The sequence below is a fragment of the Gossypium hirsutum genome, chromosome A06, assembly GCF_007990345.1.
Source record: "Gossypium hirsutum isolate 1008001.06 chromosome A06, Gossypium_hirsutum_v2.1, whole genome shotgun sequence".
Classification (NCBI taxonomy): domain Eukaryota; kingdom Viridiplantae; phylum Streptophyta; class Magnoliopsida; order Malvales; family Malvaceae; genus Gossypium; species Gossypium hirsutum.
In genome coordinates, this window is record NC_053429.1 from 18786261 (window position 1) to 18858349 (window position 72089).

At 32.8% G+C, this 72089-nt stretch overlaps 1 long non-coding RNA gene, 1 other non-coding gene and 2 pseudogenes across 2 annotated transcripts; all 4 read right to left on the reverse strand.

The window, feature by feature from the left end:
- Positions 1–7610: 7610 nt before the first annotated feature.
- On the reverse strand, positions 7611–9572 carry LOC107896162 (uncharacterized). Its single transcript, XR_001683624.2, has 3 exons — positions 9442–9572; positions 8831–8907; positions 7611–7795 (listed from the first exon to the last, which is right to left on the reverse strand). It is a non-coding gene; the product is annotated as an uncharacterized lncRNA (long non-coding RNA).
- Positions 9573–14450: 4878 nt separating this feature from the next.
- LOC121231662 (small nucleolar RNA R71) lies at positions 14451–14557 on the reverse strand. The gene has a single exon (XR_005929718.1). It is a non-coding gene; the product is annotated as a small nucleolar RNA R71 (small nucleolar RNA).
- A 5917-nt stretch (positions 14558–20474) lies between these two features.
- LOC107895810 (protein argonaute 4A-like) lies at positions 20475–22976 on the reverse strand (annotated as a pseudogene).
- A 274-nt stretch (positions 22977–23250) lies between these two features.
- LOC121230451 (protein argonaute 4A-like) lies at positions 23251–24103 on the reverse strand (annotated as a pseudogene).
- Positions 24104–72089: the final 47986 nt, after the last annotated feature.

Below are 72089 nucleotides of genomic sequence, written 5' to 3' on the forward strand. Positions count from 1 at the left end.
CTTGGCTACATAATTTCCGCAGGCTATTGAGTTTGTCTAGCTGCGGGTATGGCACTTATGTGCATGCAATCCGTGTATTCGAATTATATTCTGATGTGTTCAACAGGTGAATCTTAAGTGAATAAGGAGAATACCTAAAACAAATGTGGCATGTTGGTAAGTGTGGTGAATGAGAAAATTTGACAGATATGTGCTTAAACCCTTGAGTTGAGAACTTGGTACGATGAAATCATTGTAAGATAGTAAGTGCAAATGTAACATGAATGTCTTGGTGATATTTATGCAAATGATGTTTTATGTTGGATTGCATGATTATGTTACTTGCTATTTACATGTGAACTTACTAAGCATTTATGCTTACTCCCTCCTTTCCATTCTTCTTAGTTTTGACAAGCCATCTCGGAAATTGGGAACGGTCGGAGGCTCGCTCACACTATCCGTGGACCATTTTCGTATAGTGGCTTGTATATTTTGAGTATGGCATGTATAGCGTTATAATCATTTTGTGTATATGATCTTATGATATGGCTATTGAGTGGTAAGAAAATGTTTGGTAATGATTAGCCATTGGAGTGGCTAATCAAGATCATATTCGGTGTTATGTATGCTTAATGTGCTATCTAATCCATGGAAATTCATAAAAAGGTGAAATTTGCTATAAAATAGTATCATATAGCAACAGTGATGTGAGTTTGAAAAATCACTAAAAATAATAGAGATGGAATTAGATGGTGAATAAAATATTAAATTGAATCTTATTGAGTCTATTTTTATATGGAAGAAACAAAACATGTAAATGAGTTGTATTTTGTGAGAAATTTGAGTTTTGGTGGAACAGGGTCGGAGCGATTTCTGAATCCCCTATTCTAACTTTAGAAATTCAGTAAAAATTGTAAAACATTAATTAGGAGTCATAATTTAAATTTATAGATTCCTTATTGAGTTTAATTTTAATAGAAAAAAACGGCATAGTCATATGAATTCTGTACAGAGAGAAAAGTGATTCGTAGTGAACAGAGGTCAGAGCAGTCAAACACGGAAACAGGGGAAACTTTAACTAATAAACTGTACTAATTGGCCTGACCAAAAATTCTGGAAAACAAATTAGTAAATAGGTATATGAGTCTAGTTTCAGGAAAAATTTACAGATTTGAATTTTGAGTTTCGTAACTCGAGATATAAATTTTTTTAGCGACTATGACGCAGATGGGTAGTTTATTACGAAAGGTGAAATAAATTGTTTGAAATTGTTTAAGTGATAAATTGTCTGTTAACGCCTCGTGCTCGACTCCGGCGATGGTCTCGGGTAAGGGGGTGTTACAATCTATGTATTCGTTTTGAGTTCATGTTGGTTAATAGGGTTAGGGGTGAACAAAACTCAATTCGAATTGAAAAAATCGAAAAAGAATCAAATTTCGAGTTCTAGTCGAGTTGAATTTTACAATTCGATTAACTCAAATAATTCAAGTAATTCAAATAACATATTGGTGTAAATACCCTTTTGGTCCCTATCAATTTTGAAAATAACTAAATTGGTTTCTTTTTTAACAAAAATTACAAAAAGAAATTAAAATAATTTTTAAAAATTCAAAATATTTATAAAAATTCCAAATTTTATTTTTTAAAATTATAAAAATTTTCAAAATTTTCAAAAAAAATGTAAAGAAAGTTAAAATTTTAATTTTTTTTCTAAAATAATAATTTTAGGACCTAAATAAGTTAATTAATGATTCAAGTTTGTCACACTAAATTATCTCAGTTTTATTAATATTTTGTTTTGAAAAAGTTTTCAAATATATTTGGTTTCAAATTTATGTATAATTATTTATACAGTAACAATATTTTAATTTGACATGTTTAATTTTTTAATCTAACACGAACAATTTCACTCAATTCGACCCTAATTTTCAACCTAACATGAACAATTCACTTGATTCGACCCTACCTGACTCGAATTTCATTTTAGTCGACTCAATTCAAAAAAAAAATCAAATCAAGTTAGGGTGATATAAAAAGACTCGCCAACTCGATTAACTCACATTTTTTCACTTGATTCAACTCGACTCTATTCGATCAAATGCTCACCCCTAAATAGGGTTATAAACGAAAGAAATGCTTAATTGATACATGAAATGTTATATTCCATGAAATTTCAGTATGCTAAATGAATTAAAAACAAACCTTGGGGGTCGATTGTGGTTTAATGAGTCAATAGACTCGATAATGATATGCAATATATTATAAAGTGAGACTTATATGCATATACATGTTTGCTAAAGATGATCCACCTGATTAAATAACGAACAAATAAAAATAGCGGAAGAAATTGAGAAATTGAACACACAAATTTAATGTGGAAAAACCCGTCCAAAAAGGATAAAAAACTACGGGTAAAGATAATTATACTATAATGGCAAAAGAACGAAGAGTACAAAAGATAGAGATAAAAATTAAACCCAAAAACCAAGAACCTTCAAAATGTAAACACAAAATTCTCTAAAAGTGTTATGAGTTCTAATATCTAATGGGTGTATTTTCTAAGGTTGTAAAAGAGCCTATTTTAAGTTAATTTCATAGGTCAAATAATAATAAAATAATCTAGACTAATTAGAGTTTGATTGAAACAAATAAACATAATTTAATTGGAAGATTATTTCTCAATTTTGATTGAAATTGGAGTCATACTCAACAAATCTCCACCTTGACTTATATTTCCACAACACCATCTTTGCCAAAGCCCGCCACGGGCCAATCTTGAATTATATAGGGAATTATCTAAGTTGAATTTGTGCTTAGAAACTAGAAGACTTCTAGCCTTCAACTTGTACACTGCCAAATCAAAACTAACCCGAGTATGATTTTCATAAACACAATGTCCTAACTTTTTAAAACCTGTATCCAAAAAAGAGCCTCTCTTTAACAAAACGTTCATACATTTTTCCCTCTTATGACCAAGTTGTCTCCGCTCCAAATGAGTTGACTTTGACTCCGTAAGGGACGAGGGACGTTTGATTTCATCGGTCACTGTAGAACCTTCCAGAATATAAAGACTGTCGGTCCTTTTACCTTTTAACAAAATGAGAGCTCCATGAGATACCTTAATGCCGCTCAACTCGATGCTGATTATGCATCTTTTCGAGTCTAAAATACTCAAGGAAATGAGATTCTTTCATAAATCAAATACATACATGACATCTGAGAGTGTCCTAACCGTCCTATCGTGCATCCTAATTTTAACAGTACCAATACCAATTACCTTACTGGATGAATCATTTCCCATGCGCACAACTCCACCTTCAATTGAACTGTATGTGGAGAACCATTCTCTAATGGGACACATGTAGAAAGAACATCCCGAATCTAGAATCTACTCGGATATAAGTTTGTAGTTATCACTCGTTGACACTAACAAGAAATCATCCCTGCTTTCATCGGCCAAATTAGCACCAACTACATCTTCCTCGTTACTGTCAACAGCTCTTTTATTTCTTAGTTTATAATAATCTACTTTAATGTGACCTAACTTTTTACAATAGCGACACCTTTTGTCTTGCTTCTTTGATGCTACCAAAACGGAAGCTTGCCTATCTGCCTTGCTATCCGAACCAAACTCATTGTTGAGTTTTCCTCTACTCAACAAATTACCCTTCACATATTAGAACGAGAGTTTTTCTCTGCCATAAATCAGGTCTCCCTGAAAGACTTGTATGAAGGGGGTAAATAGTACAATAATAACACAGCCTGAACTTCATTGTCAATCTAAACTTCAATGTTCTTTAAATCATTTAAAAGAGTAATGAATTGACTTATATGATCTCTAAGAAGCTCACCTTCGTTCATGCGAAACATAAATAGACATTTCAACACTAAACGAGTGTCGCATAAAGAGTTTCTCACCTTTTCCACAAGGCAGATGAGATCTTCTCCATCAATACCTCCTGTAATATCGTATTCACGAGGCACAATTGGATTGTACACAATGCCTTTTCATCAAGCTTTTCCCATTCTGTTTGATTTAGATTCTCAGGCTTTTTCCAGGTAACAACCTTTTTTTTGGCCGGTTTCAAGTAGAATTGCCTTCATCCGAACTTACCACAGATTGAAATTTGTGACACCATCGAACTTCTCAATTTCAAATCTCGTTGCTGCCATCTCTGAATGGGTTGATCTACGAAAATTGAACTAGCTCTGATACAACTTGTTGGGGACCGACCTGATTAAACAACGAACAAGGAAAAATAGTGGAAGAAATTGAGAAATTGAACACATAAATTTAACGTGAAAAATCCCTTCCAAAGAGGATAAAAACCACAAGCAAAGATAATTATACTATAATGGTAAAAGAACAAATAGTACAAAAGATGGAGATAAAAACTAAACCCCAAAAAACTCAAAAACAAAGAACCCTCAAAACGTAAACACAAATTTCTCTAAAAGTGTTATGAGTTCTAATATCTAATAGGTGTATTTTCTAAAGTTGTAAAAGAGCCTATTTATAGGCTAAATTCATAGGTTAAATAATAATAAAATAATCTAGACTAATCAGAGTTTGATTGAAACAAACAAATAGATTTTAACTGGAAGATTATTTCTTAAATTTGATTGAAATAGGAGTCATACTCAACAAAAAGTAAATTATATTGATTGTAGCTATATATTTTGCATGAAATGAACCTAATAGCTTATGAAAAGGTTGATAATTTGGTGAACTTATATGCATAATCATTGGTTATATTTGTGCCATTATATAAATGAATGTGTTATATATAGAATGGTTGATATTTGATTTGGAGTTGAATTTGTGCTTGATGCGTACATATATTTATTTATCTTGAATCAAAGATTACCACTGAGTGATTTGCTCAGCATACAATTTGTTTTCCATGCACAGATTAGGTTCAATTCGAGAATCCTAAGCATGGACTTCTGCATCTAGTCAACGATCCCAGACTCAATAATGTTTGTTCATTTTTTTACTTTTGTTATTAGTTGGCATGTACCTAATAGGTTAAGTCATGTTGGTTTTGGTATTTTAAAAATGATATATGTTTGCTTATATGTATATATACAATTTAGATTTAATATAGTTTGGTTTAAGTATTTTGGTTTTTAATGTTTTTATTTGCATTTGGTAGGTTGAATATGGATTGTAATGGTATCAAAATCTAGTTGAATTAGTATAATAGTTTACAATGTTAATAGTTCTTGATGAAATAGCAAGAATATAAATTGGTATGACATGCAATAGGTAGTTAGCTTATAGTTGATATGATGTTAACTGATGTTGGTTGAGGATTTGGTATGTAAATTGATGATATAATGTTGAAATTGTGAACTTATTATGAATTGATGATGTTGTGAATTGGTGAGGAAAGTTGAAGGTTTTCACCAAAAAGATTTTGCAAAAATAGTATGTGACGTCGCGATGAGAAATGACCTGTAATGTCACATTGAGACGAGGAACATCGTCTTCTCGATGAGGCCAAAACAGTGAGTGACATTGCGAGCGATGTTGAGTGGATTGACGTCGTAATGTGACAAACTATTTAACGATGTCATGACATCAGCCCTGTATTTTGAATCTTTTACAATTTAGTATTGATTCGATCTTGGGTTAGCTTTAGAGCTTCCGTAAGCTCATATAAGACTCTAGAATGTTTATTTATCATTATTTGTTTATACTGTTCATATTTGCATGTTAAATGGCTAGAATTGTGACTATTTTGATCATAGTTGCAACAAATGTGACACCTTGTAGCTCTGACTCAGCGATTGGGTCGGGTATAAGGTGTTACACGAAGATTCTAACTTTCTTTCTTTTTCCAATATTGAAAATTTAAATTTCCAAATACAAAAATCAATTAAATAGATTGTTGAAAAAAAATTTATCCTTTGATAATGCTAACCCATTTGTTACTATAATATTGAAATTAATTAAATTAATCTCCTTCTAATTTTTAAAATATTATTTTATGTTTTCATATTATTCTTAATGAAATCAACTCGATAACTCATATTTAATAATTGTCTGCAAAACTTAAATTTCTTTTGATTATATAATATTGAATCTTTCATATTAAGTTAAAAGTAAAGAAAAATCTTTGCAATTAATTAAATTAATTGCTTGTTCTTCATTTGGGTAAGAAGTGATGAAAAAATTCAGAGTTTTGTTTGATATGAAAGAAAAATTAATTAATTAAATTTAATTAATAAAATTAGTTAATTAAATTTAATTAATAAAATTAATTAGTTAATTAATTAATTGTAAGGATTCTTTTTTTCTTTTAAATTAGTATGAAATACTCGGGATCATATAATCAAAAGAAATTTGAGTTTCATGTGCAGTAATTAAATATGATTTATATGAGTTGATTTTAATATGAAAACATAAAATAAAATTTTAAAATTTAAAAGGAGACTAAATTAATTAATTTAATTAATACCAATGTTATATTAACAAATCTATTGACACTAACAAATGATAATTTTTTTCAATAACTTATTTAATTGATTTTAATGTTTTGAAATTTAAAATTTTAATATTTAAAAAAAGAAAGAGGTTTAGAACTTTTGGCAAAAGGTAAACAAGTACAATTTGACAACTTTTAAAGTATTATTTTAGTTTCTATTTTTTTTACTTTAATCCTTAATTTTTTTTACCCTAAGCAATATTTAAAATAAGAAGATAATTTTTAGTTGACCAAAATAAAAATGTGAAGATGATGTGACGTATATTATTAATTTTCGTTAAAAATTTAATAATTGAGTGATTAAAATTTAATAATTTACCGCAATCAAAAAGTTGGATGAGTAAGGCCTTAAAATTTTACTACTATTGATTTGGATTGATATTTTTATTTGGAATCCAAAATAATCTTGATTGTGTTTTTTTTTCCCTAAAAAAATTATTATAGCTCTAATTCAATTAAATAACCACGCATTGAGAAGTTCGAATTTTAAATTGGATAATATAATTTTTTATTCTTAAATTTGGTAATTAGATTTGTTTTGGTATTTTTATTTTTATTTTTTTATATTTTAGTACTTAAATTTGACAACTAAATTTATTTTGACCCCTAAATTTGGATTTCGTCAAGATTTAATGATTTGATCAGTGTTTTTGAAACATGAATGGATTGGTCAGTTAGATAAACAAAAGAATTAAACTGATTGAATCAAAAGCTGATCGAAACTAATAATAAATAAAAAATTAAAACATAAATCTGTAGTTGAATAGGTTTAACTTTTTTAATAAAATTTTAAAAATTTTAAAATTGATTAATTAATTATTATTGGTCTAGCAGTTGAACCGATCAAACCGGTTGAATCGAAAACCAATGGTCTAATCAGTTAAACTATTGATCCGGTTATTAAAACACTATATGTGAATTTATATATATTTTTTAATTTTTAAGTGATGGTGTGGTATAATCTCAAAGTGCCACGTTGCTAGATTTTTATATTTCTCAATTCAAAACTAAAATAAATTTAATTGTCAAGTTCATGTAGAAAAGAAAATAAAAAAAATCCAAAATAGATCTAATTACCAAGTTTATTATCCCAAAATTATATTTTCCATTTCAAAATCATAAAAATCCCTTTTTATTGAATTTAATTAAAATTAGAAGCAAAAATTCATAAAGTCCAAACCGGGTGAAAACTAGAATCCATTTCCCAGCCAACACTAAGCCCAGTCGTCTACAAGTTCATTCATTTCTGCTTGGGGGTCCATTTTACACAGGCCGAACCTTGGAGCCCAAGTTTATGGCTTTTTGGATTAAGGTCAAGTGGTACGCTGCATAGACGAGCATCATTTAGTTTAATTTTTTAGGTTTTTAGGGTTTTCTAAATCAATTAATAATTAATAGTATTAAATATTAAATAATTTATTCTTTTCTTATTATAGTGTCGTCGATTCCTCTCTCATTGCAACAAGTCTAATGGGGTAGGTAACTGAGTTTACTATCTGCAACCAATGCAACTCCAATTAAGTGATAACTCCTTACTTTAAGCAAATTATATGTACTTCACTTTCTCTTTACTTCTAAAGACAACACAACTTTGCTCGAGCAATGCCCATTTTAATGTAAGTAGCCTTGAGTGACTCAACAACCTCCCAATGATAATACTAACAAATGGAAGGTACCTCATCAAGCTTAACATGGACTGAGGGATTTATGTTTGTTTAATAACTAAGGTCTCATTAATTTTGCATGGGTAGAATTTATATTATTGCGTGAAGTAAATCTACCTACTATGAACTTCAAGTTATGTTCAAGAGAATTTAGATGATAAAAGAAATGTACAACCCAAAGGAAAAATAAAAATAAGACAAAGAACACTAACCCAATTTAAAAATTAAATAGCATAAAACATAAATTAATCATCCAAACATTTGATTTATTTTAATTAACTTATGAATTTCTTATTTTTCAAATTTAATTTTAGGTTTAGTCATAAATTAAATTATTTAGATTTAACTTAAATAAATCATCCAAACATTTGAACAAATTCTTTGTTCAGTTTACATTTAACTTAAATAAATTTAAGGCAAATACTAATTTATTTAGGTTTAACCATAAATTAAATTATTTAGATTAAAACAAATTCAATTTTGAAGTGCATCAATCTAACTCCGGAGCATTTAATTACTACTAGTATCTACGATTTTTTTCATGGATTTCAATTTTTAAAATTAAATTCTAGACATTTTTATAAATTAATTAAAATTTAAACACTAAATAAAATTAAAATTCTAAAATTTAGGATTTAATTAAATATAATTTTAATTTTAATTCTAACAAGTTGATAAAAAAAAAAAACCTCTTACCTTGCGTTTAATTTTTAGTAACTTGTTCCTGAGAAGCCCGATGTGAACCAAACTCATTTAGGGATAGGATGGAAACTCTGAAAATCACTTGAAAAACAAAATTTAGAGCATCCGTGATCACAAGCTGGACTCCAAGCAATCGAAAATAAGCAACACTTTGCTTCCGTTTTTCATGCGCATCTCAACTTACCAGGTTTCAAATGTAATACGTGAATAAATTAGGAATTTATCAGAATAAAAAAACAGCCTATAACAGTCCCCGAAAATCCCACAAAAAACTATAATTTTCCAGAATCTATAGTCTTCCTTAAAAAGGAAATTCCGACCCTTACATAGATCCAAATCGAGTGTTGATTTTTCCTGTGATTCAATTACTAATAAATCTAATTCTGGATGAATAAAAAATGAATCAAATAAGGCTGATATCTGTACTGGAATCTGATTAATTACCGAAATAAATTGAAATTAAATCTAACAACGTGAATTCAATAGAAAAATAAGTAACATACATCATTAGATTCCATCAATGATTAGTTTGTTTATTTAATCTTGTCTAAGAATACAAAAAATAGTAGAAAAAAATCAATACCTTTGATTAAGGGTTCACATACCTTAATTATAATTTTCTTCACTTTCGTCCCAACACAAGATTCAATTGTAGAAACCCTACTATTGTTCAAATGTCTAACCTCTATATTCACACTAAGAAGTTGAAAAACCTTGTAAGTTCAATATCCACTTTGCCGAGATAGTACTAGCTATTTGATCATTTAGGTCCACACCTTTTGATCTCAATTTTAATACCAAAAAAAAATAAAAAATCAAGAAATATTTGTGCTCATTTTTCTTTCTCATGTGTGGCAAAAAGTGAGATAAAAAGAATGAGACTTTCTCGTGTGTAGATGTGTGACAATAATGAAATTAGATAGACTAGACTAGGGTTTAAACCAAATTCTCGTTAAACTTTATTGAACTATTCAATTAAGTATTTTCTCATTTTGATTTCCAAATTTTATTATTGTGTGTGACTCATTAGGCTTCCAATATGTTGGTAGAAAACCTAATCTATTTCAAATTAAGAAATAATTATATTTGTAAATAATAAGGAGGATCTAGCAACTCATCCCATTGATCTTATATACTTAATCCAAGTTGGCCTTTTAAGCATCCATAAAGTCTTCTATAGATTCAACATCACTTTCACTACAGTTGTCAGGGTCAATTGCAACTTTACTTACCACTTGAGATGTAAACACAATATAATTGCTTAGGTGCTTATCATCTTTATCCTTTCCATCACCACTCCATGTCACACACAAGGATTTCTTCTTCTTCTTCTTCAGCGTATTGGCACACTCAATTTGTATCTGGCCATACTCCTCACGTTCATGACATCGTAAACCTGTCTTTTTATCACTATGGATCTCCTCATTAGCTATTTCTTTCCCTTTTTTTCCTTTATTAAAGCTTCAACCTCTTTCAAACCCTTTGCTCTTCCTAGATAGCTTCTTGAATGCCTTGTTAAATATTTTTGAGTAAGACTAACTACTCTTGGAGATTTTCAATGGTATTTTTCATCGATTGCAACTAAAGAACCAACATGCAAAGAAATGTTCTTTTATATCTTTACTTTGTCTCTCTTGGCTTCCTTAAAGTTCATCTCAAACATTTAAAGGATCTAATCAACTCACCATTCCTCATCATGTTGATGTTGTTAGCCTTATTTATAGCTATCACGTAGATGGAGAAACATCTTAGAAAAGATTGTAGCACTTTGTGCACAAACCTGACATTTGAGTAATCATCACCATGAGCAAAAACATGGTTATAGATATCACATAACTTAGCATAAAAATCACATAAAATCTCATCTTCTAACATTCTCAACTTCTTAAACATGGAAGCTAATGTATGGAGTTTTAACTATTTCATTGTAGAAGTCCCTTTATGAGCAATTTCCAAAATGGTTCATACTTTTCGAATAATGATGCACTTTGAGATTCTACTGAATTCTTAAGGATCTACACCGTTGAAGATTGCATAAAGGCCTTGGAGTTGCAATTGGTTATTTTGTCCTCTTTAGTAGTCTACATTTTCTTAGGTTTGGGAGCACTAACACCATTAATAAGTACAATTGTTGGTTCCCATACTCTAAAAATAGCTTTCTATACTTTTTTGTCTATTGTCTTGCTACATGCCCTCATACGTGTCTTTTAGTAGGCATAATTTGGCCCATCAAGCATAGATGGCCTGGATATCGGGCTTTCTTCCATGTCTTAGCAAATAAACAACATTATCTTCACCAAATTTATCTAGTGTTTAACTCTGAGGCCAATTGAACGTGTTGATTTTCTTATTCAATTGTTATTTGAGTTACAACTAAAACAGACAACAGAAAATTAAAAATGTATAACAAAGAACATAATCAATTGGCTACGCAATTAAAATCTAATCTTACATTTACAGGTCTTGTTTAGAGAGTAATTCACTATAATCTCAACAACACAAGAGATGATTTAAACTCAACTCACTCACATTTGTTGTATCCTCACTCTCGTACAATTATAAATATTCAACTCTCCTGCTAAGACTTAACAATTTTACACTATAAAAACACTTTTAAATTGTTGTATCTAATATTTTAGGTTAGAAAATACTAAGAGTGGGTAAATTGATATTTTGAAAATCTCTACAAACTTTTATAAATTATAAGGAGAGGGGGATATGCTTGCATAATCAATTTTATAGTGGTTTGACCCTAATTGCCTACCTCCACTTTCTTGATTTACCTCAACCAAGGATTTCACAATTCACTAAACTTGAATTGGTACCTTTTAAGGAAAAAGGTGTAACCATTACAATCCCTATCTTTTTTACAAGGCTAATATAGAACCTCTCCCTAGTTTGTATGGTTAAACTAGAACTCTCTAGCTTTTATAGGCTTAACTAGCAACCCTTCTAATCCCTGTAAGGTTTTATAGTTCAAAAAACTTAAGGATACTATTTACAATAAAAAGAGGAAGAGCAGCCTAACAATGGACCTCTAATAGGTGTTTGTTTGCAAATTAAAGCTCTAAATAAAATATATAAGAATGAGAAAAGATATTACAATAAGCTCTCAATGAATATGTATAAGAGAAATGAAGAAATTATTGGATCTGGTGCCTTACGTGTAGTATATTCGTTTGTAAACTTGTAATTTTTTTTTGAACAGATTGATTAATAAAACAAATTCATTGGTTACATTAATATACTTTGTATAATTTTTCTCATGTGATTTTTTTCATGCAAAGAAAACTAAAAGCAAAGATTGTTAAGTGGTTATCTAATTTTTAATCTAATATTAAGCGGTATTACGTGGTTGGATCGTAATACGGAAAGACAACTTATATTAGTAGACGAACCTAAACATGTCATTAGTTTAATTGGAAATAAGAAAACCAATTGAAAGACAAATATCGGTCTATCAAGTCTAATTGGGGAGATGCTTTGTCCTGGGCATTAGAGGGATGCCTCCTAAAAGATAGAGACATAAATGTGACTGATCGAACTGCCAATACATCAACTGGACCCAAGAAGAATAGATCTTGAATCCATTTATGAATTTATTCACTTATGATGTTCATAGTGTGGCATACCTAAATCCTGAGTGAATGATAGACTCTGTATGCATGACTAGTATATTTTGATGTAAGTAAAGCCTGAGTTCGAATAGATAATGAATCAAAAGTTGGTGCATTGAGTATACGACTTCTACATTATGTAGCATCATTCAAAATAGTGAAATTCTAATAAATCTTGAAAGGAGTTATATTTCATGCCTTTAGACCTAGCTAATTGCTTGTACTTGGTACATTTAATTGCATTTTAGGACATTCCATTAATATTTTTATCATTGCATTAGGAGCTTGGAGTAGAGACGAAAGGAAGAAACCGAAGGCAATTCCTCTTGGCCACCACATGACACTGTGCTGTTGGATTGTAGATTGACTTGGTGACAACCATCTTTCTAAGTTTTTTCGTTATTTCTTACTTTGTTATCTTGTGAATTGATTTGATCAAAACGATGTTGGATGATAGTTTGGATGTGAATTTCAATTGTTAACCTATGAGCTAAATCTCATAGGGTTGGGATTACATGATAAAACTTTTCTTTTTGTTAATGGTTGAAGCATATATTTGGTTTAATCTACTGTTTCATTCAAGTATTTTTATTTCCCAATTGTATACGTTCATTCTCTAGACATAGATAAGTGTGCAATATGCCCATAAACTAAATCTAATTCTAAAAAGGTTAGATTAATTGGACTGAAATGGAATGATACAAGCAGGTATCTGATCGAATACTTCTAACGAACTCTAGACATAGAGTAACGTTTGTATAGAATAAAGAAAATATGATGCAGGGTACCATGCTAAGGCCTATAAACACAGGCTAAGTGACTTGAGATCTAACTCTTGAAAGAAGTAGGTCACTTTAGGTATCTTCTAAGTAGTAGATTGAATACGATTTTGCAGAGGTGTTACTGAAAGTAAGGGCAGATTCTTAGTAATCTCGACCTTCAAAATCAACATCGTAGACCCTTAATCCTTTATCGTAGTATCTTTGCCAAAACATTCTTAGTCATTATTTATTCATTTACAAATTATTTATGTAATTATTCTTGTAATTGTCGTTGCATTTTTACCCTTACTTTGCCTTAGCATTTTTCAGTATTAGTCAATATACATTTTGCACACATCCTTACTACATTAATTTACCACTGCGTACTTAACTTGGTTTTATCATAACATTAATCATAATTCGTTATAATAACTTGACCAGTTTTATACCTAATTTGATCCCTATGGAGACGATCTCACTTATCACTTTATTACTTGATTCGACGTTTATACTTGCACAATTCGCATACCGTTTCACACGTGACAAGTTTTTGGCACCATTGCCGGGGATCGACAATTTGGTGAAATTTGGTTTTGTTATTTTACTTAATTCCACTAGTTTTATTTAAACTTATTTTAATTTCATTTCTATAGGTTTGCCATTAGTGCATGAGAAGAGGCATTCCTGCTAACAAAGAGTATCCTTTTGACCCAGAGATTGAAAGAACTTTACTAAGAAGGCAAAAGAACTGCAAAAAATGGCTAGGAACGGGAATGATTATGGTCTCAATGATAATCCAAATGGTCAAGATATTAATCCTTCTATTTGTAGGGTGATACCTAGTTTGAATGATAATTTGAATGGTTAGACGCTAATCCTCATGTTCGTAGAGTGATATATGACTAAGACAGACCAATCCGAGAGCTGTTGTGCCAATTTTAGGTGAACTTAAGCCAGGGATAGTCAGACCACAAATATAGGCTCAGCAGTTTGAGCTAAAATTGGTAATGTTTCAGATGTTACAAACAATAGGACAGTTTAGTGGATTACCCACCGAAGATCTAAGGCTGTAGTTAAGACTTTTTCTAGATATGTTCCTGAAGACGCTTTGCAGCTTGAACTGTTTCTATATTATTTAAGAAATCATGCACGAGTGTGGTTGAATACTTTTTTGTCAGAAATAGTGGCATCATGGAATGATTTTTTCTACGATATAATCCCCTAAATATGAATACCAAGCTTAGAAATGACATCACATCTTTTCGGCAATCGGAGGATGAAACACTATATGAAGCTTGGGAACAATTTAAAGACTTAATTCGAAAATGTCTGATGCATGGATTTCAACACTAGACTCAGATGAAGATATTTTATAATGGGCTGAATGCGCATTTGAGGATGGTAGTTGATGCTTCTGCCAATGGTACTTTGTTGGATAAATCTTATAATGAAGTATATGAAATTCTAGAGAAGATTGCCAACAATGATTATCAAAATCCTACTATAAGAGTTGGGATAGGCAAGAGAGCTACTGGTACCATGGAGCTAGATGCAATCACTTCGTTAATAGCTCAGGTATTTTCTTTGGCTAATATTGTCGAGACCATTTTTAAATCGAGTTTTAGAAAATGGGAATCGACTTTAAGAAAAACGAAAATGGGAGTCGCCACCAATCTTTTTAGGTGTGATTGGATCACCTTTAAAACATTTTGTTTTAAAATCCGGTTTTGGTCTACGAAATCAGAAAATGGGTTCAGGAGCCGATTACATACGAGGAAGGGTTAGCACCCTCGTAACGCCCAAAAATTGGTACCTAATTGATTATCAAAATGTCCTTAATGTCAGAAATTTAACAAAAATTTAAGATGTAATCCTCTTTACAATATTTTGATTTTGAAAATTAGGGTTCACTTGTATCAAATGAATCAAAATATTACATTCAATAAGTTAGGACGCACTATGTTAAGACAGTCGAGACTAAGTTAAACATTTTTGGAAATCCCTATCTTGAGACGTCAAAACGTCATATCCAGTAAGTTTGGACACAACGCTTTGAAATTTCAAGACAGTTGCTCGTATTTTGAAATCCTTTAAAAAATTTTAGAAAGGTGCTTGATTATTTGAACTCAACGAGAAAAGTGGGAACCCAGTAAGTTAGGGCACTACCTTTCTCGAAGTTTCCAAACATCAAGCATTGCTTTTATTTTTATAAAACTTTTAAATATTATTTTAAATGACCTTTTAGAGCGACAATTCTGTATTACAAAACATAGATATTCAAATAACGTATATTACAAAATATTATAGCACTTTATACAAATGCAATCACTATAGAGGGCAAAATAGAATAATAAAAATAATCATGCTAAGCAAATAGGAATATACCCAAAAAGAAAACATAATAAATGCACTAATTATATACAATATATCATAAATAAAACATTAGATAATAAATATAAAAAACATGGTAAATATTAATGTGTAAAATATGTATGAGTAAAAATAGATGACATGCATAGAAAATGGATAAATAAAATCTACATAAAATATAAAATATACAATCCAATAATTTAATGTACACATGAATGGATTAATAAATGAAATGATGCATATAATACAATATATCAATGTACATATATATAAAAATATGCATTTGAAAATAAATTATAAAATTTTAAGATATTACATAACATATAAAATACATAACATAACAATAATACATTAATTCTAAAGTAAAAACAAATATTGTATAAAAAAATATAAGTTTTAAAAATGTATGTATAATATAAACAATTGATAAATAGAATGAGCATAAAAAAATGTGATATTTAATAATAAATTTAAAATATAATATATAATAAAAAATATATTTATAGGAATAATAATTATAAAAAAATATAAAATATATTGGTTTAGAAAAATAATGTATAAAATATCAAATATGTAAAAAGAATTTATATTTATAATGAAATAATTATATAATATAAGTTTAGAATAATATAAAATAAGTAATTAATGATGAAATATACGTATTATACAAATTATAATATTATAATATCTTCAAAATGTGTAATAATAGAATATACATAAAGTAATTATTAACATATAAATAAAAATAAGTATATAATACAAGTTAAAAACCTTTAATGATAATAATATATAGATAAAAATGTGTAATAATATAAAAATGACATAATAATATATAATAAAATAAATATAATATATAATATAAAAGTATATATGTAAAAAATAATATATAATATATATAAATAATTAATAAATATATAATACAAGTAAAAATATAATAATATAATATAAATAATAATGTAAAATAATAATAATTTGTGAAAAATAATATATAATAAATAATAATAATATAAATAATATATAATAATATAATAATATAATATATAATATAAAAATAAAGTTAAAAATAAAACAAATAACAATATAAAATATATATATATAATAATAAAAATAAATATATAGGGTTAGATTTGAAGTTCAATAAAGTTACAAGGCGAATTTAAAAAAATAAAGCTGAATTAAGGTCCTAATTAAAACACACGTAAAACGAAAGGGACTCATGGAGCAAAACGCCCTATTCCCAAAATGACGGCGTTTTAATTCTATGTTTAGAAGGGTCGGGGATCAAATTGAAACCAAAATAAAAATAGTGGGCAAAAATTAAAAAATTGCAATAAATTTAATTTAAAAGATGAAAAGACGGAAGGACTAAAGGGATTAATATCCCATTTTCTTAAAACATGCGGACCCTCCGGGTCGGATCGGGTTGGATTTTGGGTTAAGGCAAAACGGCGTCGTTTTAATGCTGCTATATAAGTCAAAATTTTAACAAAAAAATCATTTGAGCTCTTTCTTTAAAAAAAACTTCAAACACTCCCTTTAATTCTCTCTGTCCCCATCTGAATTCGGCCATTGCTCAGGTGACGGACCGCTGTACCGGCCACACTGCCAGCCACCGTGCACGGTGGCCGAAGCTAAAAAAATCTTAAATTTTTCGGCGGTTTTAAGGGTAATCTTTCCTCCTTTTTACTTTTAAATACCGTTTCACATAAAAAAAACTTTAAAAGAGAAAAGAAGACAAATACGAACTATTTCTTGTTTTTGTTTAAAATTTTTTTGATTGTGTTTTGTATTTTTTTCATATAAAAATAAGAGAAGTAATAATAAGAAACAAAAGTAGAGATTGGATGAGGAAAAATGAAATCGGAAATCACCTCCGGTTTTTATTTTCCGTTTTGTATCTATGCGTGTATTCTATTGATGAAAATTCCCCCCTCCTCCCCCTTTACAATGTTTTTGATTCTTGATTTTATAGCCTGAATACATAATAGAAAGTACAATATTTGATTTCTTTCTTATTCTGCTTGGTCTTTCTTTCCTTTTTTGCAGGTCTATGGCGAGATATCCGGTGGATTGGTGCGCCGATTGCGATGATTGTAGCGCGATTGAAGGTTGTGCTGGGCGGGGCTCTTGTCTGCTGTTTGCGGCGCTAAGGATCACTAGGGTTTCTGCCCTGGTGTTTCGAATTTGGGCCCTGTTGGGTTGCTGCTTATTGGGTTTGGGTAGGCTTAGGATTGGGTTAGTCTAGTTAGGTACTGTTTTAACATTTGTAAAAGGACTGTTAAAAACTTTTACTATTATTTGATATTTTGGACTATGCCTTGGCTTCCAATGGGCCGGGAAAAATTAAGGTATTACAGTTGCCCCTCTTTGTTCATTGTTGTGTAACAGGAATAGAGCAAAGATATAAAAGAACCAATTTTGCCCGGGCTCACCTAGTCTTGAATTCTTCGATCTGTTCCCCGTCGAATACATCTTCTTCGATTTGTTCCCTGACTATACAGAGATGCAAAATCCTCTTAAATTTGCTTCAGTGTAAGCATGCAAAATCCAAATCAGCTATGTCTTCGACTTTCTTCTTGTGAGCACAAGGACGCCAAATCATCTTGGATCTATTTCAATATAAACATCTGAAGGTTAGATCTGCTATGTATCTGCCCTCCGTCGAATATGGAGATGCCAAACTTCGATTTGTCCTCTGACAATACAGAGATGCCAAATTATCTTAGATTTGCTTCAGCATAAGCATGCGAAAGCCAAATCAGCTATGTCTTCAATCTACTCTCCGTCAAATACAGAGAGATAAGATCTGTCATATTTGGATCTGCTCCCCATCCATTACAGAGAGATAAGATTCGTCATCTTGGATCTGCCCCGATGAAGGTCAGATCTGCTATGTCTTTGATCTACTCCTCGTCGAATACAGAGAGATAAGATCCGTCATCTTGGATCTGCCTCGATGAAGGTCAGATCTGCTATGTCTTTGATCTGCTCCCCGTCAAATACAGAGAGATAAGATCTGTCATCTTGGATCTGCTCCTCGTCTATTACAGAGAGATAAGATCCGTCATCTTGGATCTGCCCCGATGAAGGTCAGATCTGCTATGTCTTTGATCTGCTCCCCGTCGAATACAGAGAGATAAGATCTGTCATCTTAGATCTGCTCCCCGTCTAATATAGAGAGATAAGATCTGTCATCTTGGATTTGCCCCGATGAAGGTCGGATCTGCTATGTCTTTGATCTACTCCCTGTCGAATACAGAGAGATAAGATCTGTCATCTTGGATCTGCTCCCCGCCTAATACAGAGAGATAAGATCTTTCATCTTGGATCTGCTCCCCGCCTATTACAGAGAGATAAGATCCACTATCTTGGATCTGCCCCAATGAAGGTCAGATCTGCTATGTCTTTGTTCTGCTCCCCGTCGAATACAGAGAGATAAGATCCACTATCTTCAACTTGTTCCCTATATGCACAGGGATGCCATATTGAAATCTTCGATATTTATTGTCCCCTAGAGGACATAACCTGTAGAATGTGTATGTGCCTATGCCTAATGATTAGGATGCCATGATTGAAATGAATCAAATGCTCCTATGATGCAAAATGAATTTTATTTTGGACATCTTGATTCATTCAAGTTTCATTTTGTTTCACTCAAAGTACCAACCCTATTTTGCTCGTATGCTTAGAACCTTCTCCATTGATTTGGTCCACTGTACCATTCTCACATGTTACGACCCACTGGAGATGTTTATGAAATGATCCTTTCCTAGGATCAACATTGTCTAATCACCATTTGGACCGAAGAAGAAAATTTCTTGAGTACCTCCAATCCTCACTCAATGGGAATTCCTTAAACAATTATTATGTTTCAGTTTCTTTGTATTATCTAGAAATTTCCAGAGTAATATGCAAAACTTCGTTTGTGAAGATATTTTAATTCATCCATCATTATTTCAATGCAACATACTTATATGCAAAACTTCGTTGGTGAAGATATTTTAATTCATCCATCATTATTTCAATGCAACATACTTTATGAATAATGGATAATAAATTGATCTCGAGGAAAATTAGAGTTTGAATGATTTATCAAAAGAAGAACAAATGAGATTAATCTAGGAATCTATCTTTGAGAAGAAAGAGGATCCAAAATAGTAAACAAGACAAAAATCAAATGCCTTAGATATCGCAGCTTGGGCTTCTATATACAAATTCCATGAAGACTGTTTTGAGTTTAACATGTGTTTAGAAGACCCAAAGTACTTTGTTGATGCCCCGGTATGTAACATACTTCACTACTTGTTGACTTCGGTATAGCAAGGTCATTGCTGCTCACCAAAATTTGAGCCGCCCTTTCAGGTTTTCAGCTTAAAACCCCTTTGTTCTCAAGGCGCCCTTTGCAGGTTTTCACCTTAGCCTCTCCATTTTTTCTCTTTTTTTCTTTTTCATTTTTCTTTTCCTTTCTATTTTTTTTTGAAATAGAAGTGTCAAAGCACCCTTTGTGGGTTTTCACTTTGGCTTCCATTCATTTTCAAACGAAATACTCCTTAATTGAGTCTGAATTCACCGTATTGGGTAAATCTTCCATACCACTAGATGAGGCTTTTTCAGAATCTATGGTCTTTCCCATTTGGTATCCATTTCCCTTTAAAATCCTTTGCATGGGAAGAATCTCTTGTAGCACAAGTTCCCCCTCATGAAATTCTTTTGCCCTAGCAAAAATCCGAGCTGACGTTTGTTAAACAAAGAAAGTGAATAGTAGCTAAAATCCAGAAAAATAGTTCAATGAAGCTGCTAACATTATCTTTCATTCTGGGAAGCTGAAGTACAGAAATCGCTCCCGGAGTTGTCATTTCACCATGGCTTGATGATGTTTCTCAAGTATCTTTAAACTTTATAAATTGCTCTAACTGTGTGGTTACCAAATGAGCTTAGCGAGTATGGGCCACAACAGATATGTCTGTGGTATTTCTTTGATATAGCATGGACTAGCTCCTGTAGATCATCAGCCGAAAACCCAATCTGACCTAAGATAACATGATAATGAGTAGGTCTCGTGATTCCAATCATTCCCGTATGGGCACAAAGATAGAAGTTGTTGTTCTTAGGATGACAGATTTTGTTACCTATAATAGTTCTAGGTGAGACATTGTCAGGAGATCCCCGCTGAAAAACTTAGTATGATGATTTTTCTGTGCCCCAATGACCACAAACTTGGGGTTTCAACACTTATCAAGAAATTTTCAAGCCTCAATTACTTGATCTAGCTCAATGTTCAATACTTGATTGAACTGTGACTTGCTAACTTCATCCCTGAATATGATAGCTTGATCAGGCTTCCTTATTCTAAACCTGTATAGAAGTCTAAGAAAGCTTTCCTTACGATACCCTCATCCTCTTTGTCAGAAACTGGTTTGAAGAGAGAATCTATCATTTCAAGCTTCAGAGACTGTGTACGATCTGATGCCCTATAACTGGAAATCAATGGCCACTTCATAAAACTAATCACCGCAGCTATCGATGGTATATCAGACTGCTCAAGAGACCCAAATAGTACATTCATTCCATGGATAATAGTTGGAACCTTTGAAACAACTGGAATTGAAGGTGTTTGTTTAATTACTAACATGGAAATCAGTCCTCCAAGCTTTGCATTGATTTTTTAGAAGCAGATTTGTAAAGCACTGATCATTCACCCTCATTAGCGCCATACATTGAGTCATGATGTTATACTCAAACAAATTCTTCTGCTTCCATGGCCCATAAAGATCGGAGTTTTTCTTATCGAGAAGCAAACAAAGAAGGAACTACGGAGCTCCGAGTATCCAGCACTATTGTCCACTAGGGCATCAATGTGAGGTACAAGAAAACTAGCTTTATTCCAACTTACTGCCTTTCCTTTCTTTTGAGGCTATATCTTTGTCTCCCTCTTCATGGGGTAGAATTCATTTCTCTTCTTGCTTTACCATTTTCAACAAATTTAGAAACAAATCGCAATCTCTATCATCTTTAGAGTACTGAGATTCCTCTAAACACATGTAGCGCTCAAAAGGAACTTTGAATCTGTAGTATTGTTGCCTTTGTCATTGATATCTAGGGACCTTCGATAGGCATAAAAGAATACACAAGGAATAAATGAATTCAAGAATAACTATTTACGTTATGAATGAAGAAAGAAAAAAAATGAGGGAACAATTGCTCACATTAATCATGAAAGATATGTTTTATTGAAACAAAAATGTCCAAACATGAGCCTTTTTCACAAATGAAATCTTGTTGTTTCTAGGCTTTAAAACAACAAGTGTGTTCTAAACATTACTCTAAATTAACTTTAAAATACAAGGATCACTTCCACAATTTCATTGTTCACAACATTCCCAAATGTGCAAGGGCTCACAAGTTTTATTCCTTGGTTTCCTCTTCGGATACGTTATTCAGATTCCCCAACATCAAGTCCTGCTCAAAAGCCCTGAAACTTGGTGCATTCTTGGATCCTCTACCCCTTTCCATCATGGAATTCACCTCTCCATCTAAATGATTAGGTAATAAATTCTCTGCCCTAGAGGGATGATCAAAGCTTATAACACCTACTTTGATGAGTTTTTTAATCATCTTTTTAAAGGCAGTGCAATTCTCAATTGAGTGTCTTGTGCGTCCCGCATGATACTCACATTGAGCATTCAGATCATACCATTTGGGGTATGGGGGCTGCAACGGTTCTATGTAAAACAGGGACACTATATGTACGTCAAATAATCTATGATACAGCTCCTTATATGACACTGGAATTGACGTAAAGGGAAGCTTTTCAGGATTCGATTTCGGATTGGATTCTTACTTTTGAGGAACCTGATGGCCGGTAGTTGACATTCTCGGTTGTCTTATAGTCAACAGCTTCACCTCATTTTCTTTTCTTGTCATTGCCCTCGAGGTAGTGTATCGGGAGCTCCACTCTTACTTTTTAAGAGCTTCACACTGTTTTGGACACTCCACACTAGCCTTCCTTGCTTCTCTAATGATGACAAGCCTGGCTAAATTGCTCCCCGAATTAGGACCTGAGCCTACCGAATTATTTACTGGTGCCAACATACCGGCCTGATGCTGTTGGGGTTTGATAACAACTGGTATCCCTCGCGAATGTGCGTCTAGTTGAGTCTGGACCTCTATTGGAGTAGAATTTGGGGAATAAAAAATAACCTCATTATCATCTTCAGTGTTGACCACTGGGCTTTTCCTCTTTTCAAGCTCTTCGACTAGTAACTGTCTCAGCTGGCCAATTATATTTCTTTGGAGCTCCAACATTTGATCACGTATATCTTGTTGAATTTTGGTCAATTGCTCTTGTATCTGTATTTGCCTTTGTTCCAATCTCTCCAACCTTTGTTTCATTCTCCGATTAACTCTCTGAAATAATTTTTGCCTAATTAGGGTCTTTTTATGGACTTAAATGCATATGATGCGATGTGATGTAATGCAAATGCATGAATGCAAAAAGGTATCGATCTCAACTCAATTTCATTTAGAAAACTTTATTTAGAAAAAGAATATCTTTACATATGAATGGATTACAAATACGCCTTCACCCTATGGCCCAAAGTTTTAACTCAACAAAGCTAACTCTTGACAATGATCTGACTACAGCTTGTATTTCGTGCTCAGTGTATCAGCTTGTACCTTCATGGCCCATAAATGATTTACTACCATCCCGAATTTGAGCTATGGCTTCACCCATGATATAATCCCTTCATCTATGGACACCTTTTCCAACGTCTGTGAAGTTATTCTGATTATCTTGAAAGAAAAATTGGCAAACAAGTAGGTATTCCTGCTTAACATGCTGCCTTAAAATGATATCCAGCACCTTTAGTGTTTCTTGAGAGCTTTTAGATTCCTGTCCACGCAAAGCATTTTGAAATGCTTATATGGGTATCTTCTCAGCATAGTTAATCTCTACTTTAAAGGTCTTTTAAATGATATGGACTTCTTTAATCTCATTCTTTTGCGTCCATTTTGACAGACCATCAAGGCTTGCATTTCCATTGTCTCTGATAAGTGCAACATAGTAAACTCATGCTTGTTGTTTGGTCGTATAATAGATAAGCCTTTTACCATCATGGGCATAATCACTTTCCTTCCAACTCACATTTGTCGGTTCATGCATTCTGTCAATCACTTTTCTTTCAACACTCTTACCATCGACCATCTTCATATGAAAGAGAAATGTTGTAATGGTGGAAATGTCCATCAGTACTCTTCTTGTTCACCTTGAAATGATTGGTGAGTACATTACCTTCTGCCCTTTAGTTCCTGTAGCACACCTTGCCATAGGATGTTGAACAATCTTCCTCGTATCCAATTCTACTTTGATTGGAAACAACATTAAGACGCACCAGTGGCGGAAGAGACAGGAATTCCAAGACTGCCCCTTTTCTCCTACTCTTTCCATTTTAGCTCACTCCCTCTCCCCATGACGTTCATCAACTTCCTCACAAAAGTTGGAATATAGTCAGCCCTTGAGTAAACTTTACCAACTTGAATCATAGGACAACGCCACAAAACTGAATATTCCTCCACCACGGGTATCATATCAGCTTTTCTAAACGTAAAGCAACTGTATACAAGATTCCAATACTGAGTGATGGCCCTAAACAAATTCTCGTCTATTCCCAAGTCAAGCAAGTACATGCAAGTCCCCATGGTTGTTGTAGAACAACTGCTTGGCTTCGCTACCCCATTGATCCCATATTTCCTTTAACTCATGCTGATTATCCTGTGTGACGCTGATACGAATATGGTCTGACAGCTCTGACATATATCCCATGGCTAGACTATTTTCCTTTACTAATTGAGTTTGCTCTGACCATATATGGACGTTAGCGTTGTCTTCCACTCTATCAAGAAGTCCGTTCTCCATAATAAAACTCCCTAACTTAGAAACTGACAGAAAATCGATACCTTTTAAATGCGAAATGATATGCAACAAAAGAAAGGAAATAGTTAGTATCACATGATAACAATAAACTCGAAGATAACCTGCAAGAGTAATAATTATGGTATAATTCTATCTAGGTTGAGCTCTTACGGTCCTTCTATATGTGGTTTGTTTCTAAAGTTTGAGGTACTCGAACCAGCAGATTCCTCGATCCTCACCCATTATAGGCTCATTTGAATCGATTTCATTCAGGGGAATACATTTCCCTATCGCTACACGGAGATGAAAATCTCACGAAACCAGAGGTACGGATGTATCCTGAAAGTGATTCACTATCCTGCACGGAGGTGAAAAACTCACGAAGGCGTAGCTTCTCACTCCCACTTAAGGGTGTGACCACAACGGTCATGCAAATGCAATGCGTATCAGAATATAGCAACACATGCAATAATACAAACACATGTAATGCAAAGAGGATTAAATTTTAAAATTTTTAATTTCTGACATTAAGACAAGAGATAATCAATTACACGGCTTGACTCTCTTATTAATCCCCAGCGGAGTCGCCAAGCTGTTGAGACCATTTTTAAATAGAGTTTTGGAAAATGGGAATCGACTTTAAGAAAAACGAAAATGGGAGTCGCCACCAATCTTTTTAGGTGTGATTGGATCACCTTTAAAACATTTTGTTTTAAAATCCGGTTTTGGTCTATGAAATCAGAAAATAGGTTCGGGAGCCGGTTACGTACGAGGAAGGGTTAGCACCCCCGTAACGCCCAAAAATTGGTACCTAATTGATTTTCAAAATGTCCTTAATGTCGAAAATTTAACAAAAATTTAAGATGTAATCCTCTTTACAATATTTTGATTTTGAAAATTAGGGTTCACTTGCATCAAATGAATCAAAATATTACATTCAATAAGTTAGGACGCACTATGTTAAGACATTCGAGACTAAGTTAAACATTTTTGGAAATCCCTATCTTGAGACGTCAAAACGTCATATCCAGTAAGTTTGGACACAACGCTTTGAAATTTCAAGACAGTTGCTCGTATTTTGAAATCCTTTAAAAAATTTTAGAAAGGTGCTTGATTATTTGAACTCAACGAGAAAAGTGGGAACCCAGTAAGTTAGGGCACTACCTTTCTCGAAGTTTCCAAACATCAAGCATTGCTTTTATTTTTATAAAACTTTTAAATATTGTTTTAAATGACCTTTTAGAGCGACAATTCTGTATTAAAAAACATAGATATTCAAATAACGTATATTACAAAATATTATAGCACTTTATACAAATGCAATCACTATAAAAGGCAAAATAGAATAATAAAAATAATCATGCTAAACAAATAGGAATATACCCAAAAAGAAAACATAATAAATGCACTAATTATATACAATATATCATAAATAAAACATTAGATAATAAATATAAAAAACATGGTAAATATTAATGTGTAAAATATGTATGAGTAAAAATAGATGACATGCATAGAAAATTGATAAATAAAATCTACATAAAATATAAAATATACAATCCAATAATTTAATGTACACATGAATGGATTAATAAATGAAATGATGCATATAATACAATATATCAATGTACATATATATAAAAATATGCATTTGAAAATAAATTATAAAATTCTAAGATATTACATAACATATAAAATACATAACATAACAATAATACATTAATTCTAAAGTAAAAACAAATATTGTATAAAAATATAAGTTTTAAAAATGTACGTATAATATAAACAATTGATAAATAGAATGAGCATAAAAAATGTGATATTTAATAATAAATTTAAAATATAATATATAATAAAAAATATATTTATAGGAATAATAATTATAAAAAATATAAAATATATTGGTTTAGAAAAATAATGTATAAAATATCAAATATGTAAAAAGAATTTATATTTATAATGAAATAATTATATAATATAAGTTTAGAATAATATAAAATAAGTAATTAATGATGAAATATACGTATTATACAAATTATAATATTATAATATCTTCAAAATGTGTAATAATAGAATATAAATAAAGTAATTATTAACATATAAATAAAAATAAGTATATAATACAAGTTAAAAACCTTTAATGATAATAATATATAGATAAAAATGTATAATAATATAAAATGACATAATAATATATAATAAAATAAATATAATATATAATATAAAAGTATATATGTAAAAATAATATATAATATATATAAATAATTAATAAATATATAATACAAGTAAAAATATAATAATAATATATAATAATAATGTAAATAATAATAATTTGTGAAAATAATATATAATAAATAATAATAATATAAATAATATATAATATAATAATATAATATATAATATAAAAATAAAGTTAAAAATAAAACAAATAACAATATAATATATATAATAATAAAAATAAATATATAGGGTTAGATTTGAAGTTCAATAAAGTTCAGGGCGAATTTAAAAAAATAAAGCTGAATTAAGGTCCTAATTAAAACACGCGTAAAACGAAAGGGACTCATGGAGCAAAACGCCCTATTCTCAAAACGGCAGCGCTTTAATTCTGTGTTTAGAAAGGTCGGGGATCAAATTGAAACCAAAATAAAAATAGTGGGCAAAAATTAAAAAATTGCAATAAATTTAATTTAAAAGATGAAAAGACGGAAGGACTAAAGGGATTAATATCCCATTTTCTTAAAACATGCGGACCCTCCGGGTCGGATCGGGTTGGATTTTGGGTTAAGGCAAAACGGCGTCGTTTTAATGCTGCTATATAAGTCAAAATTTTAACAAAAAAATCATTTGAGCTCTTTCTTTAAAAAAACTTCAAACACTCCCTTTAATTCTCTCTGTCCCCATCTGAATCCGACCATTGCTCAGGTGACGGACCACTGTACCGGCCACACTGCCAGCCACCGTGCACGGTGGCCGGAGCTCAAAAAATCTTAAATTTTCCTGCAGTTTTAAGGGTAATCTTTCCTCCTTTTTACTTTTAAATATCGTTTCGCATAAAAAAAAACTTTCAAAGAGAAAAGAAGACAAATACGAACTATTTCTTGTGTTTGTTTAAAAATTTTTTTGATTGTGTTTTGTATTTTGTTCATATAAAAATAAGAGAAGTAATAATAAGAAACAAAAGTAGAGATTAGATGAGGAAAAATGAAATCGGAAATCACCTCCGGTTTTTATTTTCCGTTTTGTATCTATGCGTGTATTCTATTGATGAAAATTCCCCCCTCCTCCCCCTTTACAATGTTTTTGATTCTTGATTTTATAGCCTGAATACATATATAGAAAGTACAATCTTTGATTTCTTTCTTATTCTGCTTGGTCTTTCTTTCCTTTTTTGCAGGTCTGAGGCGAGATCTCCGGTGGACTGGTGCGCCGATTGCGATGATTGTAGCGTGATTGAAGGTCGTGCTGGGCGGGGCTCTTGTCTGCTGTTTGTGGTGCTAAGGATCACTAGGGTTTCTGCCCTGGTGTTTTGAATTTGGGCCCTGTTGGGTTGCTGCTTATTGGGTTTGGGTAGGCTTAGGATTGGGTTAGTCTAGTTAGGTATTGTTTTAACATTTGTCAAAGGACTATTACAAACTTTTATTATTATTATTTTTTGATATTTTGGACTATGCCTTGGCTTCCAATGGGCCAGGAAAAATTAAGGTATTACAAATATGATCAAAACAATGAAGAAGCCCACTACAGTTCAGGAGTTGATATAAGCCAGCTTTCGAATGTTTGATGAATGCCCATCAAACTTAGCATCCGTGTGTTACATGGGTAATTTAAACTAGAACAATAACCCCTATTCCAACACGTATAGTCCAGGGTGGAAGCAACATCTGGACTTTAGTTGGAATAATCAAGGTGTAGGGAATTTTAACAATGTTACAAGGCAGAATGCCAACAGTGCAACACCTGGTTATAATAATCCTATGCCAAGGAAAAATGTCCAACAGGGTCAGACATCAGCTTCGTCATCATCATCTATTGAAGCGCTGTTGAATGAATATATAGCCAAGAATTATGTCATAATTCAGAGTTAGGTTGCATCTCTCTGAGCTCTTGAGAGTCAAGTGGAGTATTGCCAAGTGATACTGAGAATTTGAGATCACAATGGAAGGAACACTGCAAGGCCATCACTCTTAAAGTAGAACTTAGCTAGATGACATTGCTCAAGATGCCACGACAGAAGAGGATATCTCGAATAACAACCATGTAAAGATCCCAGAGTCATCTGAAAAACACATTGAACCTAAAAAGGGTAAGCAACAAAATGTTGTGGTAGAATAAGATAATGTTGTCAACAAGAATGCCATGGAAAAACAATATCAGCAACTTGAAGGATGACCACCTTTACCTTTTCCTCTACCATTTCACAATTCTAAGCAGAATATTTAGTTCAAAATATTTTTGGATGTATTGAAGCAACTCCACATCAACATACCACTGGTTGAAGCTTTGGAGCAAATGGCCAATTATGTGAATTTTACAAAAGATATATTGCAAAAAATCATAGATTGGGAGAATTTGAGACTTTCATTCTCACTAAAGGGTGCACAGCAATGTTAAAGAATAAATTACCTTTGAAGCTGGAGGACCCAGGGAGTTTCACTATCCTATGTTCAATTGGAAATCATTATGTTGGTAATGTGTTATGTGATCTAGGAGCGAGTATATATCTAACGCCTATGTCTATTTTCAGGAAACTGGGAATTGGAAAAGCAAGACCTACTATGGTTATGTTGCAACTGACTGATCGATTCTACGCACATCCAGAAGGTAAAATTGAAGATGTACTAGTAAGAGTAGATAAATTTATCTTCCCTACGGATTTCCTTATTTTAGAATATGAAGCTGACCAAGATGTGCCAATTATTCTTAGAAGACTTTTTCTTACTACAAGCAGGATGTTAATTGATGTGTAGAAAGGCGAGTTAACCATGAAAGTAAATGATCAGTAGGTCACCTTTTATGTATTTAATGCTTTGAAATGTTTTGATGTTAATGATGAATCCCACGCCATTAGGTTGATAGAAACAACAGTGGAGGAGTTCACCAATTTTTGTCACAACAATTCCGATAGTGACGAAGAATCACTTTAGTAGAGTGATACAATAAGTTTTGAGGAATTCGGTGAATTATTGGAAGCCAAGCAGATAGTGGATAGACCAGGGAAGAAGTTTGGATCCTTGGATTTGTCAAATAAATCTTTCAATCCTCCTAAACCTTCTATAGAGGAACCTCATACGCTGAAGTTAAAACCTTTGCCACAGCATTTGAAGTATGCATATTTGGGAAACAACAGTACCTCACCGGTAGTAATTTCTGTGGCGCTAACACCCGAGCAAGAGGCAAGGTTGTTAGAAGTTATTCAGTGGTTTAAGAAGGCATTGGGATGGACCCTACTTGGTATAAAGGGAATTAGCCCTGTATCCTGCATGCATAAAATTTTGTTGGAGGATTGCCCGAGCAATTTTATTGAACAACAACGAAGATTGAATCTGATCATGAAAGAAGTAGTCAAGAAATTAAGTGATTTCACATATTCATGATCAATTCCATATTAATTTAGGCCTTATAAACTTACATATTTCATATAATAGTTCCAAGAAACTCATATTTTCAATTGCTCTTTATCATTTACATAACAAATCTCATGTTTTAACATCGTATCAAACTTATCGACTAAAAGCATGGATTAACTAATAAGTCTTATTCATGGCCCAAAAGAAAATTATTCATATTTTTAATTTAATGATATAAGTCCTACATGTCAAAACATAGTTCTTGGAACTATTTATAATTAAGTTCCAACTTTCACCTATTAATTATAAATATATTTACTCACAAATTCTGTGACAGCCCTAATGTGACCCTAGTCGGAAAGTGGTTTCGGGACCACAAAACTGAGTCATAAAAATAATTAACCGTCATACTTGATGCTTATTATATGTGAATTGAATGTGTGGAAGTTTCATACTTTAATTTGGTCAATATATGTGAAATTTATTAGTAGGGACTTATGTGAGACAATTTAGAAATGTGCTGGCAAATGCTAAAGTGGCCTATTAATGTATGTGGGAAAGTGCTTGTACTTGCATGTCAAATTAGCCAAACTATAGGTAGTGGCCGGCCATGCTACAAATTATATAATCAAATGTGAATTTTCTATTAACTTTAATTAGCTAGATGCCATATTAGTATGGGTGATGTAATAAAATAAAGAAATGATAATTAAAGGAAGAAAATGGGTGAAAGAAACAAAGTCTTCATCCATGTTTCTTCCTAGCCGATTCTAAAGAAAGAAAAGAACAAGAGTATTCGGTGATCTTGAACTCAAAATAAGGTGAGTACTTCATGCTAATTCTTGAAATTTTAGTATATTTTGAGTTAGTTCTTAAGTTCTTTGCTTAACCCATGACCAAAATTTGAAATGGTGTGGTGTCTTGAGCATTCGGTTTTAGTTATTAAAGGATGTGATTGGGTTATAGTCTTTATGTTTTATGAAGAATTGTTGAAGAGAAAATGTTCAAGAAATGGTTGTTGTTCATGTTATTTGGATGAAAAAGAAAATGGTAGTCAGGTGAAGTAGAGTCTAACAAATGAGCACATATATGCATTAGTTGCTAAATGGAGAAAAATCGGCTAACAAGTTGTGTACTAAGGCCGAATATGATTTTGGATATTATTGGGTAATGTATGTGTTTTGATTTGATGGAAGGGAGAGGATGCTTTAATTGTGTTATGAATAATTATATGTTAAATTAAGGTTTGCTAAGCTAGCTATTAAGGTGAAATGCAAATGTTAGTATTTTATTTGGTAATAATCTGCTTGGGGACAGCAGCAGTAAGGTGATTTTGGAAAATCGCCATAATTTGTAGGAGTTGAGTTAGAAGCTGAATAAATCATGTCATTAAAGCTTGAAGAGTCTAGTTTCTTACAAAAGAAACTATAAAAACAAAAGAGTTACCGATCTTGAGATATTTGAAGTATTGTGGGGCTGAGTCAAAATGACTACTAGATTCCCTGTTCTGTTTTTATAAAATCAGTATAAATTGTACAAAAATGGCCCTAAGATAAAATTTATATGCTTAGACTCCTTAATGAGTCTAGTTTCAAATGAAAGAAAATAGAACATATTTTGAAATCTGTACAATGAGAAATTTGATTCGTAGTGAAGAGTAGTCAGTTTAGTCAAACTGTGAAACAAGATGAACTTTAAGAAAAATCTGGTATTGTTGGGCTAAACTAAAAATTTTGAAAATTTTATGCATAATAGATAAATGAGTCTTCTGTCAAGAAAAATTTACGGCAATTGATTTGGAGTTTCGTAGCTCCAGTTATAAAAATTTTAGTGACTGTTGCTCGGGAAGTCAGCTTATAGGGAAATTGTAATTATATTGTAAACATTAATGAAAATTTGCTAATGAATTATTTATTGATTTTTTTATAAAGCTTACTATAATCTATATGTGTGAAATTAGAATCTATATGTATTATATTCTGAAAGTAATACTTGAATAGTCGATTAATGACTAGTTTAAAATTTGTTGAACTTAAGCTCAAGAGCATAGGGGGGCAATTTCAGATAAGGGAAAGGGAAAAGTAATCGAATAGCCGTTGAAGTCGTTCGACAACATCCGAGGTAAGTTTTCGAGTAGTGGAACTTAAATTATGATTCTATTAGATCATGTTATATAGCGAATCAAAATCATGCTCTTTGTATGTGGTTATTGAGCTGAAAATGGTAATGGTAGATAAGTGCCTTGTGTCTGAGTTCTAGTAATGAAAACGAAATAAAGATGTGTTATGATTTGTGGACATATGTGCATGATTATTCGGATGATAACCAGACTAAGATCCGAAGGCATTCGTGCGAGTTGCTATATCCGGGCTATGTCCCGAAGGCATTTATGCTAGTGATTATATCCGGGCTAAGACCCGAAGGCATTTGTGCGAGTTGCTATATTCGGGCTAAGACCCGAAGGCATTTGTGCGAGTTGTTATATCCGGCTAAATCCCGAAGATACTTGAGTTTGGAAGTGAGCGATCTTGCTGTAATAATTTCAATTAATACGCTCATAAAATCCAAACGATAAGGTATGTTTCGTATATGCATCGGAAAGGTTGATTCCTTCTAAATAGTATTCGCTCAATTGATTAACGAACTTCCGACCTTTAGTTAGGTTTGATACCTTGTGTATGAATATGTTGATTGAAGCATGAAGTAAGTATGATTATGAGAATGTGCATATATGAAGTTATTCATTTAGCCATATGAATGTTATACTTTAGTCAAAACTAATTTCATTACTCAAACTTACTAAGCATTAAATGCTTATTCCGTTGCTTTGATTCTCTGTTTTATAGATTTTGCTCGTCAGCTATCAGACTCGGGATTGTCAAAGTCGAAGTCGTCCACACTATCGAAGCCCTTTTGGTACTTTTTTAGTTGAACTCTGACAATGGCATGTATAGGACTACCCTTTGTTGTTAATCAAGTACCTTTTGGTAATGTATATATTCGGATAGCCATGCGAAAATGGCTTACATATATTTTGAGCATAGCATTCTAATCATTTTGTATATTGTTCATTGAGTGGTATGGAAATGCTTGGTAACGATTAGCCATTGGAATGGTTAATCACGATCATTTTGGTGCTATGTATGTCAATGGCTAGTTGAATCATGGAAACTATGAAATAGGTGAAATTTACCTTAAAATTGACACTGACAGCAGCAGTGATGTGAGTTTGAAAATTCACTAAAAATAGTAGGAATGTAATTAAATAATTAATAAATTATGTAATCGAACCTTGATGAGTCTATTTTCATATGGAAGAAGCGAAACAACCATATGAGCCGTACTTTATGAGATGTTTAAGTTTTCATGAAACAGGGCCAGAACAGTTACTGGATCCCCTGTTATGACTTTGGAAATTTACCATAAATTAACCGGAAATAATTAGAGGTCATGCCTTATATGTACAGATTCCTTTTTGAGTCTAGTTTCATTATAAACAAATAGCATATGTATTGAAGCCCTGTACAGGGAGATATCTAAGTCTAAATGCATGAAGGTCAGAGTAGTCGAACCCTGAAACAGGGGAGACTTTAACTAATAAACTGTACTAATTGGCCCAACCAAAAATTCTAGAAAAACATATGTAGATGGATATATGAGTCTAGTTTCAGGGAAAATTTACGGAATCAGTTTTTGAGTTTTGGAACTCGAGATATGATTTTTAAGGTGACAGTGATGCAGTTAGCCAACTTGCCTGGAAATTTTAAAATGAACTGTGTAAATAAATGAATTAAGTCCGTTAACATCTCGTGTTCGACTCCGGCAGCGGTCTCGGGTACGGGGTGTTACAAATTCATTCCACTAAGGTATCGTGACTGAGCTCTCCCTAATTATATACCATTATGAAAGCTACTTAATTAGTGCTCGTCCAATGAACTTGTCATAAGTTAGTTACCCTCATAGGATATCTTTAATCTCTTTGGGATAAATTTGTTCTCCCAATATGATCTCATGGTAACCATGTAACACCCCTAACCCGTATCCGTCGCTGGAACAAAGTTTCGGAGCATTACTCGGATTTTCATATCATTTAGCAAAACTTTCCGTTAAATACTTACCGATTCAATGCATCATATAGATAAATATATTATCATTCAATCAATAGCTTGGCTCTTGTCTTAGCATCAATCAACATTGTTAGTATACTTACGCATATTTTATATAAATTCAACATTGATATACTTATTTGCTCAACACGTCACACTTGGGTTTAATAATTGTCTCCACCTACATAATTTCCTTGTATCAATAAATCAAAGATAATCATATATGTGCATGTCATGAAATATATCATTCTCTTACCATTTAAAATAATTTATTTCATTATATTAAAATTTCATGTACCATAATTTCCATATATTTCACGTATATTTATTCCGATAATAATTCATATCAAACTTAACATAAATCAAATCTATATGCACATACTTTCCACACCATGTGTCCATATAACATGTACAAATCATTATATAAATACTTCAAGCATATATGGTAATAATCCATTTCGTATTCATATTGTTTCATATTATACGAATGTACTAATATTTCACATTCAACCCAATATGACATACAATTTAACATATTTTCATGCTCAATTATGATACACAAATTTACCTGACAAAATTGCAAAAATACCCAGATTTAGGGGCATTTTGGTATTTTTCATTTTCCCCGATTTTCATCCGATCTTGATCTAAATTGATAATTCCATTCAATTTATTAATTTAAACAATAAGTCAATTCATTTCCTGCAAATTGGTCATTTTTGATATCCTTACAAAATTGCCCCTAAAATTTTACTTTTATTAAATTTAGTCTTTGAGCCTAAAACATATAAATTAGCCATGCTAGCTAAATATTAATACATATTCTCCTCCTCCTCCTCTCCATTCCTCATCCTTAATTTATATAACATGCTACAAGTAACATTATCAATACTTTCACTATTCACTTATATGTATATTCAAAACTGTCCATTTGCGTCATAGTCACTATATTGTTTATATCTTGAGCTACAGACCTCAAAATTAAGATCGGCTAACTTTCCCTAAAAATAGACTTACATATCTTCTTACCATAAAATTTTCAGAATTTTTGGCTTAGCCAATAAGTACAGTTTATTCTTTTAAGTCACTTCTATTCTGCTGTTTGACAGTTCTGACCCTTCTTTACTAAAAATTAATTATCTCCTCCTACAAGATTCAAATGATGTTCTCGTTTGTTTCTCTTGAAAATAGACTCATTTATAATTCTAAACATATAAATTTAATCCCCTAATTATTTTTTTCTCAAATTGTTGATGATTTTCCAAAATCAAAACAGGGGAACCCGAAATCATTCTGACCTTGTCTCACAAAATTTATCATATTTCATGATTTACAATTCCATTGCTTACACCGTTTCTTCTATAAGAAACTAGACTCAATAAGCTTTAATTTCATGTTTTATTCAACCTATAATTCAACTTCCACAATTTTTTGGTGATTTTTCAAAGTTAGATTACTGCTACTGTCCAAAACTGTTTTAGTGCAATATATTATTTACCATGTTTATAACACCCTTATTCCCTTCCTCTACAATATTTTCCATCACTTCTCCTATTTCCCTTCACTAACTCATCAAGACCATAGAACCTTATATAAGAACATTCTACTATAACATTATTTCCATGTTTTCTCAATAATAACAAACTTAAAAATATATTGAAATATTGATGTACTTACCTTGTTCTATTGATTCCAATCTTTAATTTGATTTTCTCTCTCCTCCAGCTTCTATTCCTTGAAACCAATTTGATATTCTAACTCCCTATAGTCTCCTTAACATTTTTCTCCGTTGGTAGCTATGGAAATTCTTTTGATTTCCAGGTGAAAATGGTGAATTTTTGGTAGAAAGACTAAATTGTAAAGAATGAAAAGTTTCTTTCAATGAAAAGTTTCTTTCTTCTCTTCTCTTCTTCCTAACGTGAATGCATGGAAAATGGATGAGAATTTTCTCATCTTTCTTTCTTTATATATATTAATAAAATAATAATAAAATAATAAAATATCATATAAAAAAATCAAATTAAAATATTAATAACTAATAATTAATTAATTAATTAATCTAAAATATCTCCAACATCATTACTTTCTAGATTTCTCTCTCTTCCAATTGACCATTTTGCCCTTTGTGATCTTGTAAAATTCCATTATTGAGTCATCACTTAATTTTGGTAAAATTACAATTTAGTCCCTCATAATTCTTCACCTATTCAATTGGTCCTAATTCATTAATTTTTCCTTGGTTTCTAGATCCTTCCCCCCTTAAAATATTTTCACTATTAGCCCTTCAACTTTTTCATATTTACATTTTAATCCTTCAAATTTTAAGTATTTACTCTTAGGCCACAAAACTTTTCTTACTTCTACAATTTAGTCCTTTCTTGAATCAATATGTCATAATATACTTCCTAGTGACATAACTCAATTTTCCTTTTCTTGTCACTTTATTTCCTTATTTTGCTATATTAAGAGTAATATCTTACTGTATAAATTTTCGGGGTGTTACAAACCATTACTTCTTTGATCATGAAAATTCAATTACTATCAAATAGTAATCAAAGTTATTTATCACAAATAAAAATTAATCGTGGTCACGTTTACTTTTCATCTATTATGTAATGTCAATGAAAGGGTATCTTTTACCTTTTGCTTGGGTTATGAATTCCACTGTTATGGAATGATGTTACATATTGTATAAGTCATATACCAAGGGACCAACTTTTGGTTCCATATTTGTTTAAACTCAGGCTTTTACTTACATCAAACTATACGAGTCACATATATAATGTAACAATCTGTTTTTCAGTGGTGTAAAAAATAGTAGTTTTGAAACCCCATTTATGATGTTCAAGTTCCTAAATATTAAATATTAATATTTAAAAGGTTAGTATTAAATTTTACTAAAGTTTGGTTACTTAATTTTGCCAAATTGATAGTTTGTTAAGGTAAAAGGACTAAATTGTAAATTTTATAAAATTTAATCACTATAGATTCTTAATTAACCAAAGGAAAAAAAATGAGCAATTAGCCCTTTTTAATATGAAAATCGATAGTTTATGACAATTGGAATGCACCAACATTTGTAATTATGTTTAACTTAATTATGTTTAATTAGATTAATTAAGATTAATTAATTATTAACCAAATTATATAAGACAAAATTAAAAGAAAAATAAAACATTTGTTCATCTTCTTCTTCTCACCATAGAAGAAAGAATAAATAGGGTTTGGAAGCTTTCAAATTTTTTTCCTTTATTAGGTATGTTCAATTTAGTCCATTTTGTTGTAAATTTTATGTTTTTGAGGACATGGAAATTTGATTTAGCTAGCTCATGTGGCAATTTGCAAAACTATTAAAGTTTCTAAAAGTTTTCATTGAGGGCTTCTTGAGGAAATTTATATTAAATTGTTAGATTTTAAGCTTAGAAGTGAAAAAGAGCTAGATTATAAAGTTTAAATTCTAGTTTTTAAACATAGGGACTAAAGTGTATATATTTCGAATTTGGTATAAAATTTCTATAATTATTGATATTAGAGGGTCTTAAAAATATGGAATTGAGATCGGTTTCGAAATCGAAGATGAAATTTTTAAGATATTATAATTTCGATTTTAGAGACTAAATTGAATAAAATGAAAAACCTTAAAGGCATCTAAAAAATAAAATTGGACTGATTCATGCATAAAATATAACTTTATAAGATGTTTGGAATTGATAAATATAACCAAATTATTGTTTAGATAGGGAATTGAACCAAATCGAAGATAATCGGAGAAAAGGCAAAATTGTTAATTAGTCCTTAAAGAATTGTTCATTTGATGTTTTGCCAGGTAAGTTCATATGGAACTTACTATGTTGTTTCATGTTATGTTTGAATTATTTGTTCTTCTTATTAGGTTATATAAATGTTATATTAATAATTTTGGCATCAATTGGACTAAATTGCATATGAAATATATGGCAATTGTGAATATGTACAAGGTACCAAAATGGATATGAAATGTTTATAAGATTGGCATCATATTTACATGTTGTTACAAGGATTTAATTGATACGATTACAGTATTAAAGCCTGTGTGAACTTAGTAAAGGATTAGGATACGTATGGCATGACATTAGGGTCTGATATGAAATCGATCAAAGATTTACATGGTTATACGAGATCCAAAATTTTTTGTGGATTCAAAATTCATAAATGTTAGCTTGTGTGAGCAACCTTGATCACTGTCAGCTTCTGTGAGTATTATAGTCCCATGTATTCGACTTCAGTTTACTAAGGTTCTTTTGGCGAGAAAATGGCAATATAATGGAAATGAAATTTGTTGAATTGTTTGGAATATGAATCGAATTAGATATGTTTTCAATTTGTATATGAATTAGATTATATATGATATTATTTTGGCTTGTTGTACATGTATATGTTGTTGGTATTTAAGTTATTGATATGCTAGAGGACTAATCTATTTATTGTATTGTTGATTTCTATATGATAACATAAGGAAGCCAAAGGATGCCAAATAGAATATCAATGTATTTGAATGTTTAAATTAGTGTAATGTTAAGGTAAGTTAAGTAAATTTCATATAGAGTTACTAAGCGTTCAATATGCTTACTTTGGTATTCCCTTTTTTCCTTGTAGATTGCCAACTTGCAGAACGTGTATATCAGATCGTCAAGGGCCTCACACTATCCCTATAACATCTTGGCCGATGAAGTCCCAATGATAGAATGATGTTATTGGAAGCAAGGCACAGAGAGTAAGATTCGAGCGAGTAAGATATAAGGATTTGGCTAAGCATAAGAAATTCCTCGAAAAAACCTGTATGTCATAGCTCGACAAATTCTGAAAGAAAAGCTCTGTAAGAAGTGTTATGGCAAACCAAAAGTATTATGTCTATGAGGCCCTTTGTAATAGGAATAGTTAAGGGAAATCATGAAAGGGATAAGGTATGACTGAAAAAGAAATAATGGTATGAATGTATGAATATATGGATATGACACATAGTCGTAGAAGGGTACTATTAGCGAAACAGTATTCGCCCAAATGCACTTCTTGGTGTTTAGAATGGGCGAACTCTAATATAAAAATAAAGTAAGTAAGGATTTCATGTCCTATTACTATGAGTGGTGAAATGAGACTGATGGTTATGCAAACTTACCTTTAGGATGTGAGGTCACACCATTCGTACAGTACATCCAGTAACCAATGTGGTTTTATGCCAGCTAAATTTTACCCAAGAAACCATCCATCTAATTGCTTGATTCGTGCATGAAACCAAGCATGAATCTAGCCACCAACAACCTCCCAACTCCATAATTCATAGCCTGCCAAGCAAAGAGAAACCTAAGGGATATTTAATCTATTTTTAATAAACTCCTTAGCCATCCCTCTACTATAAATACCACCCTTTACTTCTCATTCATTCATTCATCCTTCATCCCTCATCATTGAATAATCTCTTAATCCCTGACTCACATTTTTCATTTCCCTCTCACGCATAAACCATCTATTTTCCCTTCCATTTGGCTAGCAATTCATTGAGAAAATTCTCTCTTGGCTGGCCACATTGAGAATCATCTTGCGAAGGAGCAATTGTGAGGATCGAAAAAAGCCACTGTGATAAATTTCTAGAAGAATTATTTTAAAGTTTCTTCTTCCTTGATCTTTATTATTGTTCAACATGCTTGCAATTTGCTTTGATGTTTTTTCATTAACGATGATAGCTTAATTGTATTTAGCTAGAATGATTACATTAATTTGATAAAGTTTATTTTATTTATGTTCATGATGTTCTGTGCCTCAATCGATTATGCTTTCAATTTATTTCATTCATGAAAATGTGATTGAATGCATTAGAATTAGTTGATCAATCCTAGCCAGATGATGATTAATAGACATAATAATTGAAAGGTGCATGCTTCATTTAGATCCTAGCTTGATTAAATTAAAGATTCGTAATAACTCGAGAGAGCTATATTACCTTGCATAACTTTTTGATTTGTGTGATTAAATTGTTTCAAATCTAATATGTCCCTATTACTTCACATAAACACTAAAAAACCCTTAGTTAAATATGATCATATAGTATGCATGTTTTTCTAAGTAAAAGATTCTGAAAGGACTTATTACTGGTTTCAAAGTTCATGAAAGATCGAGTTGCCATGGAATATTTTCTGAAACATTGTGAGCATGATCATAATGAACCAAGTCAGTTATTGTAATTATTCTAGCCTACTCATGTTATTGTTGTTAAAGCTTGCGAATTTGCTACTAAATCCATCTCATCCATTTTAATTATTCGTCACACTTAGGTTAATTTGCATTTAGGATAATTTTGCATCTAATTATTTATTTTCACATCAAACACTCAAAATTATTGTGTTTTTTCACCAATTTGTAAAACATTAATTTTGCATAATATTGATTAACATATCCAGTCTCTGTGAAGATGATAACCCTTTTGCTTACTTATTACTTGATAATGACTGTGTACATTTTCACAAACTCGAGCGTTATAATGAATAACATGAAGTTTCGTGGTCAAAGTATGAAACATGAATGTTGAGGTTAAAAGATGCTTATGTTTGGATAATGAAAATGTGTTAATGTGTCTAAAAGGTCTGGATGTGTTTATTAAGAGTAAGTCAAGATATGATGAGTTCATGGGTCTAAGTATGAAGAGTTTATATTTGTCTATAGAGTCGTCAAAGGGGCCCGTCGGGACTAAAAACACGAATCTTTGAAAGAAAAAGTCCATGGCCATGACACTGAAGAAGACTATATCGTGTAAGACCGTAATTGGTAGGTTATGGCATCATATGGTAAGAAGACCATATCATGGAAGACTGTAACTGGATGGTTATGGCATCATATGGGAAGAAGACCATATCATGTAAAACCGTAACTGGTGGGTTACAACATAAAATGGAAAATTTTAAAGAAGGTTATTACCTAATGTGGATTTTTGTGTGTCCTAAGACGATGAAGGGCAAACCTTACTAAGTGTGAGTTTAGGCAAATCCCTATTGTTTAAAACACCAGTGAAAGGACAACCTTTATGGCAAAACTCTAGAAAGGTAAGTCTTTGTGGCAAACCTCTCAAAGAATTTCCTTGTGGCAAATCTCTAAAAGGAAAAGCCTTTCTATAAATCTCTGTCAAAGGAAAGCCTCTGTGGCAAACTTTGGACAAGACAACCTTTGTGGTAATCTCCGTAAAGTAAGTCTTCGTGGCTATATATTAAAAAGAACGCCTATGTGGCGCAACCTAAGGACAAGATGCCTTGGTGGAAACTTTGTAATAGGAAGCCCTTGTGGCGGATACAAAGAAACCTTTTACGACTATTTAAATAAAGGAATGCCTTCACGAAAAATTTTGAATGAATGTCCTGTAAGGAATTAGGAAAGAATGGCATGAATGTTCCTCTAAAGGAAAAGTAAAGATAGGACTATAAAGGTATGGTAAGTGTAAGAGAACACGTATAGGACAAGTAACAGGAACTAAGTATCCAGTGAACTTTGAAAGAAAAGCACCGTATGTAAATGAAATGGAGAACCCCACATAATAATAAGAAAAGAACAATGAAGCTAGAGCATGCCAAAATAGGTGGTGAATCCGAGATATGTGTTATATGCATGTATGGATAGTACATTGAAGTAAAGAATATCTGGGCAAACTCTGTGTGAAGTAATGGGTGTAGTCTACCTCGCCCAAAGGTAGTGGTAAAATTAAGACGAATGAAATAAGATTTAAGTATGCTAATAAGGAAAATAAAGTGGTTAAAGACTCTGTAAAGATAATATTTTAAAAAGGGACCTAGAAAGTGACGGGACTGTAAGTATAGTGTGCTCAAAGGAACGAAACAGCCATTTGAGTTTGGACCTCTAATCTAGGCCTAGTAGAAATAAGGCTTAATGAAAAAGGAAAAGAAGATAAGTCCTTAAAGGCACTAAAAGTAAGAGAAAGTTCAAGGGACACATAAAGGAAATCTTAGTGAAGTAACCACCAAAAGCAATAAGGAAAAGTCAAAGGACACATGAAGGATATGCGAAGCATCTATCATGCTTTGATATAATGAAACATTTATTTAAGGATTATCTCACTAAGTTCTTATGAACTTATTAAAGTTATTTCCTGTTTCAGGTTGTAATTGTACAGTAAGGACTAAACTAAATAAATTGCAAAGTTTAATGTAGAAATAAGAAATAGGAGGTCCCTAATGAATAATAGTGAAATCAAATTTCAATTTGGAGCTTTAAATTTAAAGTTATGCTAGTCTCGGTTTTAGAGACTAAATTGAATAAATTGCAAAATATGTGATTTTGTAATTGATTGTGATTTGGACTGGAATTTAATATTATGTATTTTTGGATCATAACCGTAGCTAAAGACAATGCAAGAACTTTGAGAGGGAAAGGAAAGACGAGATCCGACGACGAGTAACTCGAGTATTCAATTTGTATTTCTATAATTTGAATTACTTGAATTGTTGCATATTTCTATTATTTTGCATGGTTGGATATTGATGTAAGTTAAATATGATTGATCAAATTGTATTGGTATGAATTTGATTGATTATGGAGATAGAAAAGTAAATTGAATAAAATTGAAAATAGTATAACTGGATGAAATTGTGAAATTGGCTGTGAATTGAGATGACTCATGTTATGTTAAATATATATTGATGAATTGGTTGATGAATTAGAAATATGAAATGCAAAACTGAGCTATATTATGTTTTGAATGATTTATTTCCCTATAACTTTTCGGTAGAGTTGGGTATAGTTGGCATGCCATAGGATATATTAAATACGGGTTACTTCAACTACGCGTCGATGAGTGTTGGGCACAACTTTTACTTCGGTTGTACCGATGAGTGTTGGGCGCAATGTATTTACTTCGGATTGTTCGATGAGTCACTGGTCGTCAAGTTGGTGTGTTGGCTGGATCTGCGTATCCATTCGAGTCTGAGTCAAGTTAATAGGGATTTAAAATGTAAAGTTGATATTGGAATAAGAAATGACTTGCTATCATGAAAGATTATTTGAACTAGATTTATACGTCCAAAATATTTATATAAAATTGTGATGAATCAATCGATTCAATTCGGAAAATGGTATGATAACATGGTATAAATAGTACATTAGCATGATGTTTTGCAATTGATATGAATGAAATATTTGTTGAATGTTATAATTGACTTAACTTGCATTTTGTTATTTGAATTATAAAAATACCACTGAGCTTTATCGCTCAGCATACGATTTCGTTTTTCGTGCACAAGTTAGGTGTAAAGTGAGATCCCGAGCATCAATTTCAGCAAGCAGTCAACAATCTTGGACTCAGAAAAATTTTTATATTCCGTTTTTGTTCTAAGTTGGCATGTACCTATCTAGTTGAGTCAAGTTTTGGTTTGCTTTTTAAGTTCATGTTTCTTTTGGAATTGGTACCTTATGGTGAATATTTGGCCAAATGGTTGTATGTGTTTATGAAATCTTTGCATATATATTTTTAATTGTTGGAAATGGATGCAATGTGAATGTTGTTGGATGAATCGGTATGTTTTCACAGATATGTTTTCATAGAACCTAAGTGTGATATATTGTAAATGTTTAATTCATAGGTGTTAAAATCTTAATATGCTGTTATATACATAAAATTGACGTTTATAGGTTAGTTGTTTAGGGTTTACTTAGGTCAAATAGAGATTGGGATGTGTAGGCATTGGGGTAAAATGAAAATTGCATGTTGTTTACAAAGAGAAATTGCAAAAACAGTATGTGACATCGTCCGAACGGTGTCACGACGAGAAAAGGTCTATAATGTCACGGGGAGACGAGGAACCCTGTCGTCTCGACATCTATGAATTAAATAGTAAGTGGCATCACGACGTCTAGTGGTCTGACGTCGTGATGTGACAAACTGTTTGGCGACGTCATGACATCAACCTTGTATTTTGAAACTTTTACAATTTGGTCCTTCTGTGAACTCGGGTTACTAGTTGAGCTTTCATAAGCTTGTGTAAGGCTCGATAATGATTGTATATTGTATTAAATGTATATTTTGGTTTAATTTTAAGCATTAATGGTATAAATTGACTGTGATTAACCGTAGTTACTTCAACAACAAATATGACATATCGTAACTTGAAACCGAAGATCGGGTCGAGTACTGGGGTGTTACAGAACTAGTGTAGAGGAGAGTTAAAGATTAGTTATTAGTGGCTAATTTGAGTCAATAGAATCGCTAATTAGTGGATCCAGTGTTTAAGACTAAATTGTAAAATTTTTAAAAAATTTGAGGGTAATTTTGTAATCTTTCAAAAGTTTTTTTTAAAAAAGAGGGAGGTTTTAAAAGTCAAATTTCCCAAGGACCCATTAGCAATTTGACCCCTAGTGAGTTTTAGATTGGTTGGATGATTACATTAAGATTTAAGAGCATTCCTCATTTTTCTTTATTTTCTCTTCCCAAATTATCTCTGATTTCTCTCCAATTTCCCAAGGTTTTCATTTTTTATCAATAATATTGAAAGTTAAATTGATTTCCAACAAGAATTAAAGAGTTTTAAATATCAAATCACTGCTTCTTACCTTTTCTTTTTTTACTTGATCTCTAAATTTTCGGCAAGCTAATGAATTTTTTAACTCTAATATATGATTTTATAATCTTGAAAATAAGTTTTCCTAATGATTTCTATAGTTTTTTTTTATTTTGATCAAGTTTTTAGTTAGCAAGATTTCTTGAGATTTTTTGTTGCTTCAGAGTTGTTTTAAGTTTATTATGAGTTGAGAATGTTGATTGAATGTTGAGGTTAAGATTACACTTGTGTTTGATTTAGGTTGATAGGATGCCATTGATGACTAATTGAGATAAAATGAGACTCAAATGAGCATTTTGATAGAATTTTGAACGGTTTAAACTATATTTAAGTTCTTAAGATCGGTTTTGATGTTATATTTGAGGTAATATAGGTTTTCGATAGGTTTCTTAAGAGTGGGCATTGAAAGTGAAAACTGTCCTACTTGATTAAATTGTATATTCTAGCTTGAATTTGGATGTTGAGTTGTTAAATATTGTTGTACTAACTTGAATTATGATAATGGTGTTGATTTTGAAACAAGAGAAGTTGTCAATTGCTCTAATCCAAAAGGTGAGGAGAAAGTGGGAGGAAGTTGATTAGGTTTTTAGTTTGGGCAACTCAAATTTGAAATTATCTTGTGCTATGTATTAAATTGAAAGTGCTAAGTTTGTTTTCTTGTTGTTAATATTCTAAACAATTCATGTAATACCCCTCACCTACCCCAACGTACAGTATGAATAGTAAGTACTATCGGAGCACGTACTAAAAAAAATCTCAAAGTTATTTAAGTTTCAAATCTTAAATAGTTTTACAAATTCCTTAAATCACATTTGAGAAGTTAGAGAGGTTCTTGAAACGTGTTGAAAACATTTTGAATCATTTAATAGGTGGTTGAAGATATTTAAGGCATAAAACTGGCTTTCAGAAGCATAAAACAATCAAAATATATAAATTGAAAAATTCAAATATAAATTCAAAAAAACATTTGCCAACATCATGAGGGCTTTAAAAATATTTTTATAATGTGTCTCTACTTAAGTCGTGCCCTTGAAAGAGGCCATGAACCTTCGGATTAGTTTCAAGGTCTAAAAACCCACTTTTTTAGGTGTAGGGCTGCAAGTATCGATACATAGCTCCCTATGCATCAATAACATGCCTTCGTAGCATTTAAGCTACTAACTTGCTCTGGTTCGATACCCATGGCAAGCATACTAGACCTTGGGCCCTTGAAGTTGAAAAATAGACCAACAACACCTTAAAAACATGTCTAAACATCACTGTATCATTTCTACATGTTGCAAAGCATTAAAATTCAATTTCAAAATTCATTTAAAGTAAAAATACAAAGCATAAATACATTCAAGTCAAATAACGGAATAAAGCTTGAATAATTACGCCAAAATGATTTGAATTTCAAATCAAATTTAACAAATGTCATATTCAAATTAAGTCCCTATTTACATGTTAGAGTTCTCACACTATAACAACTATTATAAACACATTACAACCTCTAATGGAGGATAATGCGAAGCTCCTAAGTTGGAAGCACAACTTCTCGAAAAATTTGGTAAAAACAAGTATAATCTAGGGAAGATATGGTCTTGTAAAAACATCTCAATCTCGACCAATTCTCCATAAAACAGGGGTTGTTTTAATTCAATCGAATCAAATTCAATCTTCAATAGCCATGAATTGCTTTTCATAGATGAACTATAATATATTCAAAATATCAGCACAACTAGTCCAAACATTTTCCTTCATTAAATTGTCAACTCAAATATGCCAAGTAGCTTCACTAACTCAACGGTGGACTACGGTGGACACTGCCTAGTGCCATTGCTACCCATCTTGCCTGAACCATGATTGATATATGGATCTCTTTAGAAGAGTTAAAAGAGTGATTATACAGCTGATAAAAAAATAATTTCAGCTCAACAAGCACTCCTTTTTGTCTAACTATTTCTAGCAGTGAATATCAGACCTAAGAATATCATGTTGAAAAGTCAACAAAGGTAGGAAGCAACTTGTTAAAAAGGTGAAGCAAGTTGCACCGAATGTTGAAAAGTTGAATGGGATAATTGCAATTTTGGTCCCTAATTTTTTAGGCCATTTGCAAGTTAGTCCCTGAACTTCAACTATAAATAGACCTTCTCATTTTTCATTTCAACTATCCCAACCAATTTTTCTCTCTTAGTTTTCTCTCTTCTCCCATTTGAGAATTCTTATGGAATTCTAGTTGTAATATTTTGGAGATAATAAAGTTATCATCTGGTGTTAGTGCCTGAGAACGTAGGTATAATTTACCGAACCTCGTTAAAACTCTTGTGTTTTTTCTTGTCCTATTTTTTTTTCAATATTTGAGGGTATAATAGTAGTATTTAATTGTACTATTAAATTACGATAGATGGGATATTCTGACTAAGGAAAGACTTGGTACTTAAGAGATCCTTGTGATCCACTTCTCTTTCTTGGGAATTGAACTTTGTGTGATTTTTTTAGTACAATAATTTACACGCTTCCGACCCTAGTGGAACAACAAGTGGTATCAAGAGCTGAAGGTTAATCGTAGTATGCTCTGTGGTTGCAGTTTAAATTGATCTTCCATATCAGAAAAGATTTCCTTATGTATATTGAAAGATTATGGAGAAAACGGTCGGTGTAGGAGCTTCAACATCGTCCATGTGGACAAGACCGACAATTGCAAATGCAAGATTGGCTGTAGAGATCTTTGATGGCACGGGCCATTTTGGTATGTGGCAAAGTGAGGTTTTAGATGCCCTTTTTCAGCAGGGTCTAGACATTGCCATTGATGAAGAGAAACCAGATGATGTACAGGAGAAAGATTGGAAGGCAATCAATCGGTTGGCATGTGGCACAATTCGATCATGCCTTTCTCGAGAGCAGAGGTATGCTTTTTCAAAGGAGACTTCTGTAAATAAGTTGTGGGTGGCACTTGAAGAAAATTTTTTGAAGAAAAATAGTCAAAATAAGCTCCACTTGAAGAAAAGACTGTTTCGCTTCACTTACGTCCCAAGTACCACAATGAATGATCATATCACCAAATTTAATCAGTTAGTTACTGATTTGCTAAATATGGATGAGACATTCAAAGATGAAGATTTGACTTTGATGCTGTTGAGGTCACTTCCTGAGGAGTTTGAGTTCCTAGAAACTACTCTACTTCATGGCAGGAGTGATATATCTCTGAGCGAAGTCTGTGTGGCCTTATACAGTTATGAACAGAGAAAGAAGGACAAACAGAAAAACTCAATCAGAGATATAGAAGCTTTAGTAGTCCGAGATCGTTCATATACTCGGAAGAAAACTCAGAAGGGGAGATCAAAGTCAAAGTCCAGACTCGGGAAAGATGAATGTGCCTTTTGTCATGAGAAAGGCCACTGGAAGAAATATTGTCCAAAGCTGAAGAATAAGGGAAAAGCTGCTGTAGATGCTTGTGTTGTAAAGCATGATACCAGTGACTCTGAACTATCACTGGTTGCATCATTATCGTCGTTCCATTTAGATGAATGGATATTGGATTCGGGTTGTACCTATCATATGTCCCCTAACCGGGAGTGGTTCTCTGATTTAGTTGAGCTAAATGGAGGAGTTGTTTATATGGGCAATGACAATGCTTGTAAAACTGTTGGGATAGGTTCAATCCAATTAAAGAATCAAGATGGATCAACCAGAGTTCTGACTGATGTTCGGTACGTGCCCAGTTTGAAGAAAAATCTCATCTCATTGGGAGCCTTGGAATCCAATGGTTCAATTGTTACTATGAGAGATGGGGTTTTAAAAGTGACATCTGGCGCACTTGTGATATTGAAGGGCATCAGGAAAAATAACTTGTATTACTACCAAGGTAGTACAGTTATTGGAGCAGTCGCTGCAGCTTCCGGTAACAAAGAATTGAACTCAATGCAGTTGTGGCATATGAAGTTGGGACATGCCAGCGAAAAATCCTTGCAAATTCTGGCAAAGCAAGGATTGTTGAAAGTTGTAAAGGCTTGCAAATTAAAATTTTGCGAGCAATGTGTTCTGGGAAAGAAAAAGAGAGTGAAATTCGGCACTGCGATCCATAATACAAAAGGTATTTTGGAATATGTTCACTCAGATGTGTGGGGGCCTTCCAAAACACCTTCGTTGGGAGGAAAACACTACTTTGTTACTTTTGTTGATGACTTTTCCAGAAGAGTTTGGGTGTATACCATGAAAACTAAGGATGAAGTGCTTGGAGTTTTTCTTAAATGGAAAACTATGATCGAAAACCAGACTGGCAAGAAAATTAAGCGGCTTAGGACGGACAATGGAGGGGAATATAGAAGTGATCCGTTCTTCGATGTGTGCCAAGAGTATAGTATTGTTCGACACTTCACAGTTAGGGATACACCACGACAGAATGGAGTGGCAGAGCGTATGAATCGAACATTGCTAGAGAAAGTTCGATGTATGTTGTCCAATGCTGGGTTGGGCAAGCAATTTTGGGCTGAGGCTGTGACATACGCTGGCCATCTTGTTAATCATTTTCCATCATCTGCATTAGAAAGAAAAACTCCTATGGAGGTATGGTCTGAAAAACCGGCTACAGATTATGATTCCTTACATGTGTTTGGATCCACTACATATTACCATGTGAAGGAATCAAAGTTAGATCCAAGGGCAAAGAAAGCTCTCTTTATGGGAATCACTTTTGGAGTGAAGGGATTTCGTCTTTGGTGCTTAGACACAAAGAAAATGATCTGTAGCAGAGATGTTACCTTTGATGAATCTGCCACATTGAAAAAGGTAGCATATAAAGATATTCAAACGAGCGATACTCCACAGCAGGTGGAGTGTACTCTAAAACAGGTGGAGTTTGAGCAGATGGGGATTTGCCCAGTTAATAAGTCTAATTCTCCAGCCACAATGGAGGAATTAGAGGTTGAAGAGGTTCTGACCCAAGAACCGTTAAGTATACCAGAACCAGTTGCAGTTGCAAAGCCACGGAGAGAAATTCGTAGACCTGCTCGATTTACTGGTATGGTGGCCTACGCCCTTCCCATTGTTGATGATGATATTCCTATCACTTATCAAGAAGCAATACAAAGCTTAGAAAGTGATAAATGGAAAAGCGTCATGGATGAAGAAATGCAGTATCTCCGGAAGAACAATACTTGGGAATTGGCGCAATTACCGAAAGGTAAAAGGGCAATCGGATGCAAGTGGGTATTCGCAAAGAAAGATGGATCTCCTAGCAAGAAAGATGTTCACTACAAGGCAAGATTGGTAGCTAAAGGTTACGCTCAGAAGGAGGGAATTGACTACAATGATGTATTTTCCCCTGTTGTGAAGCATTCCTCCATTAGAATTTTGTTAGCCTTGGTAGCACAGTTGAATTTGGAGCTAGCTCAACTTTATGTTAAGACGGCTTTCTTGTATGGTGAGTTAGAAGAGGAGATCTATATGACTCAGCCCGAAGGATACACAGATGCTGGTGGTAGAAATTGGGTTTGTAAGCTGAACAAATCGCTATATGGATTGAAGCAATCCCCGAGGCAGTGGTACAAGTGATTTGATAGCTTTATGAGAAGGCAGAAGTACACAAGAAGCAAATATGACAATTGTATGTATTTGCAGAAGCTGCATGACGACGGATCTTTCATTTATCTACTCTTGTATATTGATGATATGTTAATCGCTTCGAAGAGCCAAAAAGAGATAGATAAGCTAAAGGCTCAGTTGAATCAAGAGTTCGAGATGAAAGATCTAGGTGAGGCCAAGAAGATTCTCGGCATGGAAATAAGTAGAGATAGACAGAGAGGCAAGCTTTGTTTGAATCAGAAGCAATATCTGAAAAAGGTATTACAATGTTTTGGTGTAAATGAAAACACAAAACATGTAAGTACCGCACTTGCTTCTCATTTGAAACTTAGTGCTCAATTATCTCCGAAAACTGAAGAAGAAAGAGAATATATGGCAAAAGTCTCATATGCTAATGCAATTGGGAGTTTGATGTATGTGATGGTGTGTACGCGGCCTGACATTTCACAAGCTGTTGGAGTTGTGAGCAGGTATATGCATGATCCTGGAAAAGGACATTGGCAAGTTGTGAAATGGATTCTACGGTATCTTCGAAAAACCGTAGACATTGGTTTAGTTTTTGAGAAGGATGAAACACTTGGTCAGTTTGTAGTTGGATATGCTGATTCCGACTTTGCTGGTGATTTAGATAAACGTTGTTCAACTACGGGGTATCTATTTACTCTTGCTAAAGCCCCAGTGAGTTGGAAGTCTACCTTACAGTCTACAGTAGCTGTGTCTACTACAGAGGCAGAATATATGGCAGTTACATGAGCTGTTAAGGAGGCTATTTGGCTTAATGGATTGTTGAAAGACTTGGGAGTTGTTCAAAGTCACATTAGTCTATATTGTGACAGTCAGAGCGCTATTCATTTAGCGAAAAATCAAGTCTATCATTCAAGAACCAAGCATATCGACGTAAGATATCACTTTGTGCGGGAAGTCTTTGAAAAAGGAAAAATTCTACTTCAGAAGATTCCGACAGCAGATAATCCCGCAGATATGATGACCAAGGTGGTAACAACAATCAAGTTTAATCATTGTTTGAACTTGATTAACATCCTGAGAATTTGAGCACCTTCAGGTGTATGGCGCTCGAGAGCGCATTTGTAGGCACTACAAAAGATAGCTTTATCAAATTTGGAGAGTTGAAGGAAGTGTGTGAAGATGTGATTATCCTAATCAAATCTTCAAGGTGGAGATTGTTGAAAAGTCAACAAAGGTAGGAAGAAACTTGTTAAAAAGGTGAAGTAAGTTGCACCGAATGTTGAAAAGTTGAATGGGATAATTGCAATTTTGGTCCCTAATTTTTAGGCCATTTACAAGTTAGTCCATGAACTTCAACTATAAATAGACCTTCTCATTTTTCATTTCAACTATCCCAACCAATCTTTCTCTCTTAGTTTTCTCTCTTCTCCCATTTGAGAATTCTTATGGAATTCTAGTTGTAATATTTTGGAGATAATAAAGTTATCATCTAGTGTTAGTGCCCGAGGACGTAGGTATAATTTACTGAACCTCATTAAAACTCTTGTGTTTTTTCTTGTCCTATTTTTCTTTCAATATTTGAGGGTATAATAGTAGTATTTAATTGTACTATTAAATTACGATAGAAGGGATATTCTGACTAAGGAAAGACTTGGTACTTAAGAGATACTTGTGATCCACCTTTCTTTCCTGGGAATTGAACTTTGTGTGATTTTTTTAGTACAATATTTACACGCTTCCGACCCTAGTGGAACAACATATCAAGTTTTGTTGCGGGATTTTTTTTATCATTCATTTGAATCTCTGTAGCCTTTCCTTTTTCATGAGAAAGATGGGTATTCTTTTTTCTTTAATTTAAGTTTTGGGGGTTCAAGCAAATAGTTTTTAGGTTCTCAAGACTAGTTGAAAATTATGAGGTTCCACTACAGTACAAATTTGTTATTTGCAGATGTTGCACGGCAAGAATCCAAGTAGTGTGGTTGGATATGATGAAGCCGTAAAAGGTTTCTATGTTATGATTCTCTGGCTCAGGAACCAAATATTAAATTTTTCATCTGTCCCAATTGTAAAGTAGTTATTTCATTTATATCTTCAGCTATGTCCATGTGAAGGAATCAATGGTTAACGTTGGTTTCTTTATTCTTATGTTTAAACCTTTTTCTTTTTTACCCCTAATTTACGTTTCTTTTTATATGAAAGGCCAATTTATATATATATATATATATTACATGTTGGATTTGAATTTCAAATTGATTAAATCTTACCTTTTAAAGAAAAACCTTTTGCCGCACCATCATATCGTTAGGGCGTTGACCCTAATCCACCTCGAGGGAATGGAGCCCTCTGCTTTGAATTTGAATTAAAGCATTGGGATTGGAATTGAAAAATCAACCGTCTCTCAAGTTGTTTGAATTGTTTGGATATTTTACTAGTACTAATGAATTCAAACAAGTTTGAAAGTTTTGCTTACAATTTGAACTCACCATTAGTTGTCAATAAAAAGAAAGTCTAAAATCACGGTAGGTTTAGAGTTAGAAAGTTATGTTTCGGTAATTCCCAGTTATTTGTTTGAAGCTACATAAAATAGATTCTTGGAAACGACATCAGAAACTAGAGGGATTTTCTTTGAAAAAAGAAAAAACAATCAATCAATTATCCCTAGAATTCAAAAGCTCCATGCCACTTTAATTTAAAATTCATTGAATATGAATCAAATGATGCTTGAAGGCGTGCTTTTTGGAAGCTAAAATTTAAGTGTTTTTGGGTTTTACCTTTTGGTGAAATCATCAAAATATCCTTATCTATATTATCTATTTAATATATATATAATTAGATTAATTTATATTTTAGTATAATTATATTAAATTATTTAAATATCATATAATTTAATTAATTTTTTAATTTTTACTCTAATTTTTTGCAGCAATAGAAAACATTAAAAACTAACACATGCTTCATTTTTCTTCTACACATTTCAAAAACACTTTTCAACCACAACAGCAATATGACAACATCGTAGTACCAGTTAAGTTACTAATATGACAACATCGAACGATGCTACCATTATTAAAGAAAGACACAACTATTCATCAAGACATATCACTAACAATATATATTTTAATTCAATCTTAAAACAAAAGTCCAACCAAATAGTGAAACTATGAGCTAACTATTATAACCTATTAGCGAGATTTATGCTAATTATTATAACTCGTTGGTAAGGTCTGTGCTAATCATTATAATCCGTTAACAGAGCCAAAACTAACTATTATAACTTGTTAGTAGGGTTGATGATAACTTCCAGTTATTAATTGAATACCAGACATTAACCTCAATTATCTATTATTTCTATAGAAATTACCAATCAAATAAATCAATAAGGTTGTACTTACCTCTATCCCTTTCTAAACTTAGCTCTTCTCTAGAAGTTATTAGATTATATGAATATAATATAATTTAGACAATGCTTTTAGAGACTAAATTTTAAATTAAAATGTTGACACTTTAGTAAATTAAAATATTTCTTTCAAAAGATTATAACTTAAGTTATAAAATATGAAATTAAGAATCACCCAAACGCAAGAATTTAAAATTTATAAACTTTCCAATCATATAAAGTAAATAAGTCCACATTACCTAGGAAATATATTGAAAAATTTTGATGTTTACTCTTGATGCTAATATTAAGCAATATGCACCCATAAAAACTTCCCTTCTCTTCCATTATTCATAAAAAAAAATTAATTCTCTGTAATCACCTCTAATCTCTTGTAGTTAGTAGAAAAACAAAGTTTAAGAGGGTTACCCAAAGTGGCTATAGCAAATCATGAGAAATTTCTAGAATATTTTATATTTTTCTTTGATTTGATTTGAAACCCAAAAATTTAACAACAAAAAGATGCATATTTCTAAGTTAAGAGAAGATTTTACTCACATTTTCAATGCACTAATCTAGTTGTAAGCTTAAATGTTGCTTCTATTTGGATTTAGTTCCTCCAATCTTAGCCCTATCAAAGAAAGCAAAAGCATAAGACTTTTTTTTTTCTATTTGGTTCCCTATTGCCCATAAAAAACAAGGGCTTTAAAAGTTTTATAAAGTAAGCCAATAGCTTTTGATCAACTAATAGATCCTCTCATTCATGAAATTTTTTTTAGCCATTTAAACTCATGAATTAAACACCCGTTACAAAAAGAAACCCACCCATAAAATAATTATAAAACCATATAAACTTATAGGTATTTACATTCTTACCACCTTATTAAAAGTTTTATCCTTGAAACTTGAATTATCCTTTTCAAATAAGTAGGCATAATGTTTCTTCATATCTTATTCTATTTCCCAAGTAGCTTCTCTTAGTGTATGATTGCTTTATTAAACTTTTACGAAAGGTATAGTTCTACACCCTAAGACTTGTTCTTTTCGATCAATAATTTGAATAGGATATTCAAGATACGTTAAATCCTTTTGAACCTGTAGAGGCTCAACTCCACCACATGGCTTTGGTTGGTAATGTATTTTCTCAATATAGAAACATGAAACACATTATGCACACCAGATAATTAAGGTGGTAACACTATCTTGTATGCAACTTCTCCAACCCTCTCCAGCACTTTGAAGGGTCAAACGTGCCATGGACTTAACTTCCCCCATTTTTCGTATCTCATAAAAATTTTAGTTTGTGATACTTGCAAGAAAACAAAATCACTTGAATGAAACTTTAAGCCTCTTTTCTTCTTGTCCGCCCAAATCTTTTGATGATCTTGTGTAGCTTTAAGTCTTTCCCTAATCACTTTAACCTTCTCTACGATCATATGCACTAACTCAAGTCCCAAAAGTTTTCTCTCTACAACATCATCCCAACATATAGGGGATCTACATTTCCTCCTATACATAGCCTCAAAAGGATTCATTCTAATACTAGATTGATAACTATTATTATAAGTAAACTTTGCTAAATGCAAGTGTTCATCCCAACTACCTTTTTGGTCTATTGCACAAGCTCGAAACATGTATTCTAGAATTTGATTTGTCCTCTCTATATGCCGATCAATTTGAGGGTGAAAGGTTGTACTGAATTTCAAGTTTGTCACCATAGCATGTTGTAAGCTTTTCCAAAAATTAGAGACCATCTAGAATATCTATTTGACATGATGTTCATCAAGATCTCATGTAATCGAACAATTTCATTCTTAAATAATTGTGCCAATTTGTCAAGTGAGGTAGTTGACTTGATAAATAGAAAGCAAGTTGGCTGTGTGAGTCTATTAGTAATCTCTTATGCAGCATTATTCCCTTTCTTTGACCTAGGTAGTCCTATCACAAAATCCATAGAGATGTGCTTCCATTTCCATTATGGTACTTGCAATAGTTATAGTAAGCCTAATGGTCTTTGATGCTCAAACCTAACTTGCTAATATACCAAACATTGGGACAAAAATAGATTTATCTCTCATTTCATGTTATTCTACCAAAAGTTCTCTTTTAAATTGGTATGCATAAAATATTCCCAAAGTGTAACATGCTTTCATCGTGAAGCTTAAACTTATGCCACAATCCATTTTGAACATCAATATTGAATTTCACAACTCATCATCTTCTTGTGCGACTTTTTTTTTATCAAAGTTGATTGTGTTCGAAAAAATTCTATTCGAAAATGGTTTTCTATCACAACGAAAAATTATAATTTTGAAAACCGAGCTGGTTTGTGGTATTTATAGAAATAAACCCTTTTACCAAAATTACACCTTGTCATTCCCATCTTTCAACTGAACGACCTTCTCCGCTATTCTAGTACCACGAACTACTTCGAGTGTGGGCTTGAAGTAATTTGAATCAAACACAGAACCAAAAATTATTTACTTTACTTTGAGTGGGAAAACATATCTCTCCTTAATAGAAACCAATAGAATTGTTATTCTGGAAAATAGAATTTATACTTAGAAAATATATTCTCATTATTTTTGAGAAAAATAACAATATCTCAAAGTTTTGTGTTTAGCCCTACTGGTGCCATCTATTTATAGGGAGAAGAAGTGAAACCCTTGTTGAATTAATAGAAATCTATTTCATTAGAAAAACAAAATCCCAATCTAACTAGGAGAAAGAGGGGCAACAACCTTAGTTAAATATACTAGGGTTGTCGTCCCATGTATTAGCATGAAGGGTTTTTAAGCCTTGACCACCGCCGGACGTGCGAATGTCTAGACTTAAAATACTACAACAAAATAGAAAATTAATAAAGTAGTGGTTTCCGCAAGTATACTGGTCAAATTGTAATATAGAAGAATGTTACAAAAAAATAGAAAAGTATTTCGAGGATCGTAATGGATCTAAATAACAAAAATTAACTAAAATAGATAATTAACTCACTCCAGAACTCGGGTTTTATCGAATTAGCTATTAATTAACTAGTTATTACCTCTCGACCTCTTACTAATTAACTAATCGACCAATACACACTTACCTCTTAGCCTTACTTTCTTGATCGAGATAAATTATGATTTACTCAGTAAACTTATCTTTTGATCTCGTTTATCCTTACTTCCTAGGATCGTCACTTTCTAGGGTTTAATCACACATAATTTAAACCAACTAACTCAGATTTAAACCCTAATTCATCCCTTAATTAGTCACACATTTGATTGTTAATTTCTTAAGGAAGCTAGCCACTCATGGATCTAGATGAAATAATCCCTAAACTCATATTTAACATAAAAAATAGTAAATTAAATAAAGGGAGGGAATAATAAAATAAATCCGTCTTGATGTTGATTTGTGCACAAAAGTGGGATGTCCTTTAAGAGTTGCGAAAATAATTCTGATTGCAATTGGAAACCAAAAAGAAATAAATAAAAACTATTAAATTGAAAGCTTGGATTGAATCTTATCTAAGTTGAACAAGAAAAAAAATTGTTTTAAGGACTAAATTGAAAGAAAATAAAAACCTAAAACTAACTAAGTGGCTCACTTGGCCTAACCTCCTCAAATGAGGCTAAACATGCCTATTTATAGAGTTTATGTTCTGCCTTAATTAGGGATGATTAGCAACCCAAAAACCTGATTACAATTCATTGTGTGGACTAAAATACCCATAATTAAAATTTCTAATCGTCGCTCGATGTCGCGACATCATAAGAGCGATGTTGCAACAATACCTTTCAAATGGGAATATTGTGGCTTTGAAAAGTTATATGTTGCGGCACCACTCCTCGGTGTCGTGACAGTACAGTCGTCCTTCATCTTTAACCCCAAAAAAGTGTCTTACACACTAAATAGAGTCGTTAAATCATCCCTAGGCTCGTAATGGTCCATTAGGTCATGACATTACTCAAAATTGCGTAAAAACGCTTATTTTGCATAAATTAAACCTAATATACTAAATAATGAAAACAATATAAAAACACTAGAAAATAAGCTTGTTAAGTTCCGGAAAGACCTTAATTTTCCACAATGAACTGTGGCAGATCAACCCCCTACTTAAGTCGTTGCTTGTCCTCAAGCAAGAAAATAAAAACACAAACAAAAACAAGAAAATAAAATAACTAAACAATGCTTGAGCATACCACATACAAGAAATTAGTTTGAAGCTATGAACACAGAAAAATGTGAATAAATAAGTAACTCTAACACGATATACAATTGATTCTCGATCTTCAATATCACACACATTAGTTCATAAAATTATAACATAAACAAATTCAAGAATGCCAAGTACATTGATCTATCGAAATAGGTACACAAAATTTACATTTATGCTCGAAGAATAAAAGTGTTTAGAAATTTCAAAATTTAGTTAATTTTCATCCACAAATAGTATCACCTAGGTCACATAGGTCTTTTCATCTTGTAACATTCTACGACTTCAGTTGGTTTAGAATTAAAGAACAGGCACAATAAAACGGTTTAAGCACAAGAGTATTTTAGCACATTATATTGACCCCGATTAGACCCTTTAGCTAACCACCTTATATCCCCTTCTCTCACTGGAAACACAAAAATATATAGACTTTTTATCACCTTTTGTGCTCTAATTCATGTAGGTTCGTAGTAATTTTTGTCAAAATTCATTATTTAATTAGAAAATAATTAATTTGCACTTAAATTATTAAAATAATAAATTTTAATTATTTTTATAATAAATTTTCACAAATTTGATTTATTTTTATATTATTTTTATAATATATTGAAAATTGGCTCGGCAGTCACCTTAAAAGGCTTGAACACAAGGCTAATTATTTTTCCTGCCATGGATGGTCCAAAAATATGTATTAAACATACTTATTAATTAATTTTTATCCAACTTAAATTGGGTTAAAAATTAATTAATAGCCTGAAGAAGAGATGCCCAGATGTGCTAAGTAAAGAGGATTGATCCACCAAGCAAATTGGCAGCCCAAAACCATCCCTATAGCTAACCCAATCAACTTATTTAGCTAATTTATTAATTTCAAAGTAGCCCTTGAAGTTTCCTTTAAATTCGGTCAAACCCCCTCCACTTTTCGTGCCTTCTACTTTTTGCCCTAAGCTAAAAATAACAAGTTTGAATGATTCAATGCATGGCTAGCCAAGGGAGAGAGAGTGGTTGATATTTATTTTCTATTTTAGCAGTCATTCCCACCTATAAATACCTTTCTTCTATTTTTCATTTCACACTACTCATTTCACACACATCTCTTCATTTTTATCTTCAATTTCCTTTTTTTTCCCCATTTCCTTTGTCCTCTTCGCTTTCTGATTTCCACTATTGAAAAAGGGCTTGAATCCACCTTGGAGTGGAAAAATTCAAGTGTTCGTGAAGGCCTTGAATCAACAGAGCTAGTGAAGAAGAAGAGGAGCGCACTAGTTTAACTTCGAAGAAACACTGGGATTTGTTTCTTCGTTCCCTTTTCTTTACTTGTTCTCATTTATGTTAAGATTATGAACATGAATGTTTGTTGTGTTTTTGTTCTTGAGTTAATTAAAATGAATTAAATTTAATTTCTATTAGATTGATTGCATTCTATTCGCCTAGATTTTTGAAGTCATGTTTGTGTTGTTATAGGCCTTGGTAAGTTGTTCAATTAAATAAAATCATGCCTATGTTATACTTGCATTATAATTGTAAGGTAACAAATGAATTAATTATTAATTGTATTGAAATTATAATTAATTGACAAAGTATTTAATTGATGCATGTTCAATCTTCTAAGGTAGCTGAAAGTTAAATTAGTGACGGTATTAAACGATACATTAGCCTTGTATAACTTGCAAGATTATTATGATTAAATTGTTTCAATATAGGAATATGTTGTTAATTCACTTAATCCTATACTTTCTTATGAAATTGATTAATTGTTTGAATTGACATTGAAATATGTTCAAGAGATTAATTGGTTTAGTAAGTTTGTATGTGCATTAGTTGTCATGAAATTATTCATAACAGTATGAGCATGAGTATAGTAATTTTAAGTTAAAGAATGTAATTGATCTAACACATTTATGTCATCTTGATTTAAATCCATCTTCTAGAAATCGTGTATTGGATTATTTTAATTTTTATTTACTTAGTTAAATTAGCTTTAATTTTTAGATTACTTCTTCAAATCAACTATTGTTTTCACCACCAACTTGTTATATTTTACATTTCATAAATATTTTCTTGCACAGTCCCTGCGGTTATGATAACTTGACATTTACTTGTCACTTTATTACTTGATACGATTGTGTACACTTGCATATTTCAATCGTTCGACTCACCTACCTTTTCTCATCGCTTCCTAAGGTATAGTACAGTTCTAGTGAATATAATTGTCTTAGCGAGGATTTTTTGCAAGAATGAGTATCTTTCTTTTTGTTCTTTCTTTTAATTAGAATAAAAAATTAAAATCTAAAATAAGTCCAAGTTCTAATCAGAATCGAGTTCTGGCTAATTCTCACCGATGATCGGGTCCTTTCTACGACCTGTGTTTGGTGTGGCAACCATCGTACCCGCAAATTTGGTTGGGTTGTTATGGCTTAGAGTACGAATCTTGACTCCTCTGAAGAATATTGTTCAAGTTGGAACACATCATCATAATCCTCATCGTGGGCTGGCACTTCTCCTTTTCCTTGGCCTTGTCTTCATCTTCTTCCTCCCATTCTTCATCATCGATTTGCTCGATTGTCTCCAACAGTGGATACCTATTCAGTGATGGGTTAAACACTTGTAGATCATGCTTTGTGCGTAGTGAAGCCCACCGAAGACATCTCCTACATCCAATAGATCATCCACTCCATCTCAGACATCTCACTCAGTCCTCGGCTCGCTAGGCTCTTTCCTTGCTCTTCCACTTTAACGATTGCGGAACATCCATATTTTTCTTTCTTTAGACATTTCAATCATGGATGTGTTTTCATTGGAGCTCAATGTACTAGACGTTAATGGAGTTCCCGAGCAGGCTCTTAGCCAGCTTGACGAACTATGTTGTCGTTGACATAGACACCTTTGCTTTCCTGCACTGATTTTCTTGCCACTAATGCAATTAAGCATCGACTTGTAAACCCATGTGCTGATACAAACCTATTGACGCTGCAAAATACAATAAAGCAACACAACTTGAAAAGTATTAACATTAGGAACTTAAAGTGGCGGTGTGAGACATGTGCAGATAAATTGCATCCACATCTTTACAGCAGAAAACATTATTGTAACACCCCACGTCCAACCCAATCGTCAGATTCAAGTATGGATCATTACAAGTTGACCTGATTTAAAAACACGACTATTTAATTTTCTTTCTAGAGACGTCCATAATCCAATTTGGTGGATTCCCCCTTTCACCATAACGGTATTCCTTTAATTTAAGACCACTTTTATTTGTAAGCGTAATTTAAATAAAAGATTCGTTGGATTAAGGATGTACAGGACAACCTTTGGCAGTTTCTTAATTAAAATCAATGAATCATAAATATCGTTATGCCGTCAAGGCTTCCATTCAACATTTGACGTTTTCAAAATATCATTCAATAAAAATTAAATTTTTTGAATCTATGGTTTCTAATAATAGGCCTAACACCCTTAGCAAATATATGTTAACCTTAAAATTAAGAAGGCTCATAAATGGCTGCAAATTTGACTATCTCCCTTCGAGCACCATGCTTAACCTAAGAACATGAAAGGAAGAAGAAACTGGGTAAGTTTGTATGAACCTAGTGAGTTCCTGGGAAAAATGATCCACCTTAATTACTATCAGACATGAGGAAAAGAAAGGGACTTGACTAGTTCGTCATATCTGGTGGATATATTACGCTGGGCTGTAGATTAACTGGCAGATGATAGCACAAACCAACTCAACTGTTTGGCAAACAAAACTGCTCCACAAATACACCACTTCTGTAGACTACCATTTATGAAAAACAGACTTACTGTTCATGCTTTCATGCAACATGTTGTACCACATGCACCCTTTTTCTACATACTCTCTTCCTTGTGCTAGCTTCTGATCCATGGTTTCCAAAGAATGAAAATTTTCTTGTATCTTCTAATTCGCTCATTTCAACTATATGACAACATCACCTCCGTATCCTCCTAGCCCCCTCATTGTATGAACACATAAATGTTCTCCCGCAAGCTTAAGTTTTCACCAATCATGGTTTGTAACAAGTGCCATATTGGAGGCAAATTGTACTATCATGTATCCTCTTTATCAATATATAAAACATCTCTCATGTACCTCCTCAAACCCATCTAGATACAGACCTTGTACACCGAGAAAGGCATACTTATACTATGTATATATCGGGCTTTTCGGGCCTGTTTAACCGTATTTAACCATGGGTATGGTAACTCTTTAAATGAGACTCCTCAGACATGAACTTTAGAAATAAATAACCAAGCCATTTACTTGGCTATACAGATTTTAGAGGTAAACAAATTAACATAGGTATCGAACGTAAGGTACAGAGGAATTAACCAAAATACTTTACTCAAAGATTTATCTAATCTACTAGTTCTTTTCCTTTAGCATTAGGACCTTCTCTCATTTCTTTAGCTAAACAATAAAACAAATTCTCATAAAAAATAATAAAAAACATATGATATAAAAAGAATCTATAGACATGTAAATGATTTCTAGATAGAAGTTTTTGTCATACCCAACATTCCAAGAAGTTCTATCATTCCTTTCTTAATTCAGTTTCTACCTATCTAGAAAAGCTTAAAGAAAGATTTAAGAATTTACCAGCAGATAAATAACATAGAAGTTCTCCTAAATTTTTATAGTTAACACTTTTGTTAGCAAAGAAGAACTCTTATGGTTTCTTTAATCATAGCAAAGTTCGATGGAGAAGATGAATCAGAAATCTTCTCTCTACTATCACGTTATCCTATTTATAGATAACCTACATCCAAATCCCACTCAGGATTATCTCTAATCATTACTTGCTCTCGCACACTTCTATTAATTAATCACATCTTAAAAGGCTCTACAAGTGTCCTAATTATTGACACATTGCCTCCACTAGGATATCAGGTGACTTAAATGTATCCTATAAGCCATCGTACTTACTAAAATAATGATTTTAAAACATAGTGTACGATCTTGTTAGTGGGAAAGTCTGCTTAATAAGGTTATTGCCTTAACTACGATCTTGCTATCACTTAAACTAGTACTTCATAGTATTGGCAAAGTTCTTTGTAGTGCTCTATTACAAAGCTATCAACTTCATCCGGTCTAAGTCTCGCAATTTAGGCAGTCTTCTCTAGCGTAGTCTCCCAAATCAATTCAGTTGGCCAAACCAGGGTGTGACAACCCTCTCACCCTAAAAATAAATTTCATCCTCGAAATTTCGTACCTAAGAAGAGATGTAGATATTGCTCCCTCATGGTGCTTTCACTCTCCTATGTATTTTCTTCTACCTTATGGTTTCACCGTAGCACTTTAACTAGAGGAATCTCTTTGTTCCTGAACATCTTAATTTTCCTATCCAGGATACATACAGGCTTTTCTTCATAGGACAAATTTGGTTCTACCTCCAATGTTTCCATCTGAACTACATGATTCAGATCTGAGTGATATTTTCACAACATTGACACATGGAATACGTCATGGATTTTTTATAGTTCCGGTGGAAGGGTTAAACAATATGCTACTGGCCCAATATGCACCAAGATCTCTTAAGGTCCAATGAACCTCGGGCTAAGTTTCCCCTTTAATCCAAAATGAATAATCTTTTTCCAAGGTGAAACTTTAATGAGCACTTTATCACCAACTTCATAAGATATATCTTTCATTCTTCTATCTGCATATGCCTTCTACCAATCTTGAGCAATCTTCAAATGATTCTTGATTACCATCACTTTTTCTTCTATTCCGTGGACTAGGTCTGGGCCAACTAGCTTCGGCTCACTAAACTCTATCCAACATATCGACGATTACATTTTCTCCCATACAACACTTCAAAAGGAGCCATGCCCAAGTTGGCATGATAACTATTATTGTAGGCGAACTCTGCCAAAGGTAGATACTTTTTCCAATTCATTCTAAAGTCAATCACGTAACTTCTGAGCATATCCTCCAATATTAAGATCACTCTTTCTAATTGCCCATTGATTTGTGGATGGAAATCGGTACTAAACCAAAGCTTAGTTTCTAAAGATATTTGTAACTATTTTCACAACCTCGACGTGAATCTAGGATCTTGGTCATACACAACTTTAGAAGGTATACTGTGTAGACGAACTATTTCTACAATATATAGCTCCACTAGCTTTTCCAATGAGTAGTTTGTAAGCACTGCCATGAAATGGGCTGACTTTGTTAATCGATCCATGATTACCCAGACAAGAATTTTCTTGGACGGACTGATAGGTAAACCCGAGGCAAAGTCCATCATGATCTTCTCTCACTTCCACTCTGGGATCTCTAGTAAACACAATTTACCAGAAGGAACCTAATGTTTTGCCTTGACCCTCTAGCAAGTTAGGTACTTCATTATAAACTATGATATTTCTCTTTTCATTCTTGCCCACCAAAATAACTGCTTCAAATCTCTATACATCTTTACACTTTCAGAATGAAGGAAATAAGGTATTGGTGAGCTTCTTTCCAAATTTCATACCTCAAAATTTCTTCGTTGAAAACATACAGTATTCTCATGAAGCATAATTCTTCTTCTCTACCTAGGCTAAAATTTTTAGCACCCTTCGACTTGATTCTCACCTTTATTTCCTCACATCGTGTTTCCTTCAATTGGGACTCCAAAATTTGAGATAGGAATATGGGTTATGCCCTTAACTCAGCAAGAATCATCCCGTCATTATCCAGACATACTCTTGCTCTCAAAGAAGCCAAGGTCGATAAGTCTTCTTACTCAATGCATCAGCAACCACATTAGCTTTGCCTGAATGGTATTCAATGTCCAAGTCGTAATCCTTTAACAACTCAATCCATCTTCATTTTCGTAGGTTCAACTCTTTCTGAAAGAGTAGATACTTTAGGCTTTTATGATTAGACAATATACGACACTTTTCCCATAAAGATAATGCCTCTAAATCTTCAAGGCAAATACCACAGCTGCTAATTCCAAATCATGAGTTGGGAAGTTCCTCTCATGTGGCTTGAGTTGGTGTGAAGCATAAGTAATAAACTTTCTCTTCTATATGAGTACAACCCTAACCCATTCAAGGATACATTCGTAAATACAACATATTCCACTCCCAATTCTAGCTAACTTAACATTGGGGCTTCAGTCAATGCTTTCTTCAACTCATCAAAACCACGTTGACATTCTTCAATCCAATGGAACTTCTCATCTTTTCTTAGAAATCGTGTTAATGGAATTTCTATTGTAGAGAACCCTTTCACAAACCTACTTTAATATCCCGCCAATCTAAGAAAATTGCGCACCTAAAAAATGTTTTTTGGCGGATTCCAATCAAGTATAGCCCATATTTTCTTGAGATCTACTTTGATTCCTTCTGCGGATATGATATGGCATAAGAAATGGACTTTCTTCAGCAAAAATTCACACATTCTAAATTTGGCGTACAATTTGTTCTCCTGAAGGACACTTAATACTATACGCAAGTGTTCCTTATACTCCGCCTCACTCCTTCAGTACATCAGAATTTCATCTATGAAGACATTGACACAACGGTCGAGGTATGTTTAGAATACTCTATTCATTAGGTCCATGAAGACAGCAAGCGTGTTGGTCAAACCAATGGGTATCGCTAAAAAATTATAGTAACCATAGCATGTACGGAACGCGGTCTTCAGAATATCATCCCCTTTTATCTTCACCTAATAGTATCCAGACCGTAGATTGATCTTTGAAAACACCTTGGCTCTACTGAGCTGGTCGAAAAAGTCCTCAATCCTAGGCAATGGATACTTGTTCTTTATGGTCACCTAGTTTATCTTCCTGTAATTAGTACACTATTGAAGGGTTCCATTATTCTTCTTAACGAACAATATTGGTATACCCCAAGGTGAACCACTTGGCTTGATGAAGCCCATTGTATAATAGTCCTTACAGTAAAATTTTTAACTCTTTCAATTCTACTAGGCCATTCTATAAGGCATACTTGAGATAGAAGCAGTTCTTAGTTTCACATGAATAGAGAATTCCACATCTCTATTTGGCAAAATCCCTAGTAATTCTTCAGGAAAGACATTAAGAAATTTGTTCACAATTGTTACCTATCTGAAGTCTTCTCTCACCATCTTAGAATCTAGGATATATGCCAAATAGCCTTCTTCACCTTTAACCAACAACTTTTAGGCCGAAACTGTCGAAACTAAACTATTACTAACGTCTCACTTTATTTTAGAGACAAACACCTTATCACCATTAGTGGCTATTAACCATACCCCTCGGGACTTGCAAGTACAACACTATGCCTAGCCAGCCAATTTAATACCAATATGTTGTCGAACTCATGGAAACTTAAAAGCATCAAATCTACCAGAAATACATGTCCACCAAAACTCGGTGAACAATCCTTCACAACTCTCTTTACTACAACACTTTGGCTTAGGGGATTGGTGACTAACATTTGACCTCTGTGGGGACAAATCTAAGAATCTGCCCACTTACAAACTTATCACAAATATAAAAATGGATAGACCCAGGGTCTATCAATGAAGGTATCAAATAAAGAAAAGTTACCCATAATACTGTCGTGAGCTTCAGCTTCCCTTTTTGCATACATGACGTACAACTTGGTTGCAGATTTCTGGCTGGTTCTAACTATATTCCTTCTTAGGGTTTTCTAGACCGATCCTAATTTAACAATCGTCTCTGGTTTCACTTTCGGCTGGGGCTCTCTAACCATATGCACAGATTCCTCAGTATTACCTTCCACTCTTATGTGGCAGCCCCTCTTGAAATGGTCTTGGGATCTACAATTAAAACATCCCCCAATGGCCCTCCACACATGCTTGTATGGTTCTTCCTGTAACTTTTACAAATGGAAAGTTTCATTCTCTAAGACCCTCCAGTGCTGGCCATAGACTTAACTTGGTGTACATTTTTTTTCTCATTGAAAACCCATGGTTTGCAATTCCCTAGCTAGGGCAGTAGAATACGCTCTGGTATCTCTAGGTCTTTTAAACCCAACATTGAACATTGCCTAGAAGTTGTGCGCTTGCTCCTTTCTCTATATTTGAGTTCTAGAAAACCCTTATTCATATGTTCAATAAAGAGTTTGTTGATGAACTTTTCCTTGAACTTCTTTAGGAAAAAGTCTCAATTTACCTGATCTCTTTGGACCATGCTAGAAACTGTGGTCTACCACTGATATGCCTCATCTTCCAATAGAGAGATGGAACATCTCAAACTCTCAGTTAGGGAAAACTGCAACTCTTCAATTAATCAGCAAACTCAAGAAAGCCAGTTTTCTGCTATAACTAGATCATCCTTTTTGCTACCTTGAAACTCTTTGGCACCCCATTTATGGATGGTCTCCACTAGCGCCCCTCTCGATATTGCTACAACCTATGCTAGTGGTGCAGGGTACGCTGGCTATGCATCCTCTATTGTCCTCACCGTCTCCTATTTTCTCACTGATTCATCACGGCATCGAAGAGATTAGGTTAGGGCAGTTCCCATGTAACAATCAAACCATTGCCCCATAACGTACCCTATCATCTTCATTAAGGAATCTTAAGCCTCGATTCTTAATAGTTCTCCGCTAAGAGATGAAATAAGGCTACTAACATGTGGAAGAACATTACTTTGTATTTTCTCACCATTATCATCCCTAACATTCATAGACATTCTTCTTTCTTTGCTACAATACGCAAAAATTTTAGTTAGTACTACTATGGGAAATCCAGCCAGACTTAGGTAACATGTATTGTGAGGTTTCTAATTGACACTGATTTTTGAAAATGGGCTAAATCAAAGCTCTGATACCAACTAAACTTGTAACACTCCACGTCCGCCCCAATCTTCGAATCTGGTATGGAGCGTTACAAGTTGACCTGATTTAAAAACACATCTATTTACATTTTTTTTAGAAAGGTCCATAATCTATTTTGCCAAATACCCTCTTTCTCTAAAGCGATATTCTTTTAGTTTAAGACCAGTTTTATTTGTAAGCGCAATTTAAATAAAAGATCCGCTACATTAAGGATGCACGAAATAACCCTTTAGCAATTGCTTAATTAAAATCAATGAATCATAAATATTGTTATGCCGTCAAGGCTTCCATTCAGCATTTGATATTTTCAAAATATCATTCAATACAAATTAAAAATTTTGAATTAATAGTTTCTAACAATAAACCTACACCCCTTGACAAATACATGTTAATCCTAAAATTAAGAAGGCTCACAAATGGCTGCAGATCTGGTTGTATCCCTTTGAGCACTATGATTAACCTAAGAACCTGAAAGGAAGAAAAAACTAGGTAAGTTCGTATGAACTTAATGAGTTCTTTGGAAAAACAACCTCACCTTAATTACTATCAGATATTAGGAACAGAAAGGGACTTGACAAGTTTGCCATATTTTGTAGACACATTATTTTGGCCTGCAAATCAAATGGCGGATGATACACAAATCAACTCAACCGTTTGGCAAACGGCACTGTTTCTTATACTCATATAAAACAATCACGGGCACATCTTCTTTGTAAATACGCCACTTGTGTGGATTACTATTTATGACTGACAGACTTACTATTCATGCTTTCATGCAACGTATAGTACCATATGCACCATTTTTCTATGTACTCATTTCCTTGTGCTAGCTTCTGATCTCCGGTTCTCAAAAAACCAAAATTTTCCTATAGCTTTAAATCCGCTTATCTGAGCTATATGACAACATTACCTCTGTATCTTTCTAACTCCCCTCATGGTACAAACACATAAGTGTTCTCCTACAAGGTCGGGTTTTCACTAATCACAGTTTGCAACAAGTGTCATATCGAAGGAAAATCATATTATCATGTATCTTCTTTATCATTATATACAACATTCCTTATGTATCTCTTCACATCCATTTGGATACTGAGCTTGTGCACCAAGGCATACACCTACTGTGTATATACTGGGTTTCCCAGGCCTGTTTAACCGTATTTAACCATGGATGCAGTGACTCTTTGAATGGGACTTCTCAAACATGAACTTTAGAAACAAATAACTAAGCCACTTACTTGGCTATATGAATTTTAGAGGTAAACAAATTAACATAGGTATCAGACACAAGGTACAGAGGAACTGACCAGAATACTTTACTCAGAGATTTATCTAATCTATTGGTTCTTTTCCTTTAGCACTAGGACTTCTCCTGTTTCTTTAGCTAAACAATAAAAAAATTCTTTAATCATAGAAAATGATAAAAAAAACTTATGATACAACAAGAAAATATAGACATGTAAATGATTTCTGGATAAAAGTTTTCGTCCTACCTAACATTATAAGAAATTCTACCAATGATTTCTTAAATTAGTTTCTACCCAACTGGTAAATCTTAAAGGAAGGTTTAAGAATTAGCAGATAACTAGCATAGAAGTTCTCCTAAATTTTTACAATTAAAACATTTGTTAGCACTGAAGAATTCTCCTAGTTTCTTCGATGATAAAAAATTCTAGTGGAAAAGATGAATCAGAAATCTTTTCTCCACTATCATGTTATCTTATTTATAGATAACCCACGTCCAAACCCCAATCATGATTATTTCTAATCATTACTTGTTATCGTATGCTTCCACTAATTAATCAGATCTAAGAAGGCTCTACAAGTGTCCTAATTGTTGACACATTGTCTCCACTAGAATGCCAACTAACTTAAACGTATCCAACAAGTCATCGTATTTACTTAAGTACCAATACTAAAACACGGGTGACGATATGATTAGTGGGAAAGCTCATCTAATAAGGTTCGTGCCTTAACTACGATCTCGCTATCACTCGGTGTGACAGCCCTAATTTGGCCCTAGTCGGAAAGTAGTTTCGGGATCACAAAACCGAGTCTCAAAAATAATCAAATGTTATATTATGTGTTTATTTCATGTGAAAGTGCATGTGTGAAAATCCCATGCTTTGATTCTGCCATTTGTGAGTGAAATTATGAAATAGGACCTATGTGAAAATTTTTGAAAATGCTATAGGCTAATATGTAGTGGCCTAATAAATAGTAGTGCAAAATAGGAGGATTTGCATGTCAAACTCCCCATTTTATGTGTAGTGGCCGGCCATGGTGTTAATGGTAGACAACATGTGCAAATTTTTTTATTGAAGTTATGGCATAAGTATGGCACAAATAATATATGTTATTTTGTGTCATAAAACGTTTAGTAATAGAATAACAAAAAGGAAGAAAAGGAAGGTTTTTGTTCATTCTTGTTCATGAAAGCTGAAAATAGAAGAGAAAGGAGAGGAAAATAGCTCTTCAATGTTCGGTCACTTGGGGAAGAAAAATCCAAGCTCAAGAGCATAGAGGGGCAAAATTCGGATAAGGGAAAAGAGAAATTAATCGAATAGCCATTGTAATCGTTCGACAATATTCAAGGTAAGTTCTTAAGTGTTTAAGCTTGATTCCTTTTTATATGCCCAAGAGTTAAATTAATATGGAAAAGAGAATGTAAATTTTATTTAGTTAATGTGCCGAATATGTAATGATTTAAGGCTATAAGCTGATTATGGCTATTATGCTTAAGTTGAATTGGATTTGGAAATTTGATGCACTAAATGAGTGTTACAATGAGTAAACTGTGCCATATATGAGCTGGTGGAGATATCACGATTTGTGATTATTAAATACCTAAAGGAAACCATGATGTGTATAAAATTATTATTATTAGTCCTTTGTGGTAGCCGAATATGGCTTGGCACTAAAGTGATTAAATGTGAACTTCGATGAGGTAAACTATTAAAACTATGGTGCTATAAGACTGTGGGCTAATACGATATGTGGATTCATTTCGTAAAGTAAATTATTAAGGTATGTGATATGTACTTATGCATGTTAAATCGATTGGAATTGAATCATGAATGTGAATTGCGAAGCATAGGTAAAAATGCCTATGACATATATGTGAGTAAGGGTAAAACCATCGTAAATTATCGATAAGGATGGACTATGTGCGGAACCATCTTATAATTGCTAATTTGAAAGGTTGTGTGTGAATCAGTGAGCAATATGTATATATTAAATGAATCGTGACCTTTTGGTTCTACTTGAATTAAGTTGTACGATAAATAATTTATGTATATGACTTATAGTCGAATGGTCACTATGGGTTAAGTTTGAATGGTGAAATGGATATGTGATATTTATGAATGACTTTTGAACCGAAATGTAAACAATGGTGTTCATATGGAGCTTATACCCGAATGTTGCAAATGACTACGAATGTGATATGTTGAATGAGATGTATTAATATATGATTAAATATGTATGATATTTGATGTGTATCCGGGATAAATCCCGCAGGCCTAGTGCTGGTATTATATTCGGGCCTTCGTGCCTAGCAGGCTTAGTGCCAGTGATGTGTATTCGGGCCTTCGTGCCTAGTAGGCTTAGTGCCGGTGATGTGTATTCGGGCCTTTGTGCCTAGCAAGCTTCGTGCCGGTGATATGTATTCAGGCCTTCGTGCCTAGCAGGCGTAATGCCAGTGAAATGATATGTTATGTGAATTCGGTGTTCCTTGTAAGATAAGGGTTTAGCCGAATGTTAAAGATGAAATGATAGTGTATTGTATCATGCTTATATGGCCTAATGGCAAGTATAACATGTTGGTAAAAATACAATATGCTTTTATAATCGAATGATAAGTTTGAAATGAACGTGAGTGAAATGTTATGCATAAGCTATCAAATGCTAAGTGTGAAATGAGATGAAAGAAAAGTGTTTGAGATGTATAATTATATACGTTCGAATGATGTTAGTACTTAATTGATATGAATATGTTATATGGAACTTGTTGACTTGATTCTTCGGGCCTTTGAGCTTAGCAAACTATAATGCCGGTGAGATACTATTCAGGCCTTCGAGCCTAGCAGGCTATAATACCGGTGAACTGATGTCGGGCCTCGAGCCTAACAGGCGAAATGCCGGTGATTTGAGAAAAGTCCATGACTAAGGTACCTCGTGTTAGGTTGACAAATGAATACATTCAGTACGTTAAGTGGGCCAGGTATGCATTATGTACTCATATGTGAGTTTGATCTGCAATGAATCATAAGCGTGCATTGTGATACATACGTGAATAAATGTTATAACTATAGCTATGATCATGATACACCGGGTCAGGGTGTGAAAGTATGTGAAAGTATTCGATTTAATTATTTTATACGAATTTAGATTAAGTGTGATAAGAATGCT